A 56,503-nucleotide genomic window follows, 5' to 3' on the forward strand; every position below is an offset into this window, starting at 1 on the left:
CCCATTCAAGCTTCCATTACCCCACCCCTTGTCCTAGGACCCTTCTTTGCACCCTAAATCCAAGCCTAATTTATCCCTGGCACCCCTACAGCACAATGCATGTGCAAGATCTGCAGAAGCTAACCCTTTTCTCACTGCAGCAGGCCATGCAATGCTTTGCAAATAGTCCTTTGTTTACATGCAATGCCTTACTCTGCGGAAGAAGGGCTGGGATTTGGCTCTGGGTAGAAGGAGGGGGCAGGCTGGAGGGAGGGGGAGGGGTGCTGTTTCTGATCTCTCACCAGCTGTTTCCCGCCTTGAAACAGACATCAGCTGCAAACACACACTCACATTGAGAGGCAGAACACAAGGAGAGAGACAGACACCTCCCCCTGATCATCTGGGACATCCTACACACTACACCATTGATCCCCTGCATGCACCATCACCTAATCAATAAGGCTGATCGGAGAGCCCACAAAGCAGAAGCACTAGGGGGAAAGCTGCTGCAGCTGCAACTAAAGGGGGGGTGGTGGGAGGGAGACACGTTTTTCTTTGGGGGGGTAGGAGGTTGGTCCTCCTGCTGATTGCTATGGAGTATTTCATGATGCCCGCGCAGAAAGTACCCTCCCTGCAACACTTCAGGAAGACTGAAAAAGAAGTCATTGGTGGTCTGTGCAGGTAGGTACCCATGCCCCCCAATGCTTGCTGGCAGTGCACATGCTGCAGATCACCTTGCAGGAAAGAAGGGGAGGAGGGGGGGTCAGCTGTGTTTAGAAAGAGGGGGGTGGATTATAAGGGGGTCCCCCCCAGTGCACCCTAAATCTAGCCTGGTTATATAGGAGGGGAGTCCATGCATCCGTAGAAGTGGGGAGAAGGGGTTTTTTAAAGGGCGCAGGGGAAGGTTTGTCACTTGCAAACAGACCCACGTGGTGCCTCGGCCATGCTGCAGAGCTGTAATCAGGGAGCATGCAAACACTGCCAAGGAAACCTGCTGCTCCTGCCTCTACCCGGCCCCCTAACTGCACCCTGTCACTGCATCTGGGGGGAATAGGGGGGTATTTAAAAAAAATCTGAGGTCCTATGTAGCCACACAATACACACACCCCTCCTTGGGCAATCAGCTGATTTCCCAGCAATGGGGATCCAGACAGGCAGACAAGCAACACCTGATGTGTAGTAGTGCTGGTCTGCAGCACTGGGGAGTGCAGGTGTGTCTGCATCCTGGACACCACAAGTGCCAGCATGCCACCCCTACACCTGTGCTCCATGGCTGCATTAGTTACAGAATGCCGCCTGTGATGCCATGCCGTCTGCACAAGGTCACACAAGGAAGTAGACTGGCGCACCATGAGGGGGGACAATTTTTAAGGTCATGATTGGCACATGATGGTTGCCATAAACGATTAAGGATTTGGCGGTTTTACACCTCCCCGATTGGCATCATTCGACGACTGTTTTAGAACTCCGACGCGACTGAAACGCGTCCGATCGTGCACCACTGAAACGCGTCCGTTCGTGCGCCGCCAACGCAACTGAAACGCGTCCGATCGTGCACCACTGAAACGCGTCTGTTCGTGCGCCGCCGACGCGACTGAAACGCGTCCGTTCGTGCACCACTGAAACGCGTCCGTTCGTGCGCCGCCGACGCGACTGAAATGAGTCCTCTCGCTAGGATTCCAGATGAGGATTTTGATTCTTGACCACCCAGTTCGGTGTCCAGTTCTCCTTGGGGGATTGCAAAATACTAATTTTGATTTAAGACCCCCCCTTCCTCCCATAAAAAGAAAAATTTACATTTTATTTGCCACTTCGCTCCACGATCTGGGGTCTGCTGCCAAAATTGTCAACGACAGACCCTTATTGGGTGTGAAATGCACCAATATTTCACTCTGACGGATAAAATGTTGAAAACGTAATATCGACGATGAAATTCACCATTATTTGTTGAGGCGAAAATTTTTTTTTGTTTTGTTCGATGGAGCCGAATTTCCAATGAGTTAATGTATGTAGCTATATGACCAGCACAGTCGTTTCACACGCCCCCTCCATGTTGCTTCACCACTCATGGTGTTATTGTCACCAAGGCTGAGGTGAAAAGGGCAGCACTGGATGGTGCAAAGCCTTTCAGGGGCCAGCTAGAATTATGGAAGCCGTTTTGGTTCCTATTCGTGACCTTGCCGCCTGTTTCCACGCTAAGGGGGGAGTGGGACATGTTATAGCGCAGACAGGCCTGGCCGTGACTCTGCAGCCCGCCTGGAGTAGGAGTGTCGGAGCGCACTGCTTGTCGGGAAACGTAGTGCGGCGGCGCGCGGAATGCCGGGAGATGTAGTCCGCGGCTGACCATGCGTTCTCCTTAGCACAAAGCATGGCACAGGGGCAGGTCATGTGACCGGTGTGTGCGGCGCCGTGCGTGCGGCAGTGCAGCTCTGCCTATGTGTGCTGCAGTCACATGATGTCATCCCACAGCCACAGTCTTTGTCACAGCTTAAATTTAAAACAAATCTGAACATTAATTAGATGAGAGAAATGAAAGCAGCACTGAAATGACCCCACAAGTTTCCCTACAGGCTTTTTACATGGATTTTGGAGCAGATTGTGCTATAAATATACATAAAAAATGCTAATTCTTAGAATAAGTTTCCTGTGGGCATCAATGAGGAAAACATCACTAGTGCACTTGGTGTGGTGCATTAAAACATTTTTTTTTTGGGGGGAGGGGTGGAGAAGAAGCAACATATCAATTCTTGAAGCATTTCTTCCCTGGAAAAAAATGCTATAGCAATATGCCCTGATTATTATTATTATTATTTTACTATTATAGCGCCATTTATTCCATGGCGCTTTACATGTGATAGGGATATACATAGCAAAAACATTTACATAATCTTTAACAAAATAAGTCAGCGACTGGTACAGGAGGAGCGAGGACCCTGCCCACGAGGGCTCACATTCTACAAGGGATGGGTGAGGATACAGTAGGTGAGGGTAGAGGAGGTCATGCAGTAATGTGGTGGAGCGGTGGTTACTGCAGGTTGTAGGCTTGTCGGAAGAGGTGGGTCTTCAGGTTTCTTTTGAAGGCTTCCATGGTAGGCGAGAGTCTGATACGTTGGGGTAGAGAGTTCCAGAGTAGGGGAAATGCACGGGAGAAATCTTGTATGCGATTGTGGGAAGAGGAGTTAAGAGGGGAGTAGAGAAGGAGATCTTGTGAGGATCGGAGGTTGCGTGCAGGTAAGTACTGGGAGACTAGGTCACAGATATATGGAGGAGACAGGTTGTGAATGGCTTTGTATGTTATGGTTAGGGTTTTGAACTGGATTCTCTGGGCAATGGGGAGCCAGTGAAGGGATTGACAGAGGGGGCAGGCGGGGGGACAGGTGGATTAGTGAGCAGCAGAGTTTAGGATAGATTGGAGGGGTGCAAGAGTGTTGGAAGGGAGGCCACAGAGCAGGAGGTTGCAGTAGTTGAGGCGGGAGATGATGAGGGCGTGGACTAGTGTTTTTTGCAGAGTCTTTGCTGAGGAATGCACGGATCCGGGAGATATTTTTGAGTTGGAGTCTGCAGGAAGTGGAAAGGGCTTGTATATGTGGTTTGAAGGAGAGATCCGAGTCCAGGGTTACCCCAAGGCAGCGAGCTTGTGGGACTGGGGAGAGTGAACAGCCATTGACATTGATGGATAGGTCAGATGGGGGATATGAATGAGAGGGTGGAAAGATGATGAACTCTGTTTTATCCATGTTGAGTTTTAGAAATCTGGCAGAGAAGGATGAGATGGCGGACAGACATTGTGGGATTTTGGTTAGTAGGGAGGAGATATCGGGTCCAGAGAGGTAGATCTGTGTGTCATCAGCATAGAGGTGATACTGAAAGCCGTGAGACTCTATGAGCTGTCCCAGGCCAAAGGTGTAGATCAGGGGTCTCAAACACGCGGCCCGCGGGCCGCATGCGGCCCCTGAGGCTGCTTTATGCGGCCCGCAGGCACAGACCCCTTGATGATCCCGACCTGGTCCAGGAGGAGCCGCCGACAGCAGCGCTGCATTGCCGCACAGAGACTGTTTCCCAGCACTGCATTTCCAATGCCAGCCGCTGGCCAATCAGAGGCCAGCAGCTGATATCTGCGTGTCGGCGCAGCGAGTATGACGTCATTGCCATATGCAGATGTCAGCTGCTGGCCTCTGATTGGCCGGCGGCTGACATTGAAAATGCTGTGCTGGGAGACAGTCTCTGTGCGGCAATGCAGCGCTGCTGTCGGCGGCTCCTCCTGGACCAGGTCGGGATCGTCAAGGGGTCGGACTCTGTGGTGCCTGCGGGCCACATCTGCAGGAAGGCCGCCGAGGGAACGGAGGACAGGTGAGAATCATCTTTTTTTTTTTCTATTTTATGTGTGTGAAGAACAGCACAGGGGGCACAGAGCCAAAAGAGGGGACCTGGATGGGGCACAGAGCCACAAGAGGGGACCTGGATGGGGCACATAGCCACAAGAGGGGACCTGGATGGGGCACATAGCCACAAGAGGGGACCTGGATGGGGCACATAGCCACAAGAGGGGACCTGGATGGGGCACATAGCCACAAGAGGGGACCTGGATGGGGCACATAGCCACAGGATGGGGACCTGGATGGGGCACATAGCCACAGGATGGGGACCTGGATGGGGCACATAGCCACAGGATGGGGACCTGGATGGGGCACATAGCCACAAGATGGGGACCTGGATGGGGCACATAGCCACAAGATGGGGACCTGGATGGGGCACATAGCCACAAGATGGGGACCTGGATGGGGCACATAGCCACAAGATGGGGACCTGGATGGGGCACATAGCCACAAGATGGGGACCTGGATGGGGCACATTGCCACAGGATGGGGACCTGGATGGGGCACATAGCCACAGGATGGGGACCTGGATGGGGCACATAGCCACAGGATGGGGACCTGGATGGGGCACATAGCCACAAGATGGGGACCTGGATGGGGCACATTGCCACAGGATGGGGACCTGGATGGGGCACATAGCCCCAAGATGGGGACCTGGATGAGGCACATTAGTACAAGATGGGCGCCAGGATGGGGAACGTTGCCACAGGATGGGGACCTGGATGGGGCACATAGCCACAGGATGGGGACCTGGATGGGGCACATTAGTACAAGATGGGGACTTGGATGGGGAACATTACTACAAGATGTTTTCCATTATTACTATATGATGCTAATTGTAAGACAATATTACTGTATGTGGCCAATTGGGGGAAATAAAATTGTAAAAAAAATAAAAAATAAAATAAAGCATGAAAAAATATTGGGCACTAAAAATGCTGTTTTATATGTAAACTAAAGTAAACACAAAAAAGTGCACGTTTATTATCGCCACATCCATAACGACCCAAGCCATAAAAAAATAAACACGGCAAAAATGTTCAAAAGGTGTATACAAAAAAAATGGTATCACTAAAAATGTCACATTGAACAAAGAATGCGGCCCCCCAAATTCAAATTTTTTCCATGTGCGGCCCATATACCCAGCCGAGTTTGAGACCCCTGGTGTAGATGGAGAAGAGCAGAGGTCCTGGAACTGAACCTTGGGGGACACCGACAGATAGGGGGCGAGATGAGGAGGTGGTGCGTGAGTGGGAGACGCTGAATGTCCTGTCTGTTAAGTATGAGGAGATCCAAGATAGGGCCAAGTCTGTGATGCTGAGAGATGAGAGAATCTTTAGTAAGAGGGAATGGTCCACTGTGTCGAAGGCAGATGACAGGTCCAGAAGGAGGAGGATGGAGTAGTGTCGCTTGGATTATTGCAAGTTGTTGTTTGTGCTCTCCACTTTTTTTTTTTTCTCGTGCCAAATTGCTGGGTGCCACCCTAGGGAAGCTAAAGGGGGGGGGGGAAAGTTTAAAAATAAATAATTTAAAAAAAAAAGAAAAATTGGCTTACCATAGACCCAAGGCAATGTAGGTGGAATTCCAATGGATGGTGCTCGGATTTTTTGGGGCTGGTATCTCCGACAAAATGAGAAAAAGTACATCAGGAAAAAGGGGATAATTCAGGACCCCCCCAAAAAAAATAATAAATAAATTCTATATTATATATTAAAAATCCAATTTATTCATGTCCATTAAAAATAATAATAATCTTTATATAGCGCCAACATATTCCGCAGCGCTTTACAATTCAGAGGTTCATATACGACAGTCATAAGTAACATGGCTAAAGATAATACAATAATTAAAGCAAAAATAATGACGGCCCTGCTCGTAAGAGTTTACAATCTACAAATCAGATTAGTGGATTAAAAGAAAGGAGGGGGGATTCCAAAAGCAGTGACACCTTACACGTTTTGGACACTCCTTACCCATGAGTAAGGACTTGCATGTCCGAAACGCGTAAGTGTCACTGCCTTTGGAATCCATCTTTTCTTTTAATGCACTCATTTGATTTTTAATGGACTTGAATAAATTGGATTTAAAAAAAAAAATTGGTGCTGGATTATTTGTTTTTTTTTTCCTGGATTACTTTTCCTTGCCACCCTTGGGGTGCAATCACGCACCTCAACGTATTTATAGCAAATATATCCCAAAAATGATGCAGTTAGATCCCTATCATGGCAAGAAACTGCACTGTGGCCGCAACGTGTTATACCAGCTCCCTGTTAAAGACTATTTGGCCACGGCCCCACTATCAGTATTTGGTCAGTATTTTTTCTCAGGAGTGGGAGCCAAAACCAGGAGTGGGTGATAAATGCGGAACTGGTGACTTGTTTCTATTATACCTTTTCTCTGATTGTTCCTCACCTGGTTTTGGCTCCCACTCCTGAGAAAAAATACTGACAGTGGGGCTGTGGCCTTAAGAAAAAAAACAAATAAGAAATACACAGCTCTAAAGCATCTTGAAAAGTACAGGGAACACAAGTTTGAAATTACATCCACTTTGCTTGAGCTGTTACACACAGAAGAATTTCCACAGGAAAAGCAGTTTTTAAGCTACATGGAAATATAGCCTAACGGTGTCAAAATGTGTACCTAAATAAAAATATATTTTTTATTATTTTTCCATTTATTTCTATAGAGACACCTGCCAGAAAAGACATGGGGGGGGGGGGGGGGGGGGGATAAAATCATCCCATAAAAAAAAAACAATGTACTGTTGACTCACAGCCTCCATCTAGCCACGATATTTTTTTATTTTTGTTTCTCACAAGAAAATCCATTGTAGTTTTGCAAAACGCACAAGATGAAACCAAATTAATTAGTTAGGGAATATAGCAATATAGTTGCGTCAGTTTGTTTTTTTTTTTAGTAAAGACTATGCAAAAAAGTGTCCACTTTCTGATTTAATAGTCGCTGGTTTCAGCTTTGTACCAGCTTTAATGCGTCCCCTTTATGCACCATAGTGGAAAACTCGTCTTGTGTATCACTCACTAATCATTGTTAATGGCGCCATTGACTGTGGGCAGCTATTGAGCAAATTATTCTGGATGTATCGTATGTATTTACGTCCTCATGGCGGTCCCACGTTATCCATTATTTTCCACCCCCTAAAGTTAACTCTGTTGACCCTCCCTCCACTTTATGTAACTTTCATGCATTTTATCACGGCTGTCAGCCATTTCAGTCCTAATATATACTTCACTTGGGTTGGGTGAAAGGCGATCCAGAAATGTCTGCTTCCTCAATCGCTACTTTATCTGTGGGCTGAAAATCCAGAAATGTTACTTAGGAGCGACTGATACGGACGCCTCTTCTGTAGGCGTAAACTGTTGGCTCATTGGGAAAAATCTGATCCTATGAGTGCCCCATTCATCAAAAGTGGCTCTATTTCCCATAGCAACCAATTATGGTCAAATGTTTTTTTGGCCAAAATCAAGATCCTCTCCATGTGGGATAACTTGATGATGTTTGGGGGTCTGACCGCTCTGAGCCCCAGTGATCCTAGAGAACGGGAGTACAGCTCTCGGCTCTTTCCCATTGACAATGACTGTAGCAGAGTTCTGTACACCTCCATCCCTTTCAAGATGGGGATATGTTGAGCCCCATTTTCAGGATAGTTGGGGGTCCGAGCAGTTCGACCACAAACAATCCTAAGAATTGTCCTTAGGTTAACTTGCACTTTTGGGAAAACCTATAAATCTTTTACTTCTACATTAAAAAAGTAGGCCTGAAGCCTGAGCTGGTTGGTTGCTATGGACAACAAGGCCAGATTTTTAAGTTGGGCCAGTTTGATAAATCCCCCCCCCCCCCCTGTGGGTTTAGGACCATTATAATCACTTAACTACTTCATACCAGTGAACATTTCATTGCACCTCCTAAACTAAAAATTACTATTTTGACCAACTAGCACTGTTTTGGGCCACGTGACCTTGCATGGTGGCTGTTGATGGCTGGCAGCCATTGAACCACTTTGTATTCTCAATGTCGCTCACTGATGGCACACATAATCTTAAAGTGATGTCTATTGAAACCCCCATCAATCTTTTGTGATCAGCAGGGAAAGCTGGCAGCGCCCGCACATGTTTAATACTGTGTTAAAGTCATGTAAAACATGGCGGCACTATCTCCTCCAGAGTGATTGTGTTAAGGGCTTTCGTCATTCTTATCAGCTGGAGCCAGGGATAATCTGACTTATCCACTGGTCCCCATGTAGGAAAACAGGGTGACAATCGTTTTTAGGCCACGAACCCACTATCAGTATTCGGTCAGTATTTTTTCTCAGGAGTGGGAGCCAAAACCAGGAGTGGGTGATAAATGCAGAATTGGTGACTTGTTTCTATTATACCTTTTCTCTGATTGTTCCTCACCTGGTTTTGGCTCCAACTTCTGAGAAAAAATACTGACTGAATACTGATCAAATACTGATACTTACACGAGAACGTAAATGGATATGATACATCCAGAATAACTTGCTCAATGGCGCCATTAACAATGATCAGTAAGTGATACACATGTTTTCCACTATGGTGCATAAAGAGGACGCATTAAAGCTGGTACAAAGCTGAAACCAGCGACTATTAAATCAGAAAGTGGACACTTTTTTGCATAGTCTTTACTTTACTAAAAAAAAAACTGACGCAACTATATTGCTATATTTCCCAACTACTTAATTTGAGTTGGTCTTGTGCGTTTTGGAAAACTACAATGGCTTTTCTTGTGCGAAACAAAACTAAAAAATATTGTGGCTAGATGGAGGCTGTGAGTCAACAGTACATTGTGTTTTTTGTTTTCTTTTATGGGGTGATTTTATTTTTTCCCCATGAATTTTCTGGCAGGTGTGTCTATAGAAATAAATTAAATAAATGGAAAAATAATAAATATATTTTTATTTATGTGCGGATTTTGACGCCGTTGGGCTATGTTTCCATGTAGCTTAAACTGTTTTTCCTGTGGAAATTCTTCTGCGTGTAACAGCTCAAGCAAAGTGGATGTAATTTCATTAAGAACTCATTCCCTGCACTTTATAAGATGCTGAAGAGCTGTGCATTTCTTTTTTCGTGCTTTTTTTTTTTCTTAAGGCCACGGCCCCGCTATCAGTATTCGGTCAGTATTTTTTTTCTCAGGAGTGGGAGCCAAAACCAGGTGAGGAACAATCAGAGAAAAGTTTTAATAGAAACAAGTCACCAATTCTGCATTTATCACCCACTCCTGGTTTTGGCTCCCACTCCTGAGAAAAAATACTGACTGAATACTGATAGTGGGGCCGTGGCCTAATGCTTGTCCTGTGAACAGATTCTCCACCTTGAGCTGTGGATCTCTGCAGCTCCTTCAGAGTGACCATGGACCTCTTGGCTGCTTCTCTAATTACTTCTCTCCTTGATTGAGATGTCTGTTTAGGTGGACGGCCATGTCTTGGTAGGTTTGCAGTTGTGCCATTCTCCCATTTTTGGATGATGGATTGAACAGTCCTCCGAGATGTTCACAGCTTGGGATATTTTTTTATAACCTTACCCGGATTTTCTCTTCAAAACGTTATCCCTGACCTGTCTGGTGGGCTCCTTAGTTTTCATGATGCTGTTTGATCCTTAATGTTCTCAAACAAATCTCTGATGCCTCCACAGAACAGCTGTAGTTACACTGAGAATATATTACACCCAGATGTACTCAATTTACTAATTATGTGACTTCTAGAGGCAAATGGTCATTCAGCATTTTATTTAGGTGTATCCGTCTACAGGGGACTGAACACAAATGCACAACACAATTTTCAGATTTGTAGACTTTTTTTTTTAAATAATTAGAAATCCCTGTATCATTTCCTTTTATACTTCACAAATACTTGCTACTTTGTGTTGGTATATCACATAAAATCCCAATAAAATACATTCAAGTCTGTGGGTGTAGTGTGGAAAGGTTCACGGGGTATGAATGCTTTTGTATTGAATTATGAATGCATTGTATCTGAGGAGCCACCTTGCTATTGTTTTGCCCTGAGATTTACATGCAGTTCTTCAATTTGCTGGTTAGATGACACGATGCAATAAGGAAAACAGGCGTTCACAGGCCAATAATGAATGTTATCTAAAGTCGGAGAGTCTCTTTAATGTGGATTTTTATGGCCTTTGATAAGCCGGTTGTTTGCAAGAGTTGTTCAGTTGTGTGCACTGTGTCAACAGTGATGTCCTCAATTAGACAGGGTCGAGGAAATTATTACTTTTTATATATTAAGGTGTGAATTGGGCCATAGATACTGGGTCAGATTTTCGATTAAAAAAAAAAATTTTAAGCCATGGGGTTAGCATCTGGGATGTGCAAAAAAAAAAGTTGACGCGTGTATGGAAAAGTTGCTTGCAATTAATTTTTATTGTCGAGGACTTGCATACTAATAGGATAGGTCATTAATATCAGATTGGTGGGGGCTCTGACACCGGCACTCCCAGATGTATACAGTGTTGGATCAGCATGGTGCTATACACTGCGTAGTGGCCATTTTCAGGTACTGCAGCTTAGGTCACATTCACTTCAATAGGGGCTGAGTTCTATTTTTTTTTTTTTTTTTAGCTCCAGAAACTGCACATCTGGTCACAGCAGGAGCTGCAAACAGCTGATCTTGGGGGTGTAGGGTGTTGGTTCCTCACCCATTTGATATTGTTGACCTAAGTCTTTCACAACCCCATATTATGGCCGCATGCACATGACCGTATTGTGGCTCCGTGCAACCTCGGAGTTGTAATATGCCACCGATAGTAGTCCATTGGACCATGGGGTACCTCCTGTAAGCTTTGCATGGGCTTAGATGAAACTCTGCAATTCTGGCCTTTAAAGGGAGTTGTCCACATTTGAGGACTTTAATTCCAATTGCAAAACAGATTTTGGCCACAAATGCATGTATTTAAATTTTAAGAAAAAAATAATAAAATAATTGTCCCCAGAGGTGGACAACCACCTTTTTAAGGTTGAATAACTGGTGGACATGACTTTTGCAAGTGGGGACTTGCTGGATAAGTTGTCATTGACCAGTGACTATGTAGTCGTTACCGGAGGACCATAAGAACTTCTCTGGAGTACTTTATGAATATTGTCCCCCCCTACAGTGCAGATCCAGCATTTGTAGTCGGGAGGTTCACTGTACCCGATTCGTCTCATAAAATGGCCGCTTCCACCTCGTTGCTGACGAGGGCGCTGTACGAGCTTTCTGGATGTAACGGTGGATATGTAAACCGTTTTATTGCCGGCAGAGTCAGATATTAGATGTGGGATTTATGGACAGCATCCTGACATCCCATTGCTGTGAGGTGTCTTGCTGCTGCTGCGCTTTGTCCTCCGGTTAATCATGTCCTGTGACTAATCCCAGCTATCGAAGGGGAGAATAGATTTTGGAGGGGGCAGGAAGCTGGAGTTCCCTCATTCCACCCCGAGGGGGTCAGCTGCCTTCATTCCCCTTCTGATATTGTCATCTGGAAATTATTACAGAGCCCTCAGGGCAGACAGGAGGGGATGAAAGGGGGGGGTCCTCAGATCCGGCTTCCATCCCTTCCTGCAAGAGGCCACACACAGAGGTGCCTAATAGGTCATAATATGGAGGCCGAATATGATCTACACCCTCTTTAACCCCTTGCTTGAATGTATACACGTGCATCTGTAGCGTATCAAGAGTTGATCCTAAATTCTCTTTACTAATCTTCTGGTTTTCAGCCTAGCAAACATCCCATTGACGCCAGAGACGCAACGGGACCAGGAAAGGCGGATACGTCGGGAAATCGCCAATAGCAATGAACGCCGCCGCATGCAGAGCATCAATGCTGGCTTCCAGTCTCTGAAAACTCTAATCCCTCACACAGATGGGGAGAAGCTAAGCAAGGTGCGTAACATTGGGGATCTTATTATACCGGCCGAACTTGTCTACAAAGCAATATGTCTCTCACGGGGCAAATTCTTAATGTCATCGGCCCATATACCATTGTTGGCCATGTCTTACGTTTATGTGTACTGCAGTATTTCACTGTCCGTATACAGACGTGCCCAGACAGAATGCGGTGGTCCTGGTCCATAGGCATATATGAAGCTGTAAGTTGGGGTCAAGAGACCTGTGGTCAGTCTGGGCATTGCAGTCTAACCTTCTGAATCTGGCCTTAAACATGGTGCCCATTCCCCTGCATGAAACTTGGATGACCTAAAATATTATGTAACCATGTCAAAGTAAATGGAAGCTGCAGTTTTCACTATGGCCACTAGATGTCATGTGAGCTTAACCTCGAGAGAAAAAAATTAACTCGTTTTACTGCATGCAGTAAAGCTGGATGTGTCGAAGGTGGGAATGTTTTGACAGAATGACACTTCTATTGGGCAAAGTGTAACTTTCACCCTAAGTAGAGCGTTTGGATGATTGTAGACAGCTGGCAAAATGGGAAAAATAGTGGGCAGGAAAGAGACGAAAACCGTATGAAATTTTCTAGGAAACTTTGATGGAAGAAACAAAAAAAAAACACCTTGATTTGGTGGTTGTCTTGAAGTCTGTGAGGTTGCTGTCTCCAATGCTAATATTGTCTACTGCTTGCCTTCTCCACGCAGGCAGCAATACTGCAGCAGACCGCAGACTATATATTCTCCCTGGAACAGGAGAAAACCAGGTTGCTGCAGCAAAATAACCAACTCAAGCGGTTTATACAGGTGAGAAAGTAGAAAATCGCTGCGAAAATTTGCATAATGTTGCATACCTATCATTAAAGGGATGGTGATGACTTACTGATCGGTGTGGGGGGGGGTCTGACTGCCATGGTCTGCACCGATCAGCAGAATAGGGCACTTTTATTCCCATTTAGAAAGGAGTGGCAGTGCGCCCACTACTTTATTCATTCCCTATGGGGCTGCTGAGCAGTGCGCTCTGCTTTTTCCGGCAGTCCCACAGAGAATGAATGGGTATCCAACTTGCCGCACCATTCTATAACTGTTGTCAAAAATAAAAATGTGTGCTTGCCCTCAGAGGTTGCACCCACAGTAAGTTATCACCTATCCTGTTCATAGGTGATTATTTTTCTTTTACTGAAGAAGCCCTTTAATTTCGTTCTGATTTTTTGCTTGCTTAGCGGCAACCTGCACCAGGGCTCTGTATCAATTTCTAATAACTTAGAGCAATTTTTCCAGCTTTTCATACTCTGATGTCCTTTACCTATTACAGGAGTTCAATGGCTCATCCCCTAAGCGACGACGGGCGGAAGACAAAGATGAAGGCATTGGCTCCCCTGATATTTGGGAAGAGGAAAAAGCAGACGACCTGAGAAGAGAAATGATTGAATTGAGGCAGCAACTGGACAAGGAGCGTTCTGTGAGGATGATGCTGGAGGAGCAGGTAAATGGTTAAATGGTTGGCCCTTTTAGGGCGCAGTCAAACGGCTGTATAAAAAGGGGTGCAATGCAGAGACTGGTTGGCGGCTCTCCTGACCTTATTGTGACAGCTTCATATATTTTTATGCAGCTGTCACGCTCATGTCAGGAGAGCCGCCGGCCAGTCCATGTGTTGCGGTCCGATCTCTGTCCAATTAAAAATGGCCGTCTGACTGCGCCCTTATAGAATGACATGCGGCATGCAAATGGCATATAAGAATATACCCCCCCCTTTAGTCTCCTATAAGAAGATTGATGCTAGTGTAGGATGGCACAGTAGCTTTGCATGACTTAAATGACACAAGCTACTTAAAGGGGCATTCCCATTTAAATGATGGTCATTACTTTAGGAGTGGGAGGTCTGAAAATGAAGGGGCTGCCCTGCACAAAGTCAGATAACCTGGGGCTCCTCTGTGCAAGATACAACAGTAAAATGGCTGTGGTACTAAATTAGTGCTGTGGATTAGTGCTGCGGTACTAAATTAGTGCTGCGGCACTAAATTAGTGCTGCGGCCCCTTCGTTCTCAGGTTCGGTAGGGGTCGTAGAGTCTTATTCTAGGTCATTTTTTAATAACCTAGGATTACCCCTATAATTATATCACTGGTCAGACTTCTAATTGACTGATATAACTGGCAGGTGCGGGCTCTGGAAGCTCACATGTACCCTGAAAAGTTGAAGGCTATAGCTCAACAAATCCAGGAAGAGGGAGGGCAGGGACAGTCGGACGAGTCACTGGACAGGGGTGACCAGCCTCTCGATTCTCAGGTGAGACAGATGATGCTGCTTGCCATTATCATAGAGCACCATGCTGTTCCTTAGCCATCATGCTATCTGCTGCCAGTTTAACCTGAGGTGGTACCATGCTGCCCATTTTATTGCATAGACTTGTGTTTTCTGCATTTAGCCTTCTGATTCATAGTAACAATATACATATGTTGTTTTGCAGCTCCTTGGTCCCCATATGCCTGTGGCGCCCACTCACCACCCGACGGTAATAGTCCCCGCTCCTCCACCTCCAACTTCTCATCATGTCAATGTTGTGACTGTGGGACATTCCTCGGTTATCAGTTCTGTGTCCACATCCAGGCAAAACTTGGACACCATTGTGCAGGTGAGTGTGAAATAAGATGGGAGAGGGCTTAGTACTCTGGTTTGACTCAAAGCGAACATTCAACACCTTTTAAAACTAAGCGAATAAGTTTCCAAGATGGCAGTAACATCCTGTTTAAGTCTGAAAGGCGCAAGTTTCACCTCTATCACAAGAATGGAGAGATGACTGCGCATGCGTGGTTCACCCCTGGGGGGGGTAAAGTCTTCTCCTGAAGTGTGGCACCAAAATGACATGGGCCATGCGAGAGAACAAAGTCTTTAGTGCCACCTGTTGGAAGTAGCAGTCCTAGAAGTCAACAGACTTGCCACATGGCTTGGGATATAGAGACAAACCAGAATCTTCTCCAAAAAGGAAAAGTCTTTCATTTTGGACTGCTATTTTGGGGTTCTCACCACCTCCTCAGTGCAAAATAGCTTTATATCTTAAGTCATGTAGCAAGAGTCTTAAAAGATGTTGACTTCTAGGATTGCGACCTCCAGTAGGTGTTAGTATCACCTGGTGAGGTGGATCCTCCAAGGTCCAGATGGGCACACAGGCCACAGGCTTTGGTGCAGCAGGCAGGTGAGGTACAGAGTTCCTGGAGACTGGGAAACTGGCGGCAGAGTTCCTGGAGACTGGGAAACTGGCGGCAGAGTTCCTGGAGACTGGGAAACTGGCGGCAGAGTTCCTGGAGGCTGGGAAACTGGCGGCAGAGTTCCTGGAGACTAACAGTCTTAAGACCAAGACACAGATGTGTGTCTTGGTAGGTTACCTGGGAGCACGCTGGGCTACTTACAAAGCCCGACGTGGAATACAAGAATTTAGCAGACTGGGATGTAGGGAGGGAGCAGAGCCTGGACCCCGGGACAGGTGTGTAACACAGGTAGCAGTAGAGACCCTGTTCTCTTCCTCTGTGAAGAAGCCATTTGCATGGCTCACTCTAATCACTTTTAAGGGAGTTACAAAACTCGACAAACAAGCTTGCTGGAAATTTTAGGGAGAAAACCCATAGAAGTGTCGGTGTATTCTTGCAGACTGAGTGTCTGTATGAAATCAATGAGACATGACCGAATTTGATCCAGGTCTCTGATGAAACTCACCAATGCAAATGGTGAGTTTCCATGAGTCCATGAAATAAATTGGACTGCGCTAGAATGCCATCCATGTTCTGTCCGTTTTTCGCAGACTAGATATATAGAATAGATGGAAGGGTCTTGGAAATTCAGTAACGTTGCTACCTATTTTTCCCTGTTTCCACCAGGCCATACAGCACATAGAGGGCACACGAGACAAACAGTTGCTGGAAGATGAGCAGCGAAGGGCGGTCATTGTGAACGCTGCACGCCCGTGCGACGATTCAGACACCGCATCGGACACAGAATGTGATGACAGCGAAGCAGATCAAATCAAGGATGATGCAATGGAGGACCCCTGACATCTACTGCCCTTACCAGGACTGGGCAAAAGACTGGGGGAACTGGAGGGGAGGAGGCTGTGAGGGTACTTGAGGGGGAGCACAGTCAGGGGGCGCTCCCTGCCGGCCTTCTTCCCATATCTGTAGGGTTTATAGGGTGGTCTACTGCTGACCGCAAAGATACTGTAATGAGGTTGTTGAGGGCGAAAAAGGGTAAAAGCACTAAGGGGTTGTCCTGGTCTGTTAAAAGGAGGAGTGTCATTGTGGTAGGGTGCTTACAAAAATTTTTTTTTTCTTAAATTTGCAGCAATTTTTTTTTTCTTATGTCTTTTCTAGCCAAAGGGCCTGCACTTGTAAAAAATCAAGTCCCTCCTCATCTATATATAGGTATAAGAGAAATAAGCGTAGTCCTGCATCCTAGGAGATAGTAGGTGTGGTAGTCGTAACGCCATGCCTTTCAATTTATACTATTATAGATACATTTTATACTTATATTTTATAGTGCTGTGTATAATATACCTATATTTAATACTGGTTTCTTTTAAAGGAAACCTAAAAAAAAAAGCCCAAATTTCAAGGCAATTTACATAATATATATCCCCATTATCTAGCTGCCTAAAATAATAAAAAGTGCAGGCCTTTTTTTTTTTTTTTTTTTTTTTTTCCGTCACATGATGGCGCTGTACAAAACGGCGATTTCCTTAGGATCTTGTATTCTAACTTTCGTAAAGTCTTAGGGACCCCAACTTTTATAGCTATATGTGAACAGACCATGCAAAGTCTTAGCACTACATTCTGGCATATTTTGAGCTATTTGCTTTTTCAATTTGCTGCTGTGGCCTTCATACCCCCCTTTTTTTTTTTTTTTTAAAGAAAATTTGTATCTGCTCTGCAGTCGGCGTTGGTATGGATTCTATATGTAATTTAAAAAGCTAAACAAAAAATGAAAATTTGGTTTCTACTGGCAAAATTAGTGGCAAAATTACAATATTGCCCAAGTTGAAGTGTTGAATTATCGCATTTGCTAAGCGGTACCAAAACTTTCCAAAATTATAAAAGAAGAAAAAAGTGTTTACTCTATTGACGGGTATCCATTACTTACAGACAATCTCGGTAGATTTGCGGGCTTTAGAAACCGGACTGGGACTGCTGTTTTACCAATTCCTTATAGATGCAGTCTGTAAAACACAGATCTGGGTTAACCCTTACAGGCGGTCCGTATTAACCCTTACAGGCGGTCCGTATACAGGGTCTCTCTCCCCGATCTTACACCTTCATTGTCATATATGAAGCAATAAGTTCGGCACGACCATATACGAACCGTGAAATATGGCCATGTTTTTAAAAATAATTAAAAACCTGTTTAAAGGTTTGTCCAAGAGACCGCGCCACTCCTGTACGTAAGTTGTGTCTGGCATTGCCCCTCGTTTCAGTTAAAATGAATGTGCACCAGCTGCAATACCTCACTCAACCTGTGGGCAGGTGTGGCGCTGTTTCTGAAAGAAAGCGGCCATGTTGTTGTTCTGGAAGACCCCTATTTCTAAAGATGGCCACCATCATGGCTACTAAAGTCCACTAATATCGCCAAGGGAAAGTGCAGTAGGACACACATTTTCCCATAGAGCAGCCCTGCAACCATGTTGTATATGGTTGAGCTAAATTCACCAGCGCAGGCGCTTCTCCTGTTACCGGCTTTTGATGGGGGATTTCCTTTTATAATGTGCTTTAAGTGCATGTACAGTTTGTTTTTTTTGTTTGTTTGTTTGTTTTTCTAACTAGGCCCCAAGTGAAAAATTTGGATTATTGGTTGCTAGGGAGTCTCCACCTAGCAACCAGTGTCTTAAGCCAGGTTCACATGGTTGTATCTCACTGTCTGTATATGGACCTGACTGACCACCGGTCTCTTGTTCCGAATTTACAGCTTCAAAGACACATAAGGCTGTAAGTTCGGGTTGGGAGGTTTGTGGTTAGTCCGGGCATTGGACTCTGTGTAGTGATCATGAATTGCGCTCGTATGAACACAGCCTAAGACACTGGTTACTAGGGATGCACAGCTTAATTCTTTGGTTGCTAGGGAGCCTTCACCTGAGTCAACCTAGCAACCAGTATCTTAGGCTGTGTTCACACGAGCGTATTTCACGGTCTGTATACAGACTGCAATGCCTGGACTGACCGTGGGTCTTTTGACCCCGAATTTACAGCTTCAGAGATAGAAGGCTGTAATTTTGGGTTGGGAGACCCAAAGTTAGTCTGGGTATTACGGTCCATATACAGACTGTGAAATATGCTCTTGTGAACCCAGCCTAAGACTGGTTGCTAAGGATGCACAGCTTAACTCTCGGGTTTCAGACTGGTTGCTAACGTGTCTCCACCGATCATTCAGACCTTTTACTTGGGGCCTAGTTAACTTTTTTTAACAGACATGGAGGCCTAGTAATGCCCGAAACCTTCTGTGTATTTCTCACTGCTGAATTTCTTTCAAAAGAAAAATGTTTGGGAGGAGAACCCCTTTGAAGTCCACAATATGGCTACCTCCATTGCTTGTAGATAAAGGATACCTTTAGAGGGCTATGCAGTAACGTGATGAAGGACATGTAGACTGGCTCCATCATTTGCAACAGAAGCTATTAGGAATTTGCCAACCTTTTTTACGTAAATCGGGGGTCCGTAATTAAGCAGGCTGACAAAGAAGGTCTTAACCCAGCAATCTTAAAACTATTTCATTATCAAAAACGTGAAAAATTTGAGGTGATGATACTTAAAGGACTTGTAATATGTATTTTTTTTTTTTTTTTTTTTTACATGGTATCAATGCCGCTGTTCTCCTGAATCCAGTGTGATTTTTTTCTTTTGTTTCTGCTCCTCTCTGTTCCTGAGATCTGGTCCTCTGTTCGCCTGTATAAATCTTTCCTTGTTACAAAGGGGCATGGTGCTCAACTATTCTGTGGGAGTCTTAAACACGCCCCCTTAGTATTAAAAAAAAAAAGAAAAAAAAAAAAAAAAAAGGACTATATTTATATAAAGGAAAGAGGAGGCCATATCTCAGGAACGGAGAGGCACAGGAAAAAAAAGAAAAACATCGCCGGATTCAGGAGAACGGCGGCATTTATACCAAGTGAAAAATGATATATTTAGAGCAAATTACATGCTTTCTCTAAAGTATTCCTTTTGTCTGGATACAAGGGGGGGAGACTTCCAGGTCTTACTATCTCATTGAGGTTTGAGACCCGAAACGCGTCTAGATTATGGATGCCTCACTATGGCCAGCAAGTGGGTACACTTTTTTTTTTTTTGGGTCAAGACTATTGTTTGGCAGTCACCTTGTGCCAGTGTATTTGCACCCATGAGATTTGATGCCAGTTTGGTTAGAAATGGAGGTCTAGATTGACACCTCCGCTGTTTACTTCTTATCTATGATGTTATTTTTGTTTTGTTTTTATTATAGTTCAGTGGATCATAAGCACTTAAATGTCGTGTTTTTTTTTGTTGTTTTTTTTTGTCTGCTAGGGTTAAATTCTGCCAGTAAGGATGCTAAATGTTACGTAGACTGCTGACTTCTGCCTCCTCTATGGCCGCTGACTGGACTAGCCTGCTGTGACTTACAGTGGTGGGTGTAGGTTATTCGGGCACTGTGATGTCCTTCACACCTTAAAGTTAAAGGGGTTATCACATGAACACAACCCATGTGCATATATCCATTAGGACGTGTGAACATCAGAATTAAATGGACAGCCTTTCTGGAAAAATGAGTAATTTTCTGACTGTATCAGAAGTAGGACTACGCTCTGAAAGATGTTCATAAAGTCAACTGAACCTGCCAATACTGGCGGGATCGGCTGACAGTCCGATGTGTATGGGGGTCCTACCAAGTTTTTCCCCTAACATGTCAGGGGAGAGAAGGAGCAGCAAGTTTGCTCCTTTGCTCCTGTCAGCAGCACTTTGAGAGATAGCACCAGAGCGCTGGGCCAAACCAAGCGTTCCTGTGTATGGGGGGAGTCGGGGGAGAGAGCTATCGGCTCTACATTTAATCTGATATTTATGGGGGCCCTACGTCTTACCAAATTTTTAATCAAGGCTTATTATATGGGCTCCTGAATATAAGGACTGAATATTTGGCTAGAATATTGGGAGATAATTTGACTTTAGTCCTTATTGTACGCTTTGTATAGGTATAACCAGCACTTTACCACTGTAAGTTTCATCAGGTTACTTTTTCAGCTTTGGTAAAAGGAGGGTACCGCAGCTTTAAGACTTGTCCCCCCCCACCTATTCCCAGCACTCCTCCCCCTCTTCACCTTACCATCAGATCTTCCTATGTTTTTTTTTTTTTTATATTTGTTGTTTTTTAACCATTTCAGCTCTTGTGTTTGAGGGAAAAAAAGGCTATTTTATATTTTGTTAAGAAAGTGACATAAAAACCCTGCAAGGCGTCGGCCTTTGTAAAGAAACAAAATAAAATGTTTGTACCTTGTTTTTTAGAAACTTCTTGTCCTGTCTTTTTTTTTTTATTTATTTGAGTGGATGTAGGAGAAAAAAAAATCTATACATGCCTTTACTAAAGAACTCTGGTGTTCCTCTGTTGTTCCTCCTGGAAATGTGTGACTGAATTGACAGCTTCTTTGTAAATTGGTTATGTTCCCACAGTCTGACGTGGTGACTAGTGTTGAGCGATACCTTCTGATATCAGAAAATATCGGATCGGATTGGAACGAGCCGATACTCAAAAAGTATCGGATATCGCCAATTCCGATACCGGAAACCAATGCAAGTCAATGGGACACAAATATCGGAATGAAAATAAACCCTTTCTTTCCTTGTAGGTTAATTCTACATGAAGGAAAACAACTAACAATAATGTAGAATGTATTGGGGAAGGTGGTTGCCCAAATCGATGGGAACAGTGCTCACAGTGAAACATGAAAAGCCGGCAATTCAGCAGCGGCATATACCGGTACCCGACAATTTATAACAGAAAGAATAGAGCTTCACACATAGATTAGATAGATAGAAACATGTCAGTCACATATATATGAAGTACAGTGACAGTGTTGGTTACTGTACTTGTCATTTAGTGTAAAGGATTTATTTAAAAAAATATTAGTGTTTTCATGCACCGTCTCTTTAAAAAAGCCGGTCGGCAATTCAGCAGCGGTACCCGACAATTTAGAATAGAAAGAGAGAGCATCATCCATAGATTAGATAGATAGAAACATGTCAGTCACATATATAATAAGTACAGTGACAGTGTTGGTTACTGTACTTGTCATTTAGTGTTAAAATAAAGGATTTATTAAAAAAAAAAAATTGGCGTGGGGTTCCCCGTAATTTTAGTCTCTAGCAGAGGTTAAGCAGACGGCTGGGGCAGATGTTTGAAGCCTGGGAAGGGGGTAATACCCACGGAGCTTCCCAGGCTACTAATATCAGCCCCCAGCTGAATACCTAGCCTTTACTAGCTATTAAAATGGGGGACCCCCCCAAAAAAATGACTTGGGGTCCCCCCTATTTTAATAGCTTGCAAAGGCTTGGCAGACAGCTGGGGGCTGATATTAATAGCCCAGGAAGGGTGCCATGAATATTGGCCCCCTCCCAGGCTAGAAACACCAGCCAGTCCCAGAAATGGCGCATCCATAGGATGCGCCAATTCTGGCACTTAGCCTCGCTCTTCCCACTGCCCTGTAGCGGTGGCAGTGGGGTAATAGGGTTGAGGTTGATGTCAGCTTATAATGCCAGCTGACATCAAGTCCAGGTTAGTAATGGAGAGGCGTCTATAAGACACCCCCATTACTAACCCCATAGTCAAAGTTAAAAAAAAAACCACAAACACCCAGAATAAAGTCCTTTAATTGAAATAAACACAATTCTTTATTGTTCTAAATTAAACTCTACTTACCATTACGCCCATTCCAGCTGAAGCCAACGATCTCCTGCAATAAAAGAAAAATAATAAAGCAACATCATCCTTACCTTTCGATGGTTCCCAGGACGGCTCCAGCTCTGCTACATTCACATGACAGGCTGGACCGCAGCAGAAAGCTGCCATCCAGCTTGCCATGCCGCAGAAACTGAGAAGCGCAGGCATGCTTGCGCTCCTCAGTGTCTGGCTGTGACGGCATCCAGATGAGCCGAGGTCATGTCCAATGAACTCGGCTCACCTCATGCACGTCACTGACAGCGTGGGAGAATTCTCCTGCGCATGTGGTGAGCGTGAGAGAATTCTCCTGCTGAAGCGCTGAGCGCAGGAGAATTTTCCAACGCTGTCAGTGACGTGCATGAGGTGAGCTGAGTTCATTGTCGGCTCATCTGGATGCCGTCACAGCCTGACACTGAGGAGCGCAAGCATGCCTGCGCTTCTCAGTGTGTGCGGGATGACAGGCTGGATGGCAGCTTTCGGCTGTAATCCAGCCTGTCATCTCGATGTAGCAGAGCTGGAGCTGTCCTGGGAACCATCGAAAGGTAAGGATGAGGTTGGTTTATTATTTTTCTTTTATTTCAGGAGATCGTTGGCTTCAGCTGGAATGGGCGTGATGGCAAGTATGGTTTAATTTAGAACAATAAAGAATTGTGTTTATTTCAATTAAAGGACTTTATTCTGGGTGCTGTGTTTTTTTTTTTTTAAATACTTTACTAGAAATTCATGGCGATCATGTCTAATATTGGCGTGACCCCATGAATTTCGGGCTTAGGGCCAGCTGATAATGCCAAGCTGGCCCTAACCCCTTTATTACCCAGTGAGCCACCGCACCAGGGCCCTGGATGAGTTGGGTACAGCGCCAGAAGATGGCGCTTCTGTGAACGCGCCATTTTCCGGGGTGGCTGCGGACTGCAATTTGCAGCGGGGGGGGGGGGGGGGCAGAAAGCTTGGGCCTCCCTGCGCTGCGGATTCCAGCCCCCAGCTGCCTAGTTGTACCTGGCTGGACACAAAAATAGGGCGAAGCCCCACGTATTTTTTTTTTTTAATTATTTCATTGCAGGAGATCATTGGCTTCAGCTGGAATGGGCGTGACGGTAAGTATGGTTTAATTTTGAACAATAAAGAATTGTGTGTTTATTTCAATTAAAGGACTTTATTCTGGGTGTTTGTGTTTTTTTTAACTTTGACTATGGGGTTAGTAATGGGGGTGTCTTATAGACGCCTCTCCATTACTAACCTGGGCTTGATGTCAGCTGGCATTATAAGCTGACATCAACCCCAACCCTATTACCCCACTGCCACCGCTACAGGGCAGTGGCAAGAGCGAGGCTAAGTGCCAGAATTGGCGCATCCTATGGATGCGCCATTTCTGGGGCGGCTGACTGCTGGTGTTTCTAGCCTGGAAGGGGGCCAATATTCATGGCACCCTTCCTGGGCTATTAATATCAGCCCCCAGCTGTCCGCCTAGCCTTTGCTAGCTATTAAAATAGGGGGGACCCCACGTCATATTTTTGGGGGGTCCCCCATTTTAATAGCTAGTAAAGGCTAGGTATTCAGCTGGGGGCTGATATTAGTAGTCTGGGAAGCTCCGTGGGTATTACCCCCTTCCCAGGCTTCAAACATCTGCCCCAGCCGTCTGCTTAACCTCCGCTAGAGACTAAAATTACGGGGAACCGCACGCCAATTTTTTTTTTTAATAAATCCTTTATTTTAACACTAAATGACATGTACAGTAACCAACACTGTCACTGTACTTCTTGTATATGTGACTGACATGTTTCTATCTTTCTGTTCTAAATTGTCGGGTACCGCTGCTGAATTGCCGGCCGGCTTTTTTAAAGAGACGATGCATGAAAACACTATTATTTTTTTAAATAAATCCTTTACACTAAATGACAAGTACAGTAACCAACACTGTCACTGTACTTCATATATATGTGACTGACATGTTTCTATCTATCTAATCTATGTGTGAAGCTCTATTCTTTCTGTTCTAAATTGTCGGGTACCGGTATATGCCGCTGATGAATTGCCGGCTTTTCATGTTTCACTATGAGCACTGTTCCCATCGATTTGGGCAACCACTGTAATGCCACAACCACCATGGCTGTGGCATTAACGTCTTAAAAAATATTAATTCCTGCTATTCCATTTAATTGTAATGTAAGGGAGATAATGTAATGTCAGCACTTGAGCAGGAGAATTCTCCCACGCTGGGATGGCATTCTGATGACCGGCTGGATCGCAGCTGAGCGCTGCCATCCAGCTTGTCATCCTTCAGAGACACTGCAGAGCGCAGGCATTATGGGAACTTCCGATTCCGGTATTCGATATTGTAAAAGTATCGGAACTCAGTATCGGAAATCCGATACAGCGAATATCGGTCGATACCCGATATTTCAGTATCGGAATGCTCAACACTAGCGGTGACCATTTTATTAACATATAGTGGTACATTTGACATTTCCAGGAGGAATAGCAGAGGATCAAAATTGATTGTTTGTTTTTTTTGTCGTAAATATTGAATATCTTCAGAATTATTTTTCAATGATGAAACAACAATTCTTAAAATTATTCAATATTTACAAGAAAAAAAACAGTTGTATCATGCATCTGTCCCAGCAGGTTTCAGTAAATTATTTTAGCACAGATATATTGGTGCAAAGTAAACTCAAGAAGAGTGAAGTAGCTAACATATCTAGAAGGATACAGCAACTGCCCCTGGGATAAATTTGGCAGGCTCTTCCTGTCTCATCTACTTTTAGGCTGTCTAAATTAAAGACTGTATTAATAAATGTCGCCCACAGTGCTTGCAGGCAAATGGGGCGCAATACATTTTATAGAATGATTTTACGCAACAGACCAGTAGAGGGCGTTTGTGCATTTTTTTGAGACGCATGTGACATTGTGTGTGTATTTTTTTTTAACTTTATTAAAAATATACATCTATAGTATGTATGTATATGTAGTTTGTGCAAAAAAAACAACATAATATATTAGAATAAAAAAGAGCAAAAATAAAACGCTTAATGTTCATTAAAACAAAGTGCAAAAATAAAATAAATATATACTATAGATGTATATTTTTAATAAAGTGCAAAAAATATATATTTATATTAATAAAGCTAAATATTTTTTTTCTTATTTTTGCACATATATTTATACTATAATTATAACCAAAAAAATAAAAATATATAAGTGCAAAAATACAATTAAAATGTATTTTGTATTAGTGCAAAAATACATATTTATATTCTAATATAAATATATATTTTATTTACTTATATATTATTTTATACATGTACATACATATATTTTCTTTGCACATATATATTTTTGCATATATATATTTATTTTTATATATTTTTACATATATACAGTACAGACAAAGTTTGGACACACCTTCTCATTTAAAGATTTTTCTGTATTTTCATGACTATGAAAATTGTACATTCACACTGAAGGCATCAAAACTATGAATTAACACATGTGGAATTATATACTTAACAAAAAAGTGTGAAACAACTGAAAAGATGTCTTATATTCTAGGTTCTTCAAAGTAGCCACCTTTTGCTTTGATGACTGCTTTGCACACTCTTGGCATTCTCTTCATGAGCTTCAAGAGGTAGTCACAGGAAATGGTCTTCCAACAATCTTGAAGGAGTTCCCAGAGATGCTTAGCACTTGTTGGCCCTTTTGCCTTCACTCTGCGGTCCAGCTCACCCCAAACCATCTCGATTGGGTCCAGGTCTGGTGACTGTGGAGGCCAGGTCATCTGACGTAGTACCCCATCACTCTCCTTCTTGGTCAAATAGCCCTTACACAGCCTGGAGGTGTGTTTGGGGTCATTGTCCTGGTGAAAAATAAATGATGGTCCAACTAAACACAAACCGGATGGAATAGCATGCCGCTGCAAGATGCTGTGGTAGCCATGCTGGTTCAGTATGCCTTCAATTTTGAATAAATCCCCAACAGTGTCACCAGCAAAGCACCACCACACCATCACACCTCCTCCTCCATGCTTCACGGTGGGAACCAGGCATGTAGAGTCCATCCGTTCACCTTTTCTGCGTCGCACAAAGACACGGTGGTTGGAACCAAAGATCTCACATTTGGACTCATCAGACCAAAGCACAGATTTCCACTGGTCTAATGTCCATTTCTTGTGTTCTTTAGCCCAAACAAGTCTCTTCTGCTTGTTGCCTGTCCTTAGCAGTGGTTTCCTAGCAGCTATTTTACCATGAAGGCCTGCTGCACAAAGTCTCCTCTTAACAGTTGTTGAAGAGATGTGTCTGCTGCTAGAACTCTGTGGCATTGACCTGGTCTCTAATCTGAGCTGCTGTTAACCTGCGATTTCTGAGGCTGGTGACTCGGATAAACTTATCCTCAGAAGCAGAGGTGACTCTTGGTCTTCCTTTCCTGGGGCGGTCCTCATGTGAGCCAGTTTCTTTGTAGCGCTTGATGGTTTTTGCAACTGCACTTGGGGACACTTTCAAAGTTTTCCCAATTTTTCTGACTGACTGACCTTCATTTCTTAAAGTAATGATGGCCACTCATTTTTCTTTACTTAGCTGCTTTTTTCTTGCCATAATACAAATTCTAACAGTCTATTCAGTAGGACTATCAGCTTTGTATCCACCAGACTACTGCACAACACAACTGATGGTCCCAGCCCCATTTATAAGGCAAGAAATCCCACTTATTAAACCTGACAGGGCACACCTGTGAAGTGAAAACCATTTCCGGTGACTACCTCTTGAAGCTCATCAAGAGAATGCCAAGAGTGTGCAAAGCAGTCATCAAAGCAAAAGGTGGCTACTTTGAAGAACCTAGAATATAAGACATATTTTCAGTTGTTTCACACTTTTTTGTTAAGTATATAATTCCACATGTGTTAATTCATAGTTTTGATGCCTTCAGTGTGAAAGTACAATTTTCAAAGTCATGAAAATACAGGAAAATCTTTAAATGAGAAGGTGTGTCCAAACTTTTGGTCTGTACTGTATATATATTTATTATTTATTTATTTTTTGGGGGAATTTTTTTCCTTGTGACTCAACACTTTTAAAAAGTGGATCGGAAAGCAACGCAAATAGGCCTAGGCCATACTTATGAATTCATCCCCCTGTTTCCATTTACACCATTGACACATGATAAATTTAATGTCAGAGATTTGGCTGTAGATCCTCCATCATTTCACAGATTTCTGCACTCATATTTTTATACATGACCCCCAAACCGTCCTCTGTAATAAAGGTTAGGTTCCACTTTAATTGATGCGCTAAAAAAAGCATAAAACTAATGGTGGCCTGTGTACACAGCTGTGAGCCCGGGGCTCTTCCGGAAGGAGATTGGAGGAAACATTGGACCTCTCTCTGCTCAGGGCGATATGATATAAAATTTCATAACCCCGCAAGAGAGCGATAATAAACACTGGTGATGGCAACCACAGGCTGCCAAAAAAAAAGCTGTAGTCTATAGCAAAAGTACCAATGTATTCCTCGGTACTGACTGTATGAGATCAGACGTGTGAATGAGCCCTTACTAATCCTGTCCACTCCTTCTTTATCTTAACTTTTTACACTACCTCTTATTTTGTGCCACTTTTTGGCACCTATATTTTGGCTCCTTTTAAGTCGCTGGTCCTTGTTGGGTGGCCGAGGGCTTAGTGCACGGTTCGATCCCATTAATATGGAGTTATAGGGCTCCAGGTGAGCGCTGTCTGAACAGAAACCTCTGGCCTTCATGCACACACTGCTGCGGCTGCACACAATTCTCTTGGGTGTATCACTGTAGTGAGTGGATGCAACAGAGATGCGTATGCACGTGCGCCGGAGGTTTCTGTTCAGGCAGCGCTCGCCTGGAGCAAGGGAACCCTGTCAATCAATGGGAGGGAGTAAGGGATGCTAAATCAGGTGGAATTGCTTGTGCACTGTGCATTTGGCCACACCAAGGGTGCACCGGACACCCCAAAAAACACAGCTGACACCGAACTGTAAACTGGAATCCATAACTTCCCATTCACTCACATGTAACATCTGTCAGCTCAGGTAATGTTTTTAGTGGATCCACTGATAAGAAAAAACGCAGGACCTGATTCATTATTACTTTGTTAGGTATTGGCATTTTACTGACCGTTTTTCATGCGCATCTTATTTTTCTTTTAATTTGCTTCTTTTTAAAGTCAATTTAGTTTTTTTTTTCTTTAAAATGTTTGTCATTTGTGGGTGTTGCTTGGGGTTTCCAGATGTTTTTGGCCTATTCATCACTTGCAACTTTTTAAAAATTATCCAGAATAATTTTATGCACATCTGGATTTTTTTTCTTGTGCAAATTTTACATAATTTATCACAACTTTTTTTTTTTTTTTTGGGGGGGGGGGCACTAAAGTTGCAAAACAGGCCAGACAAAAATAAAAAGTATTTTTAATTTTGCTCCTGTGCCATTTTAAACAATTTGACCCTTTCCAAGAAAATGACTGAATAATTCACGCCAAAACAAAATGTGACTTAAAAGAAAGAAAAAATCCCCTCAAATGATGAATTGGGCCTTTAGTCTTATAACTGGAAGAAAGGCAAAATTCTTCTACAAGCCTATCCTCTAAAACTTGGATCTATTTTAAGTACCTTAGTAGATAATGACAATGCACGGTTGATGGCAGTAAAGGGGTTAAGGATTGTGATGGGTCAGGCTGATTCGGAAACCATAGGAATTAATCCTAAACCGGCCCTTAGGAGCAACAGCATTCCACATAACCAGAGTGGGGACAGCTGACGTCCGGAAGGCAGAAAAAAGGCGTCATGTAGTATTAGAATAATGCGGCTATGCGGGTATAGTTATTTTTATGTGTCCAATTCATAAAGTACAGGGGAGAGGACCTGAGGGGCATCCAAAATCATTATATACCAGGTTTGTCCTGGAAACAAGTGACAAAAAAATAAAATGTTGTTTTATATTGTTGTATTCTATGTTCTCTGTGTGGTAGCATGGAAGAGCATGGACACGTTTGTAGGCAAGTTTTTATTTTTTACTTAAATGGATGTATTTTTGGCTAAAAATTAATGTTTGGCCATTGGGTTTCATTAAAAAATGTTGTGCCGTTTCCCATCTATTCCTGGCTGCAGAATGAGTTAACTGAGAACACTGATAGTGAGCTTGGCTCTGATGGTAAAGTTTGCAAGTTTTATCTTTCTTCTTTTGAGATCCTCTCAGGTGATTTATGACAACATAAAAGTTGACGTCACAGATCAGCTGAGAGAAGTTCAGAAAAAAAGAAAATAAGAGTTACAAACTCCCCATCTGGAGTCACTCAGTCAACTCATTCTGCAGCCAACAACAGACAGTCAGGCTATAGAAGGCTAACTTCTTCATCAAAGCCGAGTATATACAATGATTTTTAGCAGAAAAAAAGATATATATATATATATATATATATATATATATATATATATATATATATATATATATACATATATATATATATTTATTTAAGTAAAAAAAAAAATCCTTTAAGCACGTTGCTTAGGGTTTAAAGAGGTTGTCACTCCTGTAGACAATGATGAGTTGCAGGAAGAAAGCACAACTGCCCATTTCACTCAACTCCTGACTGCGTACTTAGGAGAAATGGGGACATTAAACCCCTATTCTAGTGATCGTGAGGTTCCAAGATGTTTTACCCTCACTAATCTAACAATTATTATTTTTCCAGCATTTTGTATGCTGATTACCCCTTTAAGGAGGAACTGTCACAAAGTGAAAAATGGCCATATCTTACTCTTATTTTATTCACGCTGATCTCCTGGATAATCCATGTTTTGTTTTTTTCAAATCTGTCATATAGTTCCAGAGATATGGGTCTTTTTATGTAGTGCTATCTTTTACAGCTCTTTTCAAGGGGGAGTGGCTCATGGTATTCTCTGGGGGCGTGTCTTTAGACTGCTCTGCATGCCACGCCCCATTGGAAAGGCCATAAAAATTACCTCTATATTAAGAGGCCCATATCTCTGGAACCGTATGGCGAATTTAAAAAGAACGAAAACCGGAATGCTCAGGTGAGTAGCGGGAACAAAATAGGAGCAAACACTGGACACTTTTGACCTAATGACAGGTTTTCTTTAACCCCTTTCTGACGTTGTATGTAATAATACAGCCCTGTGTCCTGAGCCTTTTGGACCAGGTATGTATTATTACAACATGGGGCACAATCACTGCCGGCAGGGCCGGCTCCAGGTTTTTGTGGGCCGCGGGTGAAAGAGACTCAGTGGGCCCCTTTAACACATACCACGATTCATGATGCACAGATATCGCAGAGAAATATATATATATTGTATAAGGCCTAAGATTTGTCTTACATTACATGAGCGATATCTATTGTAAATTCTACAATAGCTCAGAAACCGGTGAATCGCTCCATACAGGATACTGGCCCCCATATAAGGCTCCATACAGGATACTGGCCCCCATATAACGCTCCATACAGGATACTGGCCCCCATATAACGCTCCTTACAGGATACTGGCCCCCATATAACGGCCCATGCAGACTGTCATTCCCCAACATAATGCCTCATGCAGGCTGTCATCCCCCCCCCCCAACATAATGCCTCATGCAGGCTGTCATCCCCCCCCAACATAATGCCTCATGCAGGCCGTCATCCCCCCCCAACATAATGCCTCATGCAGGCTGTCACCCCCCCCCAACATAATGCCTCATGCAGGCCGTCACCCCCCCCCCAACATAATGCCTCATGCAGGCTGTCATCCCCCCCCAACATAATGCCTCATGCAGGCCGTCATCCCCCCCCAACATAATGCCTCATGCAGGCTGTTATCCCCCCCCAACATAATGCCTCATGCAGGCTGTCATCCCCCCCCCAACATAATGCCTCATGCAGGCTGTCATCCCCCCCCAACATAATGCCTCATGCAGGCTGTCACCCCCCCAACATAATGCCTCATGCAGGCTGTCACCCCCCCCCAACATAATGCCTCATGCAGGCTGTCACCCCCCCCCCCAACATAATGCCTCATGCAGGCTGTCATCCCCCCCCAACATAATGCCTCATGCAGGCTGTCACCCCCCCCAACATAATGCCTCATGCAGGCTGTCACCCCCCCCCAACATAATGCCTCATGCAGGCTGTCACCCCCCCCAACATAATGCCTCATGCAGGCTGTCACCCCCCCCCCCCCAAAATAATGCCTCATGCAGGCTGTCATCCCCCCCCAACATAATGCCTCATGCAGGCTGTCATCCCCCCCCCCAACATAATGCCTCATGCAGGCTGTCATCCCCCCCCAACATAATGCCTCATGCAGGCTGTCACCCCCCCCAACATAATGCCTCATGCAGGCGGTACACACACACACACACACACGCACACACACACCCCCACAGGCTGTTCCCCGCACATAATGCCCCATGCAGGACCAGGATGTCACCCCCCCCCCATATAATGCCCCATGCCTCCATACATATAAAAAAAAACAAATACCTCACTTCTCACCTGCTGCCGCTGCTCTGCTCTGGACTTCAGCGTCGCCGGCGTCTGTGACTGCTCAGCAGAGGGCGCGGTGGAAAGACGTCACCGCGCCCTCTGACCTGAGACGTCACAGTCAGAGGACGCGGAAGAGACCGGAGCTGCTGCCGAAGCACGGGGAGAGGTAAGTATTGTGTCGGCTGCCGGGGCCCTGAGCGGGGACGGGTGCTGACACCGCTCTCCTCCGCTCATGGGTTCCATAGGGGTGCCCGACGGCGAGTGGGCCCCCCACCTGCTCAGGGCCCCGGCACTTGCTCGGGTGCTGGCGCTGGGCCTGGCCACCAGGTGTCAGCTGATTCTGACAGCTGACACCCGGCACTTTAACCCCCTAAATGCTGCAGCATTTAGCGATTGAGCAGAGGGACAGCAGCCACTCTGCTCTTAGATAGGAGACCCCGCACTGTCAGCGTGGGCTCCCGATCATTGCCATGGTGACCCGACATCCAGGTCCCAGCAAGTTAGTTTGATCATGCGCAGTGTATGATCAAAGTAACTTGTGTCTGTAGGGCTGACAGTTTGCAAGATATAGCAGTGATCATGCACTGCTATACCTTATAACTGTGATCAGACTGCAGAAACTGAAAGTCCTATAGTGGGATTAAGTAAAAAAAGTAAAAAAAAAAAAAAGTTGCAAAAATATTTTTTTTAAAAATATATATATATTGTCCCCATAAATAAATATTATGAAAAAAAAAAAGAATAAACAATAAAAGTACACATATTTGGTATCGCCACGTCCGGAACAACCTGACCTATAAAATTGTCCCACTAGTTAACCCCTTTAGTGAAAAAATAAACGAAGCAAAAAACGATGATTTATCGTCATACCGCTGAACAAAAGGTGGAATAAAACGCGATCAAAAAGATGACTGTGAATAAAAATGGTACCCCTGAAAATTTCATCTTATCCTACAAAAAAACAAGCTGCCATACAGCTCCATCAGCCAAAAAATAAAAAAGTTATAGCTCTCAAAATAAAGCGATGCAAAAAAAAAATTTTTTCTATAAAATAGTTTTTGTGTAACACCGCCAAAACATAAAAAAACCTATATAAATGTAGTATTGCTATAAACATACTGTCCCGAAGATTAAAGCTGCCTTATCAATCTTACCACATGCAGAATGGCATAAGAAAAACAAAAAGAACAATTCCTGAACTGTTGGTTTTTGTTTATTCTGCCTCCCAAAAATCGGAATAGAAAGCGATCAAAAAATGTCACATGCCTGAAAATGGTACCAATAAAAACGTCAACTTGTCCCACAAAAAACAAGCCCTTACATGACTGTCGACCGAAATATGGAAAAATTATAGCTCTCAAAATATGGTGATGCAAAAACTAGTCTTTGCAAAAAAAAAAAAAGCGTTTTTTAGTGTGTAACAGCAGCCAAACATAAATCCAATATAAATCTGGTATCGCTGTAATCGCACCGACCCGAAGAATAACATCATCTGATCACTTATACCACACGGGGAACAGCTTAAAAAATAAAACCAATTCTTCACCTGCTGTGAATTTTGCCTCCCAAAGATCGCAGTAAGGCTCTGCTCACATTTATCCTGCGCTGAGCGCTTACACCGGGGTTTCCATTTAAATCTCTGAAATACGCGATTCAGACGGAACCCCTGGTGGAAGATTCCCTGTAATGAGGCAGATGGAGGCACCGTGGACACTGTCTGTCCTGTGATCCCACGGTGTCCCATCCTTTTATTAGGCGTGCATAAAAGTGCTGTTGACCACAGTTTTGTGAATCTCTGAAAAAAAAAAAGGACACCGCTGAACAGAGGCTAGGTGGAGTCCAGAGAAACTCTGATGCCTCATTATAGTGAATGGATCCCTCGGGATAGGGTTAGGGTTGTGTTGGGGTTAGGATTGGGGTTACAGTTAGGATTAGGGTTGGGGTTAGGGTTGTGTTGGGATTTTTTCAAAAGTAAAGAAAAAAAATGATGACGACATGGCGACTAGTGTTGAGCGCAAGTGCTCGCTACTTGAGTTTGCATCGGGTGCTCGGGTATTGCATTGCAAGTGCTCAAGTGACATGCTCGAATCCCTGCCCCGCATGTTTCGCAGCTGTTATACAGCCAAAATAACACAGGGGGATTGCCTGCCATGAAACATGCGGGGCGGGGACTCGAGCATGTCACTCGAGCATGTCACTCGAGCACCCGCGATACTTGGTTCATACCCGAGTACCCGATGCAAACTCAAGTAGCGAGCACTTGCACTCAAGACTAATGACAAACATATTCAATATGACGACCTAATGTTATCAAATTCTCCGTTGTACCTTTGGGTTCAAAATGTTCACTATACCCCTTGATAAAATCCTTGAGGGGTGTAGTTTCCAAAATGGAGTCACTTGTGGGGGGTTTCCACTGTTTAGGCGCATCAGGGGCTCTCCAAACGCGACATGGAGTCCGCTCTCGATTCCAGCCAATTTTGCGTTCAAAAAGTCACACAGTGCTCCTTCCCTTCTGCACCCTGCCGTGCGCCCAAACAGTGGTTTTCCCCCACACATGGGGTATCGGCGTGCTCAGGAGAAATTTCACAACAAATTTTGGAGTCCAATCTCTCTTAATACCGTTGTGAATATAAAAAATTGGGGCTAAAAGATCATTTTTATGGGAAAAAAGTGAATTTTTTTATTTTCACGGCTCTACGTTATAAACTTTTGTGAACCACTTGGGGGTTCAAAGTGCTCACCACACATCTAGATAAGTTCCTTAAGGGGTTTAGTTTCCAAAATGGGGTCACTTGTGGGGGGGGTTTCCACTGTTTAGGCACATCAGTGGCTTCCCAAACGTGACATGGCGTCCACTAATTATTCAAGCTAATTTTACATTCAAATGGCGCTCCTTCCCTTCCGAGCCCTGCTGTGCGCCCAAACAGTGGTTTCCAGGACGTCCCTACTGACCGCACCCTCAGGAGGACGTCCTTCATATCTCTGATAGGGACCGGACAGGAAACACAGAAGAGTTTAAAAGGCCCCCCTCCACCCATACCTTCAGTGTTTTTCCTGTACCTATCGGAGACAGGACGCAGAAGAACTCACCTGCAGTGAGCAGGAGCTCCTAAGGCCGGACGCAGGAGGATCGGGATAGGGTCCTCGCACTCCTTCCCTTCCTTCTGCCGCGGTCCAGAGGCTGACAGCTAGCCAGACAAGGGGTCCCTCAGCCTGGCCGGTTGAGCAGGTGGCTCCCAAGGTGGACCGTTTTCCCCGGCAAAGGGGGCCCTGGGTCCATGCCGCTGCAGCCCTGCGCGCGATCCTACGTGCGCAGGAGAGAAGATTGAGCGTCATTTCCAGTTACAGGGGCAGGAAAATGCATGCCTCTAGTAGCCTGCGTGCGTTCCATGCTGGAACGCACTTCCAGTTTCGGTCTTCATTTGAAAAAAAGCACGCCAGACCTTCAATTAAAGGGGAAATGCCTAATTTTGATGAAGCAGATGGAAGACAGGTGAGACAAAGGCTACTTAACTGTGGGGCTGGATCTGAGGTATCATTGTGTCTTGGTCACCAGCCATGGAAGGAGTAACAACTGGTTGCCCTGATATGCCAGCAGAACCCCCAGTGCATGTGATTTTTAACGGGAGTTTCCTGGTCTAAGTTTACCTGCTACCATCTGTCCTCGGTAGGATATTACTATATGGTCCCATGTTGTTGTAGGACAAGGAGGGCTCTAAAAAATCCACGACATCATCAACCCCTAAGAAAAAAGGAAAAAGATGCGCCATCTGTAACCTGAAGCTACCGGACATATATGGGAAGCAATTATGCACCGACTGTATTGCCCGAGTAGTCAGGGATGAACATTCCTCCTTTATGTCGGACATAAGATCCATAATAAGAGAGAAGGGCCAAAGTTCAGTCGCGGATATAATCCCCACACAAACTTCCCAACCTGGACCTAGGCAAAAGAGACCCTGGTGGGAGATAGAATATAGCTCAGAGGAGGAGGAAGAATGATCAGTTTGCTCCGATCCTGAACTGGATGAAAGGGACGGATCTATTTCAGTTCCCCCAGAAGAAAGGAAAAAATATCTCTTTTCTTGGGAAAACACTGAACCACTTTTATCGCCAATCAGGAACACTATGAAAGTGGAAGATACTCTCCAGCCCTCCTCAGTACAAGATGAAATGTTCGGAGGGTTGAGAACCCGTATGAACAGAGTATTCCCTGTCAATAATCACATTAAAGCCATGATTTTAGAGGCATGGGAGGTGGTAGAGAAAAAAATAGTAATTCCCACAAGTTTCAGATCCCATTTTCCTTTTGAGCCAGAGGAAATCAAGCCGTGGGAGGAAATCCCAAAAATTGATATTTCAATAGCTAGGGTAGCAAAGAAGACATCGATTCCCTTTGAGGATTCGTCATGCTTAAAAGACCCTATGGACAGGAAGGCAGATAGCCTCCTTAAAAAAACTTGGGAAACTGCAGCTGCAGTAATCAAAACAAACATCGCAACAACCTTGGTAGCAAGATCCATGATCATTTGGTTGGAACAGTTGGAAGACCATCTGAGGAACAAAACTTCCAGAGAGGAGATCAGAGACTGCATCCCTCTGCTAAGAATGGCAACGGAGTTTATGGCCGACGCCTCAGCCGAATCAATTAGGTTTGCTACAAGAAATGACACATTATATACTGCGGCCAGGCAAGCAGTATGGCTAAAAACCTGGTCTGGAGATAACCACTACAAAAACAAGTTGTGCTCCATCCCCTTTTCTGGCCTCCGAGTGTTCGGCCCAGTTCTAGATGATATGCTAGAAAAGGCCTCGGACGAAAAGAAAGGATTTCCAGAGGAAAAATCCAGGAAAATAACATCCTTTCGGAGACCACGTCCCCAACAGAGACCAGAATACACTGGAAAGGGAAAATCGGGTAGATGGAGCTACCAAAAAGGGGGTAAGAGCAGAAATACCTTTTCTAGTACGGGAAATAGCTTGCGTAGACAATGACACCATGAGAGTAGGAGGGAGACTCCAGCAATCCATGGATACTCCAGTTAATTGCAGATGGGTAAAAGATAAAGATGGTAAGAGAGATTCCATCTAACTACTGCTCAGTCTCCACTAGTCCAGCAAAGATTACGGACAGATGTCGGAAAGCTGTTACTTGCAGGCGTGGTAATACCGGTGCCAGTGGCCGAACAGTTTTCGGGATACTGTTCAAACCTGTTCTCGATAAAAAAGCCAGGAGGCGACTACCCCACGATTATAAACCTAAAGTCATTAAACAGGTTGGTGGTGTACAAAAAATTCAAAATGGAATCCATCAGATCCACGATTCCCCTGATCAGAGAGAACATGGTGATGTGCACATTAGACCTCAAAGAGGCATACTATCATGTACCCATTCACCCTCACAGCCAGAAATATCTAAAATTCGCATTGAAAGACAGGTAGAACATACAGCATTATCAGTTCAGATGCCTCCCGTTTGGTCTCTCCTCGGCCCCACGCATTTTCACCAAACTAGTAGCCGAGGTTATGGCATTTTTAAGAGAACAAGGAATTCTAATTGACCAGTACCTGGACGATTTTCTACTAATCGCAGACTCTCCTCAGCAATTAAGAGCCAGTTTATCCTTAACCACCTTACAGTGGTGTTCAAAAGTCCTGCATAGGCTTGAAGAAAACTATATATTTCATACTTCTGCATCTCTACAGTGAAACTGGTGGAACATATATGTTTTTTGTAATCCCTCATTGTATGCCATACTCATTTTTGAATGTCCCAAGTGTATAAATTGTTATGGTATGCGCATTTTTGATAATTTTTTTTACAGCATAACCATACATATGCCAGTACAGTGTGTAGAATGGTGAACAAGTTTCTAAGTTCATTAACTTCCAATGCAAGTTCACACAGACTTAAATTTTACTTTTTTAAGATTTATTATTTTTTATTTAATTCAGAGTCCTGAAAGGGCCTTTTGAGTGCATCTTTAGCTGCTAATACTTTATTGGCCAGCCTTTGCTCTTGAGCACCAACTTGCATCTCTGTGGCATTGAGTGAACAAGCTTCTGCAGATGTTCACGAGTGATGATGTGGTTCCAGGCCTGCATCAGAGACTCCATCAACTCTCTCTTGGTCCTTGGCTGTTTTTTAGATATCTCTATTGATACCTTGTGCCACAAATTTTCAACTGGATTGAGGTCCGGGGACTGGGCTGGCCAGTCAATAGTAGCCACCTTGTTCTTTTTTTTCCATTCCGTTACTGTCTTAGCTCTGTGACAAGGAGCATTATCATCCTGGAAGATATAATCCCCTGAAAACAGGTGTTGAGCAGAAGGCAGCATTTTCTTATTAAGGATGTCTATGTATTTTTTTGCATTAACCATACCCTCCACAATATGAAGTCTTCCAACACCATTGGCTGCCATACAGCCCCAGACCATTACTTTCATCGGATTGTTTCACAGAGAAGCTCAAACACTCTGGCTTGTACTCTTCATGTGGAAACCTTCTCACATAAGACTTGCCATCATTTCCGAAAATGCAAAAAGTGCTTTCATCACTAAATAGCACTTTTTCCCACTCTTCCTTCCTCCATTTTGAATATTTCAATGCCCACAGTTTTCGCCTTTGTCTTTGTATGGCTGTCATCAATGGCTTCTTTCGGGCCTTGCTCCCTCTCAATCCTGCTTCCAAACATCTCTTCCTAACAGTTGATGTTGATACCTCAATATTGCACTTTTCCTGCCATTCTCGCAGAAGCTGAGGAGAGGTGAGCTTTCGATTGGCAAGGGATGTTCTTATCAGTACTCTATCCTCCCTTTTATTTGACTTTCTGGGCCGACCAGATCTGGGCCTGTCCTGGGTAATTCCAAGCTGCTTATGTTTCTGCAAAATTCTTATGACTGTACTCTGATTACAGCCGACCTTCCTTGCGATCTGGGGGCCAGTATAAGGAAGATACAGGAAGATTGGACCAGGGTAATAATAATCTTACCTTTCTGGCCCAAGATGAGCTGGTTTCCTTTACTGAAGAGGATGGCCCTGGATGATTCAATTATTCTGCCAGAAAGACAGAATCTCCTCTTCCAAGGACCATTATACCATCCTAAGGGAAAACCTATTACCCGTAGGTCTAATGCCTACTTTTCCCTCACATATGGGGTATTGGCTTACTCAGGAGAAATTTCACAACAAATCGTGTGGTGCAATTTCTCCTGTTACCTTTATGAAAAATTGCACAACAAATTTTGGGGCCCATTTTTTCCTGTTACCCTTGCAAAAATAAAGAAATTTGCGTCTAAAGTAAAATTTTTGTGAAAAAAAGTGAAATGTTCATTGTTTTCTTCCACTTTCCAAAAATTCCTGTGACATACTTGAAGGGTTAATAAACGTCCTGAATGTGGTTTTGAGCACCTTGAGGGGTTCAGTATTTAGAATGGTGTCACTTTTGGGTATTTTCTGTCATAAAGGCCCCTCAAAGTCACTTCAAATGTGATGTGGTCACTAAAATAATGGTTTTGTAAATTTTGTTGGAAAAATTAGAAATCGCTGGTCAATTTTAACCTTTATAACTTCCTAATAAAAAAATGTTGGTTCCAAAATTGTGCTGATGTGAAGTAGACATGTGGGAAATGTTATTTATTAACTATTTTGTGTGACATCTCTCTGATTTAAGGATATTAAAATTCAAAGTTTGAAAATTGCAAAATTTTCACCAAATTTGCCAAATAAACGTCTCATATCAAATAAATGTAACCACTATCATGAAGTACAATATGTCATGAAAAAAATAATCTCATTGGGATCCGTGGAAGCGTTCCAGAGTTATTACCTCATAAAGTGACAGTGGTCAAAATGGTAAAAATTGTCCCCGTCATTAACGTGGAAACAGCCTTCGAGGGTAAAGGGGTTAAGAGCCTTACTTGCAGTATTGCCACGTGTATGGACCTTGTGGGTTCATACTACAGACCTATAGGGCACTTTTTGTGCCTTCATAGTATCTCTGTGAGATATTATATATCAAAACAGTGCTTCTGTAATATGGCATGCAACAGAATCCATAAGAGTAAGAAAATTATGTAGGTATTTCTGTGTGTCGGTTGCAGCTGAGTTAATGACGACGTGCGCTTGCCCTAAATTCTTTTTTAGGGTCACAAATGGTCAGAACTGTCTGTGTCAATGGGCTGTGACCACCTGTGATCCAGCCTGCAGTGACGTGTGCATCCAATGCCAGCTACAGTATATATAGAGGAGCCAACCATTCCAGATTTCCTGGCTGACACCATGAGAGGACCAGGGTTATTCTGCTGCTGCCTTGCGGCCCTTCTCCTATTTGTGGGAGCAGGTAGGCACCCCCTTATTTTTCCTTCTTTATAAATGGGCCACGTTGCTTGTTACTGTATTTTTAGACTCCTGTGATTGATATTTTGCTACTAAGTAGAACTTAGTTTAACTCTTTAAACCTTAGACTACGGGGCTGCCTCTAAAATACAACAGCATTTTTTTTTCCCTACCAAAATGACTAAGAGAAAAAAAAAGTGGTAAAAATATAAAATATATATAAAATAGATAAATAAACTTCTTGTTGATTTTTTTCTGTTATGAGTGGTGTTACAAATATTTTTAAAATGTATAAAAAAAATGAGAATTTTAAATACATGTAATTAGTTTTGCTATATATATATATATATATATATATATATATATATATATATATATATATATATAACTTTTTGTAGGTTTTTTTTTTAGTTATTTTATTTTTCTCGCTTTAAGTATTAACCCAGTGCCTGAAGTTCTCAATATCATTTTGCACATTTGATCAGTCAATGACCTTAAAGTGTCTGATCAAATGGGTAAACAGGAATTTTGCAAAAAAAAAAAAAGCAAGTGCCATTTTTTGCACTACATTATTTTAATACATATCTCAGACTCTTTTTTTAAAGGGGAGTGCTTCTAAAATGTAAAAAAAAAATATGTATTTGCCACCCTTTACTGTTTATGAGCCCCCCAACTCCACAATCCCATCACTTGCATATATGTGTAGTACAATGAGTGATTGATATCAGAGGGGGTACACCCCTCGGAGAGGTCTAGTATTGGAGTTTCCAAATAAGAGGACATTTTTTAAAAAAAAAAACAAAAACTGAATTTTCCCTAAAGTTTGTAATCCCAAATACCGTTTTTGGGGAAGTAGAAGTCCGTCCTGTATTTCTCATTGTTTCTGAATCTACTTTTGGCTTTGGATCAAAAAACCTGCACCAAAAACTTTTTCAAAAATTGCATGTGTGATACCCAAAATGTTATTTTTTCCATGTTATTTCGTTAATTGTGCAATTTATGATCTGAAATTTTAGAAACTGTCTATAAAGCACGGTATAACATGCAGCGAGCTGATGAACAGCTGATAGCCGAGGAAACATGAGGTGTCCCTAGAGTCCGAAGTGGCAGCTGCTGTTAAGGGAGTGACAGGAGACATAGAGTAATATGGGAAGTTAGGGTACTTTTTTTGGTACAAGGAAGGTTAAAAATGAAGGTGTCTGTCAACTTCTTTGCATAAATGGTAAAGGGGGAGTCTAGGTTTGGCGGGGAGTGGACGCTCTACAGCACGGTGATTAGTTGACATAATTATATTACCTTTTTTTGTGCTTTCAATGTTTTGATGCTGTTGTTGAATCCTAATTATTATATTTTGTAATTACTGCAGTTTCCGAAATATGGAGTTACCCTTAAAGGCCCCCATGCACATTAGCTTAAAGTCACTCCTAATTTTGGTGGGATTGGCCAGCTATCTATTCTCCTTTGATAGTCCCACCGATCCCGAGAACGGGGCTCCAAATCTGGAGAACTGGGCTCTCCAGTTCCCCATCTTGGATAAAGTGGAGCGGTACATGCTAACCTCATTACTTATGGGACTACAGTAGATACTGGAGTGCAGCATTTGGTGATTTCCAGCAGTCCCATAGACAATAGATGGAGAGGAGGTCAAACACACACAACTCTGCTCCATCAAAGCTCTTCCGGGCTCAGTTATCAGTATCCACCCACCCTATGGATAGGGGTATTAAATTAAGAGGGAGTCATGACATTTTCTAATAGATCATAGATTCGGAGGAGAAATTGTCATTGGTGAAGCTTGAGCATCTTGCCACCACTGCTACCCCAAAAAAAGGACTCTATAGAGTAATTGAAGCCCATAGCTGAGAGCACTGCTTGACAATTTCCAGCAGTCCCACAGACAATAGATGGAGCAGAGGTCAAACATGCACAACTCTGCTCCATCAAAGCTCTTCTGGGCTCGGTTATCAGGATCTACCCGCCCTATGGATAGTGGTATTAAATTAAGAGGGAGTCAAGACATTTTCTAATAGGTCGTAGATCCAGGTGAGAAATTGACATTGGTGAAGCTTGAGCATCTTGGCCCAAGACTGATGTCCAAAAGAAAGGACTTTGTAGAGTAATTGAATCCCTTTGACCTAGCACAGAGACTTCCATTGCAGGAAACTCAGAACAGGCCATGCAAATCAATGATGTGTGCCGTGAATATTGCATCAGATTTTGAGTGATTGATATCTCCAAGCCGTGCCAAAGGGCTGTAGAAAATTCTGTAAATCAGTGGATGTCCCAAAGATCCCAAACCCCAAACCCCAAACGTCACAAGCGTAGTGTTTACTGCTTGATGCAATTCACCGTGATATCACGGATCATCACAGTGTAGTTGCCGCCATGTGCGCAGGCCTAAAGTTACGTCATCACCTGCCAGGGACTTGACTCCTGTGCTGTGAAATATGTCTTTTTATCTACGGTGCTGTACATGTAGGCTATAGCAGGTAGGACGGCAGGGGTTTGTCAGCACTGAGCTGCTGTGTGATATCATGTGCTCTCCGCTCTTGGCAGCGCCGGCAGCTGGCATACTGTACATATCTCTGATGCAATTTTTGTGAAATCACTGGAGGCACCGGATTTGGAGCGGCACGCTACTATTAAAGGACAGACACAGACGTGATTTTATGACTAATCATTTAGGCTTAATTGGTGGCGGTCTGGGACCAAAATAAAGGGGTCCTGGAAGTAAGTGGTGGTCCAGTCAATGGTCCTGCACATTGCACAGGATAGTTCTGGGTACGGCTGCTTTCATTCACAGATATCTATGAGCATGAAAGGTTCAGCCCAGTGGTCGGATCATGTTGGGAGTTGTAGTGTTCTATATATAGAGTGTAGTAGAACTGTATTCAGTGGTTAGTGCATGTTGGGGATTGTAGTATCCTAGATGTAGTGTATAACAGGATTGTACTATAGTCAGGGTGAGTGGTTGAATAAGTTGGGGGTTGTAGTGTTCTGTGTATAGAAGATAATAGATCAGTGGTCGGATCATGTTGGGGTTGTAGTGTTCTGTTTATAGAGGATGATAGAACAGTGGTCATGTTATGTTGGGGGTTGTAGTATTCTGTGTATGGAGGACAATAGAACAGTGGTCGGGTCATGTTGGGGGTTTTAGTCTTCTATGTATAGAGGATAATAGAACAGTGGTCGGGTTATGTTGGTGGTTGTAGTCTTCTATGTATTGAGGGTAATGGATTAGTGATTGGGTTATGTTGGGGTTGGAGTCTTTTATGTATAGAGGATAATAGATCAGTGGTCGAATTATGTTGGGGGTTGTAGTATTCTGTGTATGGAGGATAATAGAACAGTGGTAGGGTCATGTTGGGGGTTGTAGTATTCTGTGTATGGAAGATAATAGAACCGTGATCGGGTCATGTTGGGGGTTGTAGTCTTTTATGTATAGAGGATAATAGAACAGAGATTGGGTTATGTTGGGGGTTGTAGTCTTCTATGTGTTGAGGAAAATAGATCAGTGGTCAGGTTATGTTGGGGGTTGTAGTCCTCTATGTATAGAGGATAATAAAACAGCGGTTGGGTTATGTTGGGGGTTGTAGTCTTCTATGTATTGAACATAATAATTAGTAATTGGGTTATGTTGGGGGTTGTAGTCTTCTACCTTTAGTGGATAGACAAATTGTCTTATAGTCACATTCAGCTTTGGGAGCAGCAAGCACAACCCCCCATGCCATCCGTGCCACCTCGATGCCCGATATCAGCCCTGGGGGGCACATTCCGGGGATGGTCACTGGTCTATACTATATAATTTCGGGAGCTTTCCTGGGACTCCATCATACAATGTGAATGTTACAGATCAGGGCATGTAAAATGACATAAACATTCTGTGGTTCATTCTTCAGAACAAGTCGCCGGCTGATGAGACCACCATGTGGGATCTAATTCACAATCGGGCCGTGTGCAATATGTGAGGGTTAGAATTACAGAAAGTGTTATAAAGTGTTTGGTGCCGACTGTCTGCAGTGTTATTGGGATTCCCTGTTGGGGCCGTAAAAGCTCTGACCGTCCAAACCATCTAGAATGTCCCGAAGTCTGCCAAAAACTCAAGTGTGCGGGGGCGGCACATGCCTGAAATGGAAACCTTAAAGTGAAATGTACACAGTGCATTGATTGCAGTCTGTACGCCATAGAGCGCCTCCTACAGGTCATCTAATTTACATTCTTAAAGGGGTTGTTCTCTAAACAACATTTATCACACGTCTCCACGGAATAGATACTAAATGTATCTGTCAGCGAGGCCCAAAATCTCCTGTGTGAATGGAGCAGTAGTGAGCACGTGTGACCACATGTAGAAAGTAAATAGAGCAGTGGTCGCACATGCTCACTACCACTCTACTCTCCCAGGGGAGTTTAGGACCCCTGATCTCGTAATTGGTGGGCATCTCAGCAGCTGGAGCACCAGCGATAATACATTTGCCAACAATCCTGTGAATAGGTGATATATGCCAGCGGCATAGCGCGGGGAGGCCATGTTGGCAGTTGCCCTGGGCTCAAAATTCTTAGGGGCACAAAATGTAAAAAAAAAAATAGCAGCTACTTCACTACTGCCAAAGATCCGGTGCAGTGCACATGCCCCAATCTGCTGGCCAAGTGCCCGGATCTCCTGGCAAGCACCACTTTACCTGCCCCGCCACTCTCCGTCACCACCCGCATGAGTCTGCTGGGGAGAAGAGGACATAGTCGCTCAGATTAAGTAAATAAGACAAGTATAATTTAATAGTATTTTTTATGGAACTTTTTTTTTGTGGGGTGACACAAAGGTGGCAACGTTTGGAGGGGCATTATTACATTTTAAGGGGGCACTACAGCTTTTTTAGTGTGTTAGGGGGCACTGAACCATTTCATTATAGCTTGTCGGACCTCATTGACTTATTATAGGGTCTGCCGCAATTTTCCTACATATCTGAACAGGACCCCCAATGGCTGTGTGAATAAAGCAGCTACGACTATAATGTTCCCTGATCTTCATGGATCTCCTTAAAGGGTTTTTTCCATTACTTTGGAATAATTTATACCTGTCCAAAAATAACAAGGATGATGGTCCGTTATCAGGTAACTCCACTGTATACATTTCGTGTAAGGGTCCACATAACACTGCAGGATCACCTACAATAAGGCCAAGTTCACACATTGCAGGTCCCCAGCAATTTACATTGTAATCCAAGTCAATCCCATTTAAATGTTGCATTAAAAAAAAAGGTAAAAAAAAAAAACTACACAAAAATTACATTTTTCTTTGGATTTTCATTGCAGATCTCACCCAAGAAGACCAGACGAAACATAGTCAGGACTAGATAAAACCATTTTCATAGTAGCCGCATAGCAGACGTTGCATCCTGAATGGCATTCCTAGGCTACCATGGCACAATAGTGCCAGTCACCAAGCATAGGAGCGATGCTAAAGCCACATCTTCAGTTGTTGTGAGCTGTTCGGACAGGTGTATTTTTTACTGCCCCATAAAATGGTCACCACTATGGCCAGACATTAGTGCCAACGGAGCTATGTGGAACTCCCTTCCCATCCTGGGTCGTCCCCAAGAGGAATGCCATTAAACCACTAGAGGAGCCATCATTAATTTATTGCATATTCTTCATCTTTTGGACTGTTTTTTTTTTTTCTTTTTACTTCTTCTATTATTACATTTAGATCCCAAAATTTGCAAATCAGATTCTTGATTTCTTTGATTGGGTCCTATAAAAATGTGGCCTCTTCCCTAACCCTCTGTGAAAAGAGAAAGGACCAAAAGGGCTCCGAACATATGGGAAAGAATTGAACAAAGCACAGGGGAAGCCGGCAATGTTTCGATGGCTTCCCTCAGGAGTAGGCTTGACTATACCCTTGCTCGCCCTTGGGTAAATTTAGGATGCTATCCGTTCCCCCAGGCTCAGAGTGCGTAGCTAATGATTCAAGTCAGCATGCTAAGTATGGAAACACTGCTGTAACTGGAAACCAACTGGCTCAGAACTGCCAGATCCCTATTCTCTGTTTCTAGCGTCTCTTCTGCCCTATACTGTCCCTGCATGGTAAACTTGTCTTTACCCCCCCTCCCATTGCTCTGTCAAACTTGCCCGCAGCTGCTCGGCCCTTACACTGTCACACAGCACAGTTGCAGACGGTAGCTCGATCCTTTTACGGTTACATCTTACTCTTAGCTGTGGGTCCGTCAGCTGGCAACCAAATGGGGCTTTATCTGGATATATGGACCATTTGACTTAAAGGGACACTAAATCTATTGTTCATGCTATTTTCATTTAGTGTTCAATTAAGTACATTGTCTTTAAAAAAAAAAAAAAGGGTCTGCTATTTTTTCCAGAAACAGTGCCACTTTTATCCGTTGGCTGTGCCTGGTATTGCACTTTAGTCTAGTCCGTGGAAGACTAAAGGAGCAACACCACGGACTAGGCTAAGACTTCTAGAAAAAAAGCCGACCCCTTTTTTTAAAAAAAAAAAAAAAAAAAAAACCACTAAATTTAAAGTCCATACTGTCTATAATCTATTGCTTCCTGCTATCAGCCATTTTCAGCTCAGGAACAACTGTCTGAAGTGTTTTATAATGGCACAATAGACTGGTAGCCCAGAAAAACAACAGCCGCCACAATTACGATTTTATACCAAGTTCTGAGTGTTGCAGATTTTTAGCTTTCAGCAGAATCATTCATCACTAAGAAATTGTGGGAGAATGAACAGCAACCAATATATTCTCCCTATCACATCATGGAGGATTAGAGGATAAAACTGACCACAAACCAGAGAGATCATACAGTACAGTATTAACCAACTATAACAATCATAACAGCGCCATCTGCTGACTGCTCAATGAAGAGTCAAGCATAAGCCTGTAGCTGTTGTATCCTCACATACTAAAACCCTCCAGATACATGGGCAAAGGCAATCCTATAAAGTGAGGACTATTTCAGCATGACGGATACCCTTTTGGCCAATCCTATAAAATGATGACTATTTCAGTATGATGGATACACTTTTGGCCTCCGTTGGATGAGTGGAGACAGAAGAATATGTTTGGCGTATATCTGGGAGGCAACCATAGTGTCCAAATGTGATGTTAACAGAGCCCTGGCCTAATCAAAGAGAACCCGGCTCATCCATGAGGCCCAATATTTTCAATTAAAACAGTGTAATACTTAGTTTTGCCCTGTGGAGGCACTGTAGGGAGTTTGAGCACTCGTGAATGAATGCCTTTCACCCAATACAGCTGATTGCGAAATCCATGAAACCTTGTAATGAACAAATTGGTCTGGAACCCATCTAAAAAATAAGGGTCATACGTGGAAGGTCTCAAAAATATCATTGCTTTTAAGTTTTAGAATGATATATTACATTACAGGGACAAGGTCATATACCACCATCATGGGTAGATAATGGGATATTTTGACAGTCTAAATTGGTCTTAGGAGCCTAGGAATGGGACTATCTATGTAAGACCTTTGTGAAGATCTTTCCTTGATTTGTATAGATATGTGCTATTACTTTTAATTACTTTTATGTTTTGCCAAACTACATCTCCATGTATGTCCTGACAACCGTAGCACATACTCTATTACAACCGACTTGCTTTCTAGGTAAAGCCTCCGGATGTGGTTGACTAATGGTCGATATGAATGACTTGACCTCACATCTTCTCACTACTACTACTACTGCAATTTGACCAAGGACAGTGGGGTTATAAGGAGCCCCTATCACATGGCATTATTTTGGCAAGGCAGCCAAGAAGTGAGATTTCGTCATATTGATGACACGACGGATCTGGGAAATGGGTCAATGAAACCATTACATAAGATCTGATAAGCTGGAGATGAGTGCTATTGGGATCTTACTGTGAGGGTTTTCACATTTTATTTAGCCTAAGTGTTGTACGGGATCGGCATGCGTTAACGTAGCCCTCTGATGATGTTCAGTGACCTATTGTGTTAATACCCTAAGTGTTGGTGGGATATCGCTATAGGATAGTGAAGCTAGCCATTCACTTGGGATACTAGTCAGGCAGATTGATCCTTTGGAGTAAAAAGGGGTGAGTGTTTGTGAGATGTGAAAAAAAAATCAGTTTTTAATCTTTAACTAGGAGTTCCATTAGAAACTTTAATTCCGAACTTCAGTTCTTTTGTTCTAGAAAAATTAACTATTACTGTAATTATTTTTTATCTAAAGCATCAGTGTTCCATTCTCCTAGCCCTCAAGCATCAATGTTTCATTATTCTATGCCTGAAGTATTAGTATTCTATTCTGCTAGGCCTCAAGCATCAGTGTTCCATTTGTCTTGCCCTCAATCCTCAGTGTTATAGTCTTCTAGGCCTGAAGATTGAATCCATTCTTGTAGGCCTCAAGTATCAGTGTTCTATTCTTCTAGGCCTCAAGCATCAGTGTTCCATTCTTCTAGGCCTCAAGTATCAGTGTTCTATTCTTCTAGGCCTCAAGCATCAGTGTTCCATTCTTTTAGGCCTCAAGTATCGGTGTTCTATTCTTCTAGGCCTCAAGTATCAGTGTTCTATTCTTCTAGGCCTCAAGCATCAGTGTTCCATTCTTCTAGGCCTCAAGTATCAGTGTTCTATTCTTCTAGGCCTCAAGCATCAGTGTTCCATTCTTCTAGGCCTCAAGCATCAGTGTTCCATTCTTCTAGGCCTCAAGCATCAGTGTTCCATTCTTCTAGGCCTCAAGCATCTGTGTTCCATTCTTCTAGGCCTCAAGCATCAGTGTTTCATTCTTCTAGGCCTGATGAATTAGTATTTCATTCTTCTAGGCCTCAACCATCAGTGTTCTATTCCTCTAAACCTCAAGCATCAGTGTTCTATTCTTCTATGCCCCAATCATCAGTGTTCTGTTCTTCTAGGCCTCAAGCATCAGTATTCTGTTCTTCTATGCCTCAATCATCAGTGTTCTGTTCTTCTAGGCCTCAAGCATCAGTATTCCATTATTCTAGCCCTCAAGCATCAATGTTTCATCCTTCTAGGCCTGAAGTATTAGTATTCTATTCTTCTAGGCCTCAAGCATCAGTATTCCATTTGTCTTGCCCGAAACAATCATGTTTCATTCTTCTAGGCCTGAAGTGTTAGTATTCCATTCTTCTTAGCCTCAAATATCCGTGTTCTATTCCTCTAGTTCTCAAGCATCGTTGTCTCATTCTTCTAGGTCTCAAGCATCAGTGTTTCATTCTTCTAGGTCTGAAGATTTAGTATTCCATTTTCTAGGCCTCAAGCATCAGTGTTCCATTCTTCTAGGTCTCAAGCATTAGTGTTCTATTCTTCTAGGCCTCAAGCATCAGTTTTCTATTCTTCTAGGCCTCAAGCATCAGTGTTCCATTCTTCTAGGCGTCAAACGTCAGTGTTTCATTCTCCTAGGTCTGAAGATTTAGTATTCCATTTTCTAGGCCTCAAGCATCAGTGTTCCATTCTTCTAGGTCTCAAGCATCAGTGTTCCATTCTTCTAGGCCTCAAGCATCAGTGTTCCATTCTTCTAGGTCTCAAGCATCAGTGTTCTATTCTTCTAGGCCTCAAGCATCAGTGTTCCATTCTTCTAGGTCTCAAGTATCAGTGTTCTATTCTTCTAGGCCTCAAGTATCAGTTTTCTGTTCTTCTAGGCCTGAAGCATCAGTGTTCTATTATTCTAGGCCTCAAGCATCAGTGTTCCATTCTTCTAGGCCTCAAGCATCAGTGTTCTATTCTTCTAGGCCTGAAGCATCAGTGTTCCATTCTTCTAGGCCTCAAGTATCAGTTTTCTATTCTTCTAGGCCTGAAGCATCAGTGTTCTATTATTCTAGGCCTCAAGCATCAGTGTTCCATTCTTCTAGGCCTCAAGCATCAGTGTTCCATTCTTCTAGGCCTGAAGCATCAGTGTTCCATTCTTCTAGGCCTCAAGCATCAGTGTTGCATTCTTCTAGGCCTCAAGCATCAGTGTTCCATTTTGTTAAACATCCATCATCAGCGTTCCATTCTCCTATGTCTCAAGTATCAGCGTTCCATTCTTTTAGGCTTCAAGCGTTAATGCTCTATTCTTCTAGACACCAAACATCAGTATTGCATCGCTTTAGGATCCTTGATGTTCCATGGAGCACTGCTGCTTATAGTCTTGAATAATTAAACATTGTTGACTGAGGTCTAGATCCATGGAACACTTAAGGGCAGTGCCCTCTTCCGTTTTTCTAGACCCTAGTCAGCAATGTTTAGTTGTTCAAGACACCAAGTAGCAGTGCTCAATCGCTGTAAGACCCTTAGTATAAATTTTCCATTATTCTCGGCCTTTAGGCCTCTACGTTCCATGGTTCTAGACCCCATGCACCAGTGTTCTCTAGTTTTAGACTAGAACATTAGTGCTACATTGCGGTAAGACCCTTAGTCTCAGATTAAGTCTTAGTCTAAGATTGAGGACCTGAAATAGCGTTGTGATATTGCTCTAGAACCCCAAACATCAATGTTCTACTTCTCTACAAAACATTGTTTTTGACCACCTAAAAGCTTTGGGCATTTATATTGTCCCTTTCATGTAAGAACTAATGTATTTCGCGTCTGGCCGCTATTGTCTATGACTTCATACAGGATGGGGTTACACCAAGGCTGCAGGCGTGGGGAAATCTCCGTTCTGAATATCAGCATCTGTTTTAATAAGTAATTATGAAACCTGATATGATGAATATCCCTGAGAAAAGACAGGGGATCACAGTTCGACATTTCTTGGACTTGTTCAAGAAAGGGAATTCCCTTGTGTCTGAAGATGGTTCTTGTACTCATCTACTGGTGAGATGGGGAAACCCAGTGGACGCATCTTCATTACATCCCCAAATAAACTGGCTGATCGCTGGTTTACTCCATTTTTCAGTAGGACGGTTCTTTACCCCTTCACGCCAAGGCCATTTTCCATTTTTTTCATTTTTATTTTTACCTCCCCTTCTTCCAAGAGCCATAACTTTTTTATTGTTCCAATAATTTTTTATTTCAGAACTTTTTTACTTTTCAGTCAACATGGCCGTATGAAGGCTTGTTTTTTGGCGGGATGAGTTGTACTTTTGAATGACACCATTCATTCTACCACGTAGTGTACTGGACAGTAGGAAAAAAATTGCAAGTGAGTTAAAATTGCAAAAAAAAAGAGCAATTCCGCAATTGTTTTTTGGGTTATTTTATTTACCATGCTCACTATATTGTAAAACTGACCCGGGAATATGATTCCAGGTCAGTACAAGTACACAGATACCAAACATGCATAGTTTTTTTTTTATTTAAGTGGTGATTTTTTTTTTTAGAAATTTGGAAGAAAAAAAAATTTTTGCTTGTGTCGTCATTTTCCGAGACCCGTAATGCTTCCATTTTTTGGGATATAGGGCTAGGTGAAGGTTTTTATTTTGTGCCCTAAGCATATGTTTTTACTGATACTGTTTTGGGGTAAATATAATATTTTGATCTCCTCTTATTGCATTTTATTGCAATGTTGCACCCTCCAAAAAAACGTAATTCTGCCTTTTCAATTTTTTTTCTCATTACGCCGTTTATTTAACGGATTAATTTAATTTACCGTATGTATATTTTGATAGATCGGACTTTTACGAAAACAACGATACCAAATATGTGTATTTTTATTAATGGTTTTATTTCTAAAGCGTCAAAAGGAGGGTGATTTGAACTTTTGTGTTTTTTTATTTTTTTCTAATTTTTGAGAACTTTTTTTTTCCACTCTTTACTGTATTTAATAGTTCCTTTAGGAAACTTGAAGCTGCAATCGACTGATCGCTTGTGCTACACATAGCATGATGCTACACATGATAGATTAAATCAGCAGTCATGTACCGGGAAAGATGCGGGCTCAGCACCCGAGCCTGCATCAAAGTCAGGGAATCGACATATGATGTAAGTTTATGTCATATGTCATGAAGGGGTTAACTATTTTCTTCTTGTGTATACAGGGTGGGATTCTGTTTTACAAAGGGTCAAAGTGGACCACCAAAGGATCCTATGGTGGGCTCAGGCACTCACAAAAATGGACCTTAATTCAACAATGCTTTATAGATCCACCATAGACTTTGGAAACTACCACTTGCTACTATTTTGTTATAGATGGATGTCTGTCCCAAGAAACCATAGTCGGACACTTAAAAAGGTTGTCCACCTTTAAGGCCAATGTTTTATTCTTACATAATTGTATGTTGCTTTTTTTAAATAAAAATCATTTTTGTAACTGGGTTTCATTAAAAAAAATTTCACCGTTTGCCTTCTACAGCCTTTGTGTTACACTGTGTATTGCTGGCTGCAGAATGAGTTAACTGAAAATGTGTAATTGAGCTCATTCTAATGTCTATTGGGAGATTATGTAACTCTTATCTGTCAATTTTTGAGTTCCTCTCAGCTGATTTATGACTATACATCACACCTGTACAGGGAAATAAGGAGCCTGTAAAAGCAAAATGATGAAAAATTTTTAATGAAACCCAATTGCAAAAATTTTTTTTAGCCCCAAATATATGCATTTAAGTAAAAATAATTGTCCCCAGAAGTGTAAAAGCCCTTTAATAAAAACATATTTGCCAACTCTTCCAGGATATCAGGGAAGTTCCTGGAAAAAAGAGAGACCTCCTAGATTCCTGGAAGAGTTGGCAATTCTTCCGGGCACAGCCAAATCCTCCGAAAGCCATCAATTTCATAACGGTTTCTTGTGCCCCAGCATCATTTGTGCATTAAGAGGGATGTAGAATGGAGGGAACAGGAAACAGGCAAAGAAGGGTAATGCGGTCTCTAAAAATGAAAAAGTAAAAATTTTTGTGTGACGCAAAAATAAATTTTCCCAAATGGAATCTGCAAAAGTTGGCAAGTATGTAAAAAAGAGTGGTGGTTATGTTAATTGGTTATAGAGGGGCTTTTTTTGTGCAACCTTAATGTGTAAAGTGGGACATTCCAAAATTCAAGAGACGACCACTAAAGGGGTTTTCCATGACTTTGAAATTCAGCACGCCCAATGATCAGCTGATTGAAGGTTCAGCACAGTGCCACACATTGTGTAGTGGCCGTAAATGGTACTGCAGGCTTTCTCCAATTCAATAGTATTGTTGAGCGCTTACAGTGCCATTCATGGCCACTACACAATGTATGAACCTGCTGATCGCTGGGGTTGCCACTAATACTGATATTAATATTCAAATATTAAAGTCCTGTAAAAAATCCTTTAAGTCTGTATTTTGTAGGTGACTTGTGTGGCTCCTGGTAGACTGGCGTATGTATCATGATTTGCTGAGATAATCCAAAAGGGCAAATCTATGTTGAGAAGTGACACTGTGATCTGTATTCGGCCTATTGCTGAGCAAGAACTGCGGTGAACTCAAAGCACCCAAGGTAACCCTACTCCACTTTGGTCTTACCCTCTGTTAGAAGTCCTACGCCTTAGATACCATGGCCCCAATCTGTCTTCTCTAAAACTAGGAGGAGGTATTTGGAATTGGAGCTGTCATCATGTCCATGAATACCCAAACCTAGGACAGGAGAGCCTTGTGTTTGTTTCCGCTCCTAGTCCCTTATCATGGTCCTCAGACTATTGTCTACCCCTATACTGGATATTAATTCCGGTCTTCTGCCGAGGAGTGTCCTGCACAGGACCACCCAGTGGCATTGGCATGCAGTGACCACAATGTATGATATTTTTTATATGAGCTTGCATTATAGGAAAGCACAATCTGCCATGCTGATCATATACAATAAAAATAGGTATGCAAATCCTTACCACCTGAATGTAGGCCAGAGTGACCTCTGTAGGGAAAATGAGGGCATAGGGTAATATTTGATGGCTTACGGCTCCTTCATTTTGCAGGTCTTGGAACCCCACCAATCAAACATTGATGGCTTAGCCTCAGTATTTAAGTATCCATTAAAGGAACCTTAAGATAAACTCTTTAAAGAGGACCTGTCATTTCCCATAAATATCTAATTTTTTAACCTGGTGTAAATGCCGCTGTTCTCATGAATCCGGCGTTGTTTTTCTTGTGTTCCTGTGACTCTGCGTTCCTGAGATATGACCTGTATACAAATCTAGCCTTGTTATCCAAGTGGGCATGGTCCTAAAGTCTCCTTGAGGGCATGCCCAGTTGGCTAAAAAGGCTCGATTTATATACAGGAAAGAAGGGGTCATATCTCCGTAATGGAGAGGCGCAAGAAGAAAAGAAAAACATCGCCGGATTCAGGAGAAAAGCGGCATATACACCAGGTAAAAAAAAATTATTTTTACAGCAAGTAACAGGTCCTCTTTAAACCTTTAATTATCCCTTACCAACTTTATAAATACAGATTGAAACATTCTCTTTATGCGTTCCATCTTTTTATTACATTCTTTGTACTGATTTATTCCCCAAGTGGAAATTTCACCCATCTTGACAATAAAGATCAGAATAAATGGACAGTGGCTGAAATAGGAAAAATATTCTAATTCATCGCAGTCTCAGTAGATGGAAATAAAAATGGCTTATTGTACAGGGAGATTTTACATTGTACATAACCTTTGAGTTATTTTTGCAGATTGTATAACTGTTAAAGTTTTTTTTTGGAAACCCACCACGAATATACATCCAGGCAGAGTCTGCAAAAAGGACCACCTGACACTGACCGGGATGGTTAAGTATTTAAATGTACATGACCCCTTGTCATTTTTAGGTTTGTGTCACCGGAGTCACAGCAGCTACTGTATATAATCATGCAAGCTGTTAAGGATATTAGCAGGATGTGCAACGTCCAGATCTGGGCTCAATCAGGATGTCAATCTTACAAGGGCAATTTGTCCGGAGGAGCGAGGACAATTATATCCATCTGCCTTTGCCCTTTTCCCTCCTCTTGGCTGAGTATTTGAGATATGTCACTTACGCTGCGTCAGCTTCGACCTAAGACGCATACTTTTCCCACAAACCTCTTGGGCCTGGAGGCCAAGTATCAATGACACAAGAGGGATCCTACTGGTAGCTCAGAGCTTTAGTGACCCTATCATGTGGATTATCTCGTGGGGCTCTATCAGCAGTACAGTTAACCCCTTGGCTCTAAAAGACAAGGACACCCAACTCCCATAACCATTGTAGAAAAGTCATCCAAATCCACCAATCTCGGTAGGATCAGATGGCCATCTAATATGTAAAGGGGGTCTCCCGACACTCCACAGATAAACTAAATTGGGGGAAAGTACAATTTCAAAAGCCCAATTCTATTGCTCTCCCAGGAGATAACCCACCGCCAAAAGTTCTTTTTAACCTCTCCCAAATTAAGACTTGGCCGACAGTCTAATGTATGGGGCCTCCAAACTCTCCCCCGAAAGATGATGTTGGGGGAGAGAAGGATCTAGCATGTCCGATTTCCAACAGCCCTCAGCCTTCCTGTCCTCCGAAGCCGCTCAGCAGAAGACTCTGACAGTGGCTCTCTCATTGAGAACACAGGAGCTATCGGTCTGAGCGATGGGCTCCCGTGTACGAGGGGACGGTAGAGATAGCTGCTGGCCGAATGATCAGCCAACAGATTTCTATTCTGTATGGAGGGGTTTTAGGATGTCGGCAAATATTGGCTACATTATAGGCTTGTACTCTCCCATCCCTTCTTCAAGTCTGGTAATTAAAGGAATTGTTCAGTACTAACATATCAATCAATATGGAATCAGTGGGGGTCTGACACCCAGGACCCACCACCGACCAGAAGATATCTGTTCTGGCAGTTGACGGATGAAAGAAATGTATGGAGTGGAACACCATAGCTACGTACATTGTTTAGTGGCTGCTGCTGAGGACTGCAGTTTAGCTCTTATTGCTTATATCCGCCAGATGTCGGACACCTACAGAAATCCTATGTACTGGTGATCAATGAGTTGGTCATGGATAACCCCTTAAAGGGAATGTGTCATCAGAAAATGACCTTTTATTAAAATTTTTTTTTTTGTGTTGCAAGTACTTTTAAGAAAAGGTTTTGGCAATATTTTTTTTCTTTCTTATCATGAGCTATATTAAAAAAAAAAAAAAAAATTAGAAATTTTACAATTTTCACAATGGCCAGTGGGGCTTTTTTTTGAGACTTATACTTCCTGTCCTCTCAGGAAGAGTTTTCAGCAGTCTCCTTATCATCACAGGCAGGGTTACAATGACAGGTAACACGTCTATACACAGCTGATAATGCAGGAACCACCAGACACAATAGGTAACATCAAAGCTTCTCTTACAATGACCTTTGCACACGCTCATTAGATGCTGTAATACAGAAGATAGGGTTGGAGTCTGTTCATTGCAGCTAATGTTCATGTAAATTTCTTGAAACAACAGGAAGTTACAGTCTAGAAAAGCCCCAGTGGCTGGTGTGTAAACTGCAAGATTTCTAATTTTCATTTTTATTATAGATTATTATTTGGAAGGAAAAAAATGTAAAAAATACATTTAACACATAAACTAGATTTA

The 56,503-nt window shown here is 43.0% G+C and overlaps 2 protein-coding genes across 4 annotated transcripts in view; both read left to right on the plus strand.

The window, feature by feature from the left end:
• Positions 1-261: 261 nt before the first annotated feature.
• On the plus strand, positions 262-20,774 carry TFAP4 (transcription factor AP-4). 2 transcript variants are annotated; one of them, XM_073648253.1, is made up of 7 exons: positions 262-660; positions 12,099-12,264; positions 12,975-13,073; positions 13,582-13,752; positions 14,425-14,553; positions 14,735-14,899; positions 16,140-20,774. In XM_073648253.1, exons 1-7 carry the CDS (start codon positions 572-574, stop codon positions 16,311-16,313), a joined length of 993 nt encoding a protein of 330 aa, XP_073504354.1. In that variant the 5' UTR covers positions 262-571; the 3' UTR covers positions 16,314-20,774. The 2 variants fall into 2 exon arrangements, with proteins under 2 accessions (XP_073504354.1, XP_073504355.1); XM_073648254.1 differs by lacking the exon at positions 14,425-14,553 and having other exon boundaries at positions 266-660.
• A 19,157-nt stretch (positions 20,775-39,931) lies between these two features.
• The window catches only part of SRL (sarcalumenin), a 33,571-nt gene continuing 16,999 nt past the window's right edge, over positions 39,932-56,503 (plus strand). For both annotated transcript variants that reach the window (XM_073648255.1, XM_073648256.1), the window contains exon 1: positions 39,932-40,044. In XM_073648255.1, coding sequence (XP_073504356.1) covers positions 39,984-40,044 — 61 coding nt within the window. In that variant the 5' untranslated portion in view covers positions 39,932-39,983. The remainder of the gene's footprint in view (positions 40,045-56,503) is intronic.

The sequence above is a fragment of the Phyllobates terribilis genome, unplaced genomic scaffold (assembly GCF_046119375.1).
Source record: "Phyllobates terribilis strain yellow unplaced genomic scaffold, ASM4611937v1 Scaffold_9__5_contigs__length_417890890, whole genome shotgun sequence".
In the NCBI taxonomy this organism is placed as follows: Eukaryota; Metazoa; Chordata; class Amphibia; order Anura; family Dendrobatidae; genus Phyllobates; species Phyllobates terribilis.

Bases quoted from the DNA above. Each gene is read 5' to 3' on its own strand.
- TFAP4 (XM_073648253.1), top strand. From the start codon at position 572: ATGGAGTATTTCATGATGCCCGCGCAGAAAGTACCCTCCCTGCAACAC. The intron at 13,753-14,424 runs GTAAATGGTTAA...TATAACTGGCAG, and splicing joins GGATGATGCTGGAGGAGCAG to GTGCGGGCTCTGGAAGCTCA. The intron at 14,554-14,734 runs GTGAGACAGATG...GTTGTTTTGCAG, and splicing joins ACCAGCCTCTCGATTCTCAG to CTCCTTGGTCCCCATATGCC.